The sequence below is a fragment of the Pleurodeles waltl genome, chromosome 9 (assembly GCF_031143425.1).
Source record: "Pleurodeles waltl isolate 20211129_DDA chromosome 9, aPleWal1.hap1.20221129, whole genome shotgun sequence".
Taxonomy (NCBI): domain Eukaryota; kingdom Metazoa; phylum Chordata; class Amphibia; order Caudata; family Salamandridae; genus Pleurodeles; species Pleurodeles waltl.
In genome coordinates, this window is record NC_090448.1 from 966,241,219 (window position 1) to 966,313,307 (window position 72,089).

The following is a 72,089-nucleotide window of genomic DNA, read 5'->3' on the forward strand; positions in this document are numbered from 1 at the left end:
TTGTGAGCATCGGTTACTTGGTACTGGTGACCAAGTAGGTATTGTTCAGGGTGGACCAGTTTTTCTATGACCATAGTTACACTGGCTCCAGTGTCCCTGTAGGCCTGAACCTCAACTCCATTTACTAGGGGTAGCTGCTTGTACTTATCCATATTAAGGGGACAAGCAACTAAGGTGGCTTAATCAATAGCCCCCTCAGAGACTAATATAGCCTCTGTGGTCTCCCTAACAAGACCAACCCCAACTAAGTTACCAATAGTGAGCCCAGCTACTCCCTTGGATTGGCTATTAGTAGGTTTGCTCCCACCACCACTGCTATTAGTAGGGACACTAGGTGTAGCAGTAGGGGTTGTAGTGGTAGGAGGCTTGGTGCTTTTTTTTGGACAACTGGGATCTGTTGTCCAATGGCCTTTTATTTTACATAAATAGCACCATGGTTTCTTTTCCTTGTTTTGATTAGAAGAGGATTTGGGCCCACCACCCCCACCAGAGTGTTTTTGTGGGCCTGATGAAGACTCATTTTTAGATTTGTCCCCACCCTTGTCAGAAGACTTACCATCCTTCTTCTTGTTGCCATCTTTGTCACCCCCTGTATGAACTTTTCTGTTCACCCTTGTTCTGACCCATTTGTCTGCCTTCTTTCCCAATTCTTGGGGAGAGGTCAGATCAGAGTCCACCAAGTACTGGTGCAACAAATCAGACACACAATTATTAAGAATATGCTCTCTCAGGATCAAGTTATACAGGCTGTCATAATCAGTAACTTTACTGCCATGTAACCACCCCTCCAAGGCCTTCACTGAATGGTCAATGAAATCAACCCAGTCTTGTGAAGACTCCTTTTTGGTCTCTCTGAACTTTATCCTGTATTGTTCAGTGGTTAAGCCATAACCATCCAGGAGGGCATTCTTAAGAACTTTGTAATCATTAGCTTCATTTTCTTTTACAGTAAGGAGCCTATCCCTACCTTTTCCACTAAATGATAGCCATAGGATAGCAGCCCACTGCCTTTGAGGGACATCCTGTACAGCACAGGCCCTCTCAAGTGCAGCAAACCACTTGTTAATGTCATCCCCCTCCTTATAAGGGGGAACTATCTTATGCAGATTCCTGGAATCATGCTCTTTTGCAGGATGACTATGGGGAATACTGCTGCTGCCACCATGGGTTTCTAAACCCAGTTTCTGTCTCTCCTTCTCTACTTCTAAAGTCTGTCTATCCAAATCCAGCTGTTGCTTCTTGAGCTTCAGTCTGGTTTGTTCCACTCTCAATCTATTGAGTTCCCTTTCTAACAATCTGTCATCAGGGTGGGTGGGAGGGACATGCCTTGAAACAGAAGTATGGTGAGAATGGACAGAAGGAGACCTGTCCCTTACAGAGGGCACCCTAACAGCTTGGCTAACAGAAACATCAGTACCACTGTGGTGAGAATAAATGCTTTTGCTATGATGTGAGACAACACTATTTGTATGGTGTGGCTCTTCATCATTACCAACTATGCTAGACTGTCTAGTAATGGGCAGGCTAGGAAGTTTCTTTCCTGAATCTTTTCCTGGGGGAGTCCCTGGATCAGATTGGGAACCATTAGCTACTTTTTCTACAGATGGGGCACTTCTAGCCTTATCCTGTTCTCTAAGCATGTTAAGTAACAGTTCCAAGGAAGGATTCTTCCCTACACTCAAACCTCTCTCTATGCAGAGACTCCTTGCTCCTTTCCAGCTAAGGTGATCATATGCAAGTTTGGACAGATCAACATTTTGGCCTGTGCCAGACATTGTTAGAGAGAGTTAAAGTGATAGAAAAAGAGAAAAAAGTTTGTCAGAGCTTTTAGAAAGACAGAGAAAAAAAACTTTTTAAACTTTTTAGAAAGTTAGAAGTACTTTTCAGCACTTAGAAAAGAGTGAAAAGAGGAAATGCAAAACTTTTTGGTTATGTGTATATACACTGAACTTGTTTTGTATATTTTTCTCTTATGAAAAGTACAATGACAAGAGTGGTAAGTAGTCTCAAAGCACTTATCCCACCGCTGCACAACCAATGTAGGAGGCTGGACTGGCTTGTAGTGAGTACCTAGGGGTACTTGCACCTTGCACCAGGCCCAGTTATCCCTTATTAGTGTATAGGGTGTCTAGCAGCTTAGGCTGATAGATAATGGTAGCTTAGCAGAGCAGCTTAGGCTGAACTAGGAGACGTGTGAAGCTACTACAGTACCACTTAGTGTCATATGCACAATATCATAAGAAAACACAATACACAGTTATACTAAAAATAAAGGTACTTTATTTTTATGACAATATGCCAAAGTATCTCAGAGTGTACCCTCAGTGAGAGGATAGGAAATATACACAAGATATATATACACAATACCAGAAATATGCAGTATAGTCTTAGAAAACAGTGCAAACAATGTATAGTTACAATAGGATGCAATGGGGACACATAGAGATAGGGGCAACACAAACCATATACTCCAAAAGTGGAATGCGAACCACGAATGGACCCCAAACCTATGTGACCTTGTAGAGGGTCGCTGGGACTATTAGAAAATAGTGAGGGTTAGAAAAATAGCCCACCCCAAGACCCTGAAAAGTGAGTGCAAAGTGCACTAAAGTTCCCCAAAGGACAAAGAAGTCGTGATAGGGGAATAAGGCAGGAAAGACACAAACCAACAATGCAACAACGCTGGATTTCCAATCTGGGGTACCTGTGGAACAAGGGGACCAAGTCCAAAAAGTCACAAGCAAGTCGGAGATGAGCAGATGCCCAGGAAATGCCAGCTGCGGGTGCAAAGAAGCTTCTACTGGACAGAAGAAGCTGCGGTTTCTGCAGGAACGCAAAGGGCTAGAGACTTCCCCTTTGGAGGACGGATCCCTCTTGCCTCGTAGAGTCGTGCAGAAGTGTTTTCCCGCCGAAAGAATGCCAACAAGCCTTGCTAGCTGCAAATCTTGCGGTTAGCGTTTTTGGATGCTACTGTGGCCCAGGAGGGACCAGGAGGTCGCAAATTGGACCAGGAGGTAGAGGGGACATCGAGCAAGACAAGGAGCCCTCTTAGCAGCAGGTAGCACCCGGAGAAGTGCCAGAAACAGGCACTACAAGGATGTGTGAAATGGTGCTCACCCGAAGTTACACAAAGGAGTCCCACGTCGCCGGAGACCAACTTGGAAAGTCGTGCAATGCAGGTTAGAGTGCCGTGGACCCAGGCTTGGCTGTGCACAAAGGATTTCTGCCGGAAGTGCACAGGGGCCGGAGTAGCTGGAAAAGTCGTGGTTCCCAGCAATGCAGTCTAGCGAGGTGAGGCAAGGACTTACCTCCACCAAACTTGGACTGAAGAGTCACTGGACTGATGGAGTCACTTGGACAGAGTTGCTGGATTCGAGGGACCTCGCTCGTCGTGCTGAGAGGAGACCCAAGGGACTGGTAATGCAGCTTTTTGGTGCCTGCGGTTGCAGGGGGACGATTCCGTCGACCCACGGGAGATTTCTTCGGAGCTTCTAGTGCAGAGAGGAGGCAGACTACCCCCACAGCATGCACCACCAGGAAAACAGTTGAGAAGGCGAAAGGATCAGCGTTACAGAGTTGCAGTAGTCATCTTTGCTACTATGTTGCAGTTTTGCAGGCTTCCAGCGCGGTCAGCAGTCGATTCCTTGGCAGAAGGTGAAGAGAGAGATGCAGAGGAACTCGGATGAGCTCTTGCATTCATTATCTAAGGAATCCCAAGAGACAGAGACCCTAAATAGCCAGAAAAGAGGGTTTGGCTACCTAGGAGAGAGGATAGGCTAGCAACACCTGAAGGAGCCTATCACAAGGAGTCTCTGACGTCACCTGGTGGCACTGGCCACTCAGAGCAGTCCAGTGTGCCAGCAGCACCTCTGTTTCCAAGATGGCAGAGGTCTGGAGCACACTGGAGGAGCTCTGGGCACCTCCCAGGGGAGGTACAGGTCAGGGGAGTGGTCACTCCCCTTTCCTTTGTCCAGTTTCGCGCCAGAGCAGGGCTAAGGGGTCCCCTGAACCGGTGTAGACTGGCTTATGCAGAATTGGGCACATCTGTGCCCAAGAAAGCATTTCCAGAGGCTGGGGGAGGCTACTCCTCCCCTGCCTTCACACCATTTTCCAAAGGGAGAGGGTGTAACACCCTCTCTCAGAGGAAGTCCTTTGTTCTGCCATCCTGGGCCAGGCCTGGCTGGACCCCAGGAGGGCAGATGCCTGTCTGAGGGGTTGGCAGCAGCTGCAGTGAAACCCCGGGAAAGGCAGTTTGGCAGTACCAGGGTCTGTGCTACAGACCACTGGGATCATGGGATTGTGCCAACTATGCCAGGATGGTATAGAGGGGGCAATTCCATGATCATAGACATATTACATGGCCATATTCGGAGTTACCATTGTGAAGTTACATATAGGTAGTGACCTATATGTAGTGCACCCGTGTAATGGTGTCCCCGCACTCACAAAGTCCGGGGAATTGGCCCTGAACAAGGTGGGGGCACCTTGGCTAGTGCCAGGGTGCCCACACACTAAGTAACTTAGCACCCAACCTTTACTAGGTAAAGGTTAGACATATAGGTGACTTATAAGTTACTTAAGTGCAGTGAAAAATGGCTGTGAAATAACGTGGACGTTATTTCACTCAGGCTGCAGTGGCAGGCCTGTGTAAGATTTGTCATAGCTCCCTATGGGTGGCAAAATAAATGCTGCAGCCCATAGGGATCTCCTGGAACCCCAATACCCTGGGTACCTCAGTACCATATACTAGGGAATTATAAGGGTGTTCCAGTAAGCCAATGTAAATTGGTAAAATTGGTCACTAGCCTGTCAGTGACAATTTGAAAGAAATGAGAGAGCCTAACCACTGAGGTTCTGATTAGCAGAGCCTCAGTGAGACAGTTAGTCACTACACAGGTAACACATTCAGGCACACTTATGAGCACTGGGGCCCTGGAGAACAGGGTCCCAGTGACACATACAACTAAAACAACATATATACAGTGAAAAATGGGGGTAACATGCCAGGCAAGATGGTACTTTCCTACACTTTGTCATAAACATTCAGGCTTTTGCGTGCCTAGAGAACAGATACCACTCACACTGGTGCCCAGTTAACCATCTTAAACCTGTTGATGCAAGTGCTTTTGGGGAAAGAGAATAGCTTCTCTCAAAATTCTTCCTGCATTTGTTTTACCAGCCTTCTGCTGAACTGAGGGTCTCCAGTCACGTTCTTTCTCCTGGTAGTCAATACTCTCTGTCTCCTTGGGGGGTGGCTTGCAGGAGTTGGAGAGCCACAGCAAATCCCTGCGACACTCTCCAGATCTTCTTTTGTATCTCAAATAGTGCACACATCCAAGGCTGACACAGCAGTGGCTCCTGTGCGCAGTGCATAGCAAGTGAGCGGTGGAGCCCAGGTGTGTTGTAAAAGACTACCTTAACTGAGGTGCGGTGAGCCCCTCATGCCCACTGTCAATTCCCGTGCTGCCCCGATGACGGCTCCGTCCGTGGCTCTTGATGAAAGGTTAATAGATGGATTCCTGCAGAGGCTCAGGTAGTGTCATTCTCTCATTGACAGATGGATCGTAATTTAATAACTAATTAGGTCAACTCAAATAATAAGAAACACAGTTAACTTGAATCAGTTCTGAGACCATTAAAATTGAAAAACAGTTACCTTGAATTTCCAGTGGCGTAGCGTGGGGGGGGTGCAGGGGGGGCCGGCCGCACCGGGCGCAACATCTTGGAAGAGACTAAATCCAAGGGTTAGGGGGCGCAAATTACTTGCCTTGCCCCGGGTTAGGGGGCGCAAATTACTTGCCTTGCCCCGGGTGCTGACAACCCACGCTACGCCACTGCCTAGAATTGACAATACCGTTGAAAAAAGCCATACCAATCAACACCTTTAATATGAATAACAGGTCACCTACACGACTCAAAATTATTTTGCGGTCACCCATCCACTAACTCTCATCGTATCTGATAATGCAAGTGTATGCAACAGAAGGCCGCAATATGTAAGCCCCTAATTCAGATGCGGGTATATCGAAGAGCTGGATATCGCTGGCTGACACATCTTAGCACTGGCTGATGCAAGTTATTTCTTGAAATGAATATCTTGCAAGTCCACGAATACTGGGTACAACTTTGAACGTTTATTCCCCTTTTGTGGGAAAAAAAGAAGCTCAAAATATCACACTTGTACCACCTGCTTGAAACAGATGGTAACTGTGAGCCAGATTTATTACTGGATTGCGTTATCCTTGTTTCATGCATGGTGTTGTAAGGCAACATAATCCTTAAGTCAAATTTACCAAGCAACACAAGGCCACCTTGTGTGGCCCTGTGTTGCTTTGTAAATTTGGAGTAAAGCAAGGCAGTGAAAGTCAGTAACTTGCCTTGAGCAATTCTGCCCTGGGAAGACGTTCCATGGTTGGAGCGTGGGTGTTCCCACGCATCCACCCATAGATATTGGGGCATTCCCAAATTTACCAAGACTGGTAAACCTGGGAATGCATCAGAATTGTGCGTCTTCGTAATGGAAGAGCAATGAGAAGGATTATCTTTATTTCTCCTTGATATTTCCTCTTTCTTTCAGTGCTGCAGCACACTTGGAAAGAGGAAAATGCCTCTAAGGATTGTTTTTGTGGAGGAAGATGTCAATTCCGGCACCATAACAGTCCTGCCTACAGTGCAGACACCCTTGCACCATGATACAAGGGTGCTTGCGTGGGTGCTAGGTGGAACTGAGTGCACCAGCGCAGTGAGATAGCAGGAATGCAGCATTTCATGATAGATGCGGGGCATTCCTGCCCTCTCCATTTGACACAGCTCAGCCAGTTTTATTGCTGCATTGCACTGCGTCAAATGATGATAAATCTTCCCCACAGGGTTGAGGCTGTTTTCCATCACATGCCGTGGGTGGCAGGGCAAAAGAAGTGAGACGTGAGGGGGCAGCCGAGATAGGCTGGAGAACCAAAGGTACCCATAGCAAAAATGCTCAAACCAACCTTGCTCCCTTTGTCCTCTTACAAAATCACTCTTTCCATCCATCCATTCTCTCTCCTTCTCTTCTCCCTCTCTGATTGCTCTCTCCACCTTTCCCCTGTCTCCCTCTCCTGAAGCCTCCCTGTGCATGCGTGGAGCTTAAGCAGCTTGGGCTTTCAAAACTGGCCTTGAAGGGCTCCTTCACCCAAGGGAAACGTCCAGTGGAATAAAATAGATCTCTAGCCCTGGAAGAGAGCATTTACTGCTTCTCTTATGCTCCATTTCAACAGCTGGTTTGGGCAGGCGTCGCAGCTGCCCGCAGCCTAGCTGCTTCACATTAATACTGGCCCATGCCCGAAATATTGGGTTCGAAGTCTGTGAACCGGGTAATTCCAGTGCCAGAGACACCGAGAAAGATAGACTAGCCCAGAGTGGTGTGGCTCCAGAAATAGCGCTCTGGGCAACTCGTAATGAGGATAAAAACGTTGGCCCTGTCTTGAAAGCTTGACTTCTAGCAGAAGATGATCAAAACACAGGTGTGCTGTGTTATGAGACACTGTAACACCCCACTGATCACATTTCAAAGGGATCTTCACCTGCAGAACATAACCCAGGTGCTGATGGCTGTAGGCCTGCCCTAGGAGCAAAGATTACAGACATAAGATAGCGCTCATCACAACCAGTACGCCCCAGGAAAGCGGCGGCTTCTTAAGAAACAAATTGAGCGCTGAGAACATGAAGCCTGCTCCAGCAGGAGAAGGGAAAAAGTTGACTGGGAACATCACCTGATTTGAATGCAGGGCACGAGGGAAGGTTCTGCCTTCGAGGCAATGGGAAACAACCAGGACAAGAACTTGCCTGTCAGCATGACCTGTTAGGGCGAGAAATAAAAACGACCTTTTTGTATTTTAATGTCATTTATATAGCGCTTCCTACCCCTGTCAATGCGTCAAAGCACATTAGCCCTCAGGCTGTAATGTATCATAATGGTGACAGAGAACAGCGCCTTGATTCCGAGATGAATGGACCACCGCTTGCTGGAAGGAGCTGGACTCTTACTTGGGAAGCAGGCTTGTTCCTCACAGCTTTTTATTTACAGAAAGTGCTGCAAAAAAATACTGAATTCCGATATTGTTTCCTATCACGAACACTTTGAATGTGCCCTTGTTAAACAATCCACATTTTAATTGTTCTCAAAATTAATGCAGCCAGTGGAATAAAAAAAAGTCTGTTTGAGATATTTAACTTAAATATGAAATGCTGGATGCTGGCGTCAATTTCATTTCTAGAACAAATATTAATAAAGAAAATGGGTTTGCCTTTTCTATGGTGAAAAGTATGTGTTATATTTCTTATATACACGGAACATACACCACATGGGCAAAATTGCAAGATACCCCACACAGAGAACAGCTAGCATGGGGCGCAGTCGTGAAACACAGGGAACTCACAGGGAATGGGCCTGGCATAGCCAGCAGCAGTGCAAACTCGCACGCAGTGAGGTGGAAAATCAAACATTCAAAGTGCAAATTTACACACAGCAGCATGTAAACTCGGTTTCCCCTACCTCCTTACCTCTCTCTTCCCAGAGAATGTATACAGCAGTGACCATAACAAGTATAACATTCATAGAAACAGTGCTTGCTTTCCACAAAGCGAATATGGACAGCAAAGCAGCATTGATGCAAGCACCCCTCAGCACAGAAGGAGATTAGCAGCAACAAATCTGTACTTGCACATCGGGAAGGTATATACCCTGACTTTTGACATCAGAATATCGATAAGACACAACATAGTGGACCGAATGTCGAAAGTAAAATATTGACAGATTTTCCATACTTACCACCATTTATATGTACCTATGTGGTCATCTATCCTCAAGCATGTAGCGGTGGAGTTAGGAATAGTTGATCTATTCACTTATCTGATGATATTTTGTCCCTCGGTATACTGTCCGTGATATGAGTCTGCCCACTAATTAATTTCTAAAATCATAGGTGTGGGAGCCCAGTTTATGCTCAGTTGCCAGTGAGTTGCACTACTGAAGGTCAGTATTGCCAAATACAAGGCTGCGTGGACTTGTTTCCTCCTCACGCCCGTTTATCTCGTTGTGGCAGGTTCTTTTTCAACCCTGCATCACAGTTTTTCCATCTTTGTCTTTCCTCCTTTTGTGTTTCCCTCTTTTTTTGATCTGGGTAAAGGTCTGATGAGGCAAAATAAGTCACAGTCCCCCAAAATGAGTGCTGGTGAGTGTTGGACTGGCCTATAGGGCAATTAGGTAGTGCCTGATGGGCTGATCTGACAAGTCAGTGTGTGGGTATTTTGGACGGGTATTTTTAGGCCTACTTTTTGTCTGATGGGCTGGTTTTTACTGTTGATTTCTCATATATTAAAACAAACATTATCTGCATCAATCTCAAATCCATGCACTCTTCCATACCTTGCAAAACACTTGTATAGAGTGTCTTTACAATTTCACAACTGCCCCAATTTGCAAACAAGGGCCACCAATTCACTAATGGAGGGGGCACTTTTATTTTGGTGCCAGAGTGTCTTTTCTGTTCCAGTCCAGCCCTAAAACAAGTGGACCGGAGCCTGCAACTAAAGGCTCACATTAAGCACTAAGGGCCATATTTATACTCCGTTTGCGCCGAAATTGCGTCGTTTTTTTTGACGCAATTTCGACGCAAAACTAACGCCAACTAACGCCATATTTATACTATGGCGTTAGAGGCGAATAGCGCCAAAGTTCCCGGAATGTGCGTCATTTTTTAGCGTGAACCCCTTCCTTGCGTTAATGATATGCAAGGGAGGCGTTCCCGTCTAAAAAATGACTCCCAGGCCTTTACGTGGTATTTATACTCCCGGGCAAAAGAGACGCCCGGGAGTTGGCGTGGCTAAAAACGGCGCATTTGCGCCACTTTTTAACGCCTGCTCAGGGCAGGCGTTAAGGGGCCTGTGGGCTCAAAATGAGCCCACAGGTGCCCTCCCATGCCCCCAGGGACCCCCCCTGCCACCCTTGCCCACCCCAGGAGGACCCCCAAGGATGGAGGGACCCACCCCAGGGACATTCAGGTAAGTTCAGGTAAGTATAATTTTTTATTTTTTATATTTTTTTTTGGTGGCATAGGGGGGCCTTATTTGTGCCCCCCTACATGCCACTATGCCCAATGACCATGCCCAGGGGACAGAAGTCCCCTGGGCATGGCCATTGGGCAAGGGGGCATGACTCCTATCTTTACAATGATAGGAGTCATGTTGATGGGGGATGGGCGTCGTTAAAAAATGGCGCAAGTCGGGTTAAGACGATTTTTTCGACGTAACCTGACTTGCCCCATTTTAAGACGCCCATGCGCCATTTTCCCCCTACGCCGGCGCTGTCTGGTCTACGTGGTTTTTTCCCACGCAAACCAGGCAGCGCCGGTCTGATTGCGCCGTCTAACGCCATTCCATAAATACGGCGCCCGCTTGGCGCTTCAGAATGGCGTTAGACGGCGCAAAACTTTTTGACGCTAAACTGCGTTAGCGCAGTTTAGCGTCGAAAAGTATAAATATGGGCCTAAGTGTGCCACAATGTTCTGGGGTCGATACTCAAAAGTACAATCCACCGAGAACATGTGCAAGACAGGAAGCAGCAATGAATACTTTACTCTCACACAGAACGGATAGATAACTAGTAACAGCAGTGCAAGCTTTTCTTTCACACAAAGGCCCATATTTATACTTTATGACGCTAAACTGCGCTAACGCAGTTTAGCGTCAAAAGATTTTGCGCCGTCTAACGCCATTCTGAAGCGCCATGCGGGCGCCGTATTTATGGAATGGCGTTAGCCGGCGCAAGCGGACCGGCGCTGCCTGGTGTGCGTGGAAAAAAAGCACGTACACCAGACAGCGCCGGCGTAGGGGGAAAATGGCGTATGGGCGTCTTAAAATGGGGCAAGTCAGGTTACGTCGAAAAAATCGTCGTAACCCGACTTGCGCCATGTTTTTTCGACGTCCATCCCCCATCAACATGACTCCTATCATTGTAAAGATAGGAGTCATGCCCCCTTGCCCAATGGCCATGCCCAGGGGACTTCTGTCCCCTGGGCATGGTCATTGGGCATAGTGGCATGTAGGGGGGCACAAATCAGGCCCCCCTATGCCACAAAAAAAAAAAAAAAAAATACTTACCTGAACTTACCTTAATGTCCATGGGATGGGTCCCTCCGTCCTTGGGTGTCCTCCTGGGGTGGGCAAGGGTGGCAGGGGGGGTCCCTGGGGGCAGAGGAGGGCACTCTGGGCTCATTTTGAGCCCACTTGTCCCTTAACGCCATGCCTGACCCAGGCGTTAAAAAGCGGCGCAAAAGCGCCGTTTTTGGCCACGCCCACTCCCGGGCGTCATTTTTGCCCGGGAGTATAAATACCACGTAAAGGCCTGGGAGTCATTTTTTAAGACGGGAACGCCTCCCTTGCATATCATTAACGCAAGGAAGGGGTTCACGCTGAAAAATGACGCACTCTCCGGGCACTTTGGCGCCCGAAGCGTCTAACGCCATAGTTGGCGTTAGTTTAGCGTCGAATTTGCGTCGAAAAAAACGACGCAAATTCGGCGCAAACGGAGTATAAATACGGGCCAAAATATGTTTTTTAGAGACTGCATCAGTGCATACTTTGTTCAGAGAGAACCAGTGCAGTACTTGCAATTTAACTCACACACGCACAAACCGACCTCACGCACAAAGTCCCCTCACACATGGGGCACCAGCAGCAGATGCGTTATCTACACTCACACAGAGAAGGCTTAAACAGATAGCTTGTGTGCAAGCTTCATGCACACATCTAGGAGGCAGGACAGCAGATTAACTTTCCTCACAACCCCAATATGTTAAATCAGTGCACACTTCTCTCATACACATAGCAGGACACCATGAAGTGATCCTTTCACTGGTGTGGTGGGCTCACTCCACATTCCCTAGCATTTTGACAACCTACCAAACAATCAACCAAATGATCTTGTCCACAGTATTCTTCAATGCATCCAGCCCATATTACTGTGTTGTTCTTGTCCTTCCTTGTCCTATTCTTTCTATGCTTCTTGTTCATGGTGTCCTCACCCACAACAGCACTACCCAAGTAGATAGGGAGCAGAATATCCACTTCAGCGTTTAGTATCTGGAACATATGTGTTTCTGCAGGGCACAGCTGTATTCTTGTTTTATGTATTTGTACAGGATGCATTTAACTCGGAATTCCTCTGACTTAATGCATGAACTGCTCGGAAACCAAGAGAGACAACCAGTGTGGCATGCACAACTAAATATGGTGGGGTGTGAAGGCACCAAACTCCCCTTATTTGCATCTCGCACTGGGGCAGCACTTCTCCCCTGACATATACGAACATGGATGGAAGGACTTCTTTCCTGCTCAGTGGAAAGCAAATCCAACTAATCCTGGAGCTGCTCTCATGCTGTTTTCAATTCCTCCAGGATCGGTGGGAGCAGGTTAACCCAGTGCTCATTTTGAGGCTGGGAGGATGTGCCAGCAATCCCCCGGCTGTTTGACAGACTTGGTATTGCAGGGTCTCCAGTGCGCGTGTTGGGCTGGCCATAGCAAGATAGCTGGCCAACCCTACATGTGCACTGAAAGGGGCAGCCGTCATTTTGCAATTCTAGGATCCAGCCCCACCCTCTGCTCTCATGCTAGCGCTGTACAAAGCGTGTGCTGGTGGTAAAATAAAATGGCATTATTCTGCTGTTTTATTTACTTGTGTTTGCCTTGCAGCTGGCGGGGCAATGCTCCTCCTCTCTTTAGGAGGAACCACACCTGGAGACAACTTCTGCCTGCTGTTTCCAAACTGTGATTTCTGCAGCCCTTGCACCGCCTCAGAGAACTTCTGAGTTAAATATATGAGCTTCAGATATTGCAGTCACATAAAAATAGCTGTGCCCTGCACGTGTACACAGGTTCATGATATGGCCTCTGGCATTTTACATTTTAATTATTAGTTTGAAGATGCTTCTCTTTTTTCAATTGTATTTTTGTATTGTGTTGTTCATTTTATTCCCTAGAGAGTGTCTAATTGAGTCCTTGAACGCTGTCATGGACTTATTGAACTAGCAGAAAACAATAAATGAAATCTCCTAAAGTTTGAAATTAAGTTAAATTAAGCCATGTTTGGATTACTGAATGACTTTTGAAATTGATCATATTATTTAGTTACACAATTTGGAAGACGTTTTGAGTTGTGTGCAGTTGGACTGCAGCAAAGACCTTCATCCAGTTTAACTGGGTTGAACCACTCACCAGCGGTGCAAAAGTGCATGGCAAAAACAAACAAATCAGGATAACGTAATTAACTTGAAAAAACAATATAGTTGCATCAATTTGAAAAATTATTAGGAAGGGGATTCAATTTAACAATCCCCGAACACAAAACCAAAAAACTGTTTATCACACATCAGTGACAAGGGTTGAAAAACAAAAATAAATAGTGTCCTGGTGGCATAATGAAAAACATAAAATGCTGAGCGCTGAGTTGAGGTGTCCACAGGTTTTAAAGCAACATCAAAGAGAAAGGAAAACATAAATCCCACCTGAGTACTATTTCACAGGTTCGTGGCCTTAAGCTGCAAATTCCCAATCGGCAAGAACCAATAATTTTTCACACTGAGTCCATGGGGATCTTTGTTGATGTTTCGACGTATTAACAGTATCCATGGGTCATCATCAGGACTGGGAAGCGGGATATGCATTGCTCCCTATCATGGCTAAAAATAAATAAAGTGAGCTGTGAACAAATGGAATCCCAACAAAAAATGTACTGGGATGAAAGCGAGTAAAGAATGCTGCATTCATTTCACATCAGTAGAAAGTAAGTAGAAATTATTTGGAGATCCAGAGGCAAAACATATCTGTAGTTGAAAAAAGCTGTCTAGTCATGAATTTAGTTTACTGAACCATGTACTGCATTAAGAAGTAGATTCTAACCATGTATGCAGAATGAACCATCAGCTGCAACTGTGCATTGATCAGTTAAAAAAGTAGGCAAGCCAGTCAATTTCTCCACCAAGCAATACGTAAAACAAGCCATGTGTGGTACATTTGCTACAAATTTGATGCATGGGAAAAAAGTTGTGGGTGGTGGCTCATTCATAAAGTTGTGCATGGGCGCCTGCGTCACGCAAAACATTGTATCATGTATTTACCATTATAAATGCCTCCAAATTGTCAAATTGTGGAGTAGTCCATGATCACCAGTGCAACCTTTTGTAAATAACTTCCTAAGTGATTTACTTCCACTCAAGAACGTCAGCCCCTGGTTTCTAACTCAGCGAACACTCAGGGCAAATGTCCCTTTCCATGCATCGTATGCCTCTGCAGTCGGACTCATGTCTCGCTGTTCGCAAATAAACCATGTAAAGAATGCATTCTGTACACGTCCCAAAATGTACAAACACTTAATCAATCCATCAAAACGTGAATCACAGTTTCCTGAATGCTTTAACTACTGTGACCGAAATGCAATTCAAACATATTTTCCTGTTTTACTCCTATAGTCCTGGTACCCTGCTTCTAGACTGCTATAAGGATACATTTAGAACATTTTTAGTGATGGGATTTTGAGCTAAGAACAGCCGTATTTTATACTTCGAAATGTGCACGGGCCTCTCTTTTCTATAAAATAATAAGGTTCTTGAGTGCGGCACTTTAAATCTGAGACACGCATGTTGTGTTGTATTTTCCACAGGATCCCGTTGCAGTAAAGCGTTCCTGCGTCACAGATGCTAACGCACACAACTCGCGCGAGATGATGCTGCATCTGCTACCGGTGATGAGTCTTCAGCTGACTGGTTTCTTGTCTTTGGTGGTGGGTCGATTCCTTTAAAATCAAACTAAAGGGAAAATCACGATACTTATGTAAATCTTGCTTACAGGTTTTTCGTTTTCTGTTATGTTAAATAAATCTTGAAATACATAAAGCAACTAATCTTACAGAAGTTTAGCAACATAAGTAGATGGATCCTTGTTGGATTGTTGGATGGCTTATAATGACTATGTGAAAAAAAATCGAAATACATCTATGCGTACTTTGAATTTGCTTATTGATAAGCTGGCGGCTTCTCGGAATTTCCCTTGAATTCTGGGGCACTGATTCTTCAGCAGTATCCATAGTATTCACTCTAGAACAATTTGAAGGGTTCCATAAGGTCACCAGGGGATCCCAAGCAGGTCACACAAGTTCTAAATGGTGCCCTTTTCATCGAATTAACTGCTAGTAGTAGCAAAACCGCACCCCGCCATGCTCAGAAGAGGTCCTGGGCACTACCCCCAGGGTCGGACTTCAAACAAAAATCAGTCCTGGCAAAAATGTTCAAACCAACACCTTGTTAAAGGAGGTCGCAGCTGCAATGAAGGCCTGGGGACACCTTTGTGTGGTAGCAGCCCATCCAGTTCTGTCAGAGTGGTGAAATAGTCGGTACAGCCCTGATTACCACTGACCTACCTTCTAAATTATGAGTTACATCAACAAGAAGCACTTTTCTAACAACCCAACCCACCTCGGCAAATGTGTATAAGCTGTACACAGCATCAATGTTCCGGGAATTGGTACAAGGAGTACACTACAACAATCGTGAAAACGCATGCTTTGTAATATAAAACTCCTCCAGAAATAAACATAACTGGAATGTAAATGTGTGAGAACTGCACTTCTGTCACTGGAAAAATGGGCAGAAGAGAAGGAAATCTACACCACTGCACTCTTCGCCACCACACTCTACACCACTCTACTGTACCCTACACAAGTCCACTCTACGCCAATCCACTGTACGCCACTCTGCAGCACTGCGCTCTACGCCACTGCACTTTATGCAAATGCACTGCATGCAATGCACTCTACTCTGTAGCACTCCACTCTCCATCCTGGCACTTTATGCCAATCCACTGTATGCCACTCTGGTCCACTCTGCACCACTGCACTCTACACCATTTTGCTCTACGCCATTACACTCTGTGCCATTTTATGTCACTGCACTATACCCTGCACCACTCCACTCTACGTTACTTCAATCTACTCCAAAACAATCTACTCTATGCCACTGCACTCCACACCACTCTACTCCTCTCTGCATCAGTCTTTTCTATGCCACTGCACTCTATATCACTCTATCCTAAAGCACTGCACTCTACGCAACTGCACCCTATGCCAATTCACTGTATGCAACTGCACTCTTTGCCACTGCATTCTACTCAACAGCACTGTAGTCTACACCACTGCTGTCTACGCCACACTTCTCTATGCCACTGCACTCTACACCACTTTACACCACTGCACTCTACGACACTCTTACCTGCAACACTGCACTCTCTGCCATTGAAACTCTACGCTGCTATACTTTGCACTCTTGAACTCTATGCCAATGCCCTCTGTGCCACTCTATTTTGCATCACTGAACTCTGCCACTTCAGTCTGCAGCACAGCACATTAGCCCACTGCACTCTACACCACTCCACTCTATGCCACTATACTCCACTCTGCACCATTCTATGCCACTACAGTCCATGCCACTCTATGTCACTGCCCTCTGTGCCACTCTACACAATTCCACTGTACTCTGCACCACTGCACTCTACGCAAGTGTAGTCTACATCAGCACACTTTACTATGCACCACTCTAATCTATTCCCCTGCATTCTACAATGCTATATTGTACGCTACTGAATTCTATGCCACTGCACTCTATGCCACTCCTCTCTACATCTCTGCATTCTACTCTACTCTACTCTATGCCACTTCACTCAATGCCACTCTGTGCCACTGCACTATACACCACTGTACTCAATGCCACAGAAGTCTATGTCACTATACTTTATAACAAAATACTCTACGCCCCTTGCACTGCCTCTCTACACCATTGCACTGTATGATACTCTACTCTGCAACACTGCATTCTACGTCACTGAACTCTATGCCAGTCTATTCTGCACTACTGCATTCTGTATTAATGCACTCCAAGGCACTGGACTCTACACTACTCTACTCTGCATCACTTTACTCTGTGCTACTGCACTGTATGCCACTGCACTCTATAGCACTATACTCTGATTTGCACCACTCTATGCAATAGTACTTTGTACCATTCCACGCCACTCTACTCTTCACTACTATATACCACTGCACTCTATGCCACTCTATTCTGCACCACTGCACTCTGTGCCCCTATATGCTATGCCACTCTTCTCTACTCTGCACCACTCCACTCTGCACTCTACTATGCAGCCCTGTAATCTACACCACTGCAGTCTACTACTCTGCATTGTATGCCTCTGAATTCTATGCTGCTGCACCCCATGCCACTATATTCTGCAGCATTCTACGCCAGTGCACCCTACACCAGCCCACTCTACTCTATGCCACTCTACTGTACACCACTCTAGGAGACTCCACTCTATACTACTTCATTCTTCATCATTCCACTCTATGGCAATCCACACCGATCTCTTCTATGCCACTAACATCTGACCATGCTGAACAGCAGCCACAGTGGTGTACAACATCGCAAAACACATTGGCACTTTGCCAAAGCTTGTTGCTTCTAATGCATGCTCTATTTTTGTTGGCACATACCAAAAGATCTCCATTCTTCTAAACGTGTTTCTGTTCGCTGTACTTGTGCTGCTTCCAAGAATCATCCCTAGGATACCAACTTAACTTTTAGCTTCCAATATCGAATTACTTCACATTTACAGGGCGTTTTCAATTTTTCAATTTTGCCTGCTTATGTATATATATTTTATAAATCTGCTAACTTTATTTCATTTTCTAAACAGCTGTGGATACCCTAAGTAGGTGTCATGGACCCCCATGAATCTTGTGACCCCAAGTTAAAAACTGCATGTAAAATTATAACTCGTTGTTTTCCACTGATTCGCGGTTCTATTTACTGGTCCGAGAGAGCTGCTCCTGCAATGAGGTACATGTGGCATGCTCGTGTGCACAACCACGCTCACCATTAAAATAACCACGGTAGTAAACTCCAATGAAATAAAGTGACAAAATAGGACGAGTCATTATTTGTCACCTGCTTGTTTTATGGTAGTTCCCTCGATGCGAAGGAGCACTTGTTATCTACACTGTTCTTTAGAGTTGTAGGAATTCAGGTTTCTGCTTGGAGAAAGCATCACTTCTGTAGCTCCCTTGATACACATCAAGAGGTGCCGTCTTTCCTGTGTAGACTCAAGGTTATGCAGTGGTTGTTGTGTTACCAAATTCCAAGGAGCGGTCTGCACATCTGCTTGCAGCCAAGGCAAACAATTCCTCATCTTTCGTGGCTTGCCCTGGTTGTGTACAGAGGTGGGCAAGGATGCATATTTAATTTTCTTGCGCAGCACATGTGATTCTTATAAGAATTACAGGTTTTATGTGTTCTTCGAAAATCACAGATTTAGAATATTTTTAATCACAAGGACTCCATTCTTCCATTGGTTCATGAGATTAAATGATCTCACATACCATTTCCCCTTGACTGTGTACTAAGCCAGGACATTTCTGTTCCAATTGACTGTCCTACAAAGGGGAGCTATGCTGTCAGAATAAACTTAAACTTTAAATTACGTTCGCTTATGGTATTTGATAAATTGGAATCTACAATCCATTACAAACGTGTAATAGAAATTACTAATGGCACTAGTTATGTGGTGGGGTTAAAATTGAGCATGAGACAGGCTGGTAAAGGCAGAGTGTGGCATATCAATCACAACTGGAAATACATTTTGCAAAGACCAAACATAGGGAAAACCTTAATGGTCAAATGGCTCATAAACAAATTTTAATGACATTCAAGATAGCAAAGATATTTAAGGGAAAAAGTCCTCAAAGTCGGATGGCTCAAAATAAATTCACGTGGGTGTGGTTATCCTTCTTGGTCATGCTCCACGCAGAGTTAATTTGTCATGATTATTGCAGGAAGTATCTTAAGTTCTCGGAGCAATGACTAAGTCTGAGTTCAAGATATTACTGGTACCAAGCGATGGATTCAGGCTAGCCAAAATGCTTCGTGCATCAGGTGTGGTCAACAGGTTTGCACTTCTGGGGTTTGAGTACATTTGGTTGAAGTTTCTGGAAGGAAGTTGATTTCTGGTAACTTCCCAAACTGGGAAGGCCTGTCTTCAAAGAACTGCACAGCCCAAACAAGTGGCAAGACAAGTTTCCCCACCCTTCAGTTGTTAAAAAACTAGTGACCACATTTGTGGCAAACGTGATGTGTTAAAAATAAAACACAACATGTTAGGAAGCCCACATTCTAACATGTGTTTAATGCAAAATTAGCAAGCACCATAGCAAATTAAAGACAATTGTCATTTTCACTGACCAGAGGTGTTACTAGAAAAGGGTTAGTAGGAGCCTAATGTGATAATATATGACATTTAGGAGAGCTTGTATGCTTTCTCTCAACACAAGTCTATAGATTTTTAAGTACATAATACATAATTAAGTTTTCACAACAGCCAATTTTCTGCCTGGAATACAATGACCTATGATTCCTTACAGAGTCAGACTGTCCTATAGGACAGTCAGGCAGTGCGTGATGGGCTGATCTGAGATGTCAGTGTGTGGGCCATTTTTATGGCTGTTTGTAAGCATTTTCTATGGTCTGCTGGGCCAGTTTTTACTATTCATTACCCTGATGTTAAAAAGAACATTGCCTGCAACAAGTTCAAATCTATGCAGTATTCTATACCTTGCAAAACATAAAATGCAGCATGTCTTTATAAGTTCAAAACTGCACCAATTTGCAGACATGGGACACTTCTTTAGGTATCTAACTCACTAATGGGGGCCACTTTTATTTTGGTGCCTGGGCCTATTTTCGGTCCCAGTCCGACCCTGACTCCCGACTGGGTTTGAAGGGGCTCCTGGGTCTCAGCAGTGGTGCAACATTAACCCCCTGTCCCCCCTATGGTGCTGAGGGGCCCATGAGCTCCAGGGTTCCCCTCAACACAGCTGGCCTGAGAGCTCCTGAATGGGTCGGGGACCCCCTCTATGTACTTTCAAGGAAGGGGGTGCTCAAATTTCGTTACGCCACTGAGTCTCGGACATCCTTAGAACTCTAAATGAGACAGTGGTTCACCCCTTCGTGCTGGCGGAGTCTGGGTAGTTTTCAAAGGTTGACATAAAACTCATCCTCAGCTCCAGGTGTAGTTTTCACTTCACTGTGGCTAAGACACTGCAGGGACAGGGGGAATAAAGCAACGTCCTTCTGTTGACTCTGCCAGAGGCCTAATGCAAGACCTCCATTTAGCCCCCAGTTCTGCTCTGTCATGTCTCCATCAAGACTGTGCTGTTTTTTTATTAAATGCTATTATTCACAATAAAGAAAGACACAAGGCATCATTGACATCACCATTCCAGTTCCATTTACTTGTCAGGCAGTCCAAGCACACCAGTTAGACGCTTACTTGGTGAACTCTCAGGTACTGAAAGAGATCAACCTCTCAATGTATTCCCAACTCGGCTTACATTTCCTTTGACATCCTGAGCATCGTCCTCGGTGGAAACAACCTGCCCTTATGATGATTAAGCTGAAGACCTGATACCCTCCCAAATTGCTCCAATTTCAAAAACAGCAAAGGTACAGATACCTCTGTTTCTCTCAAATAAATCAGTGCACTGTCTGCAAAAAGCAACACTAGGGGCCTGATTGCAAGTGACTTGGAATATTCCAACCCATGCGTAAACTCCTGTTTACGCATGGGTCGAATTACAACTTTAAAGGTATTAAACACCTCAACCTTCGTCAAATTTCAGCAGGTCAAATGTGATGACGTTTAACAGGAGAAAACATATGGTACGTACCATAACATGTGGACCTTGGTGCGTTTGAAAGCTAAATCCACATTTTATTCCCCATGAACTCTGAATAGGTGGTATTTTTCGCAAACAAAGTATCATGTGGTATCGTATTTAACAGGGGCGATTAATAACGCCTTCACTCGTAACCAGGCCCTAAGTGGTTGAAGTTGTTTATGGTTCTCACTTGTATACCAATAAGCTCAATCAATAATGCAAACAAAAAAAGGCAAGACCATACATCCCTGCCTTGTGCTGCTCTCGATCACACAGTTGTTGAACATCACCATCCCATCCTCACTGGTGCAGCTGGTCCAGAGTGTAGCAGTTACCCTCAGCCTAATGAAACTAGGTCCAAACCTCGAACGTTTCAACACCTGTGTCGTATATGCCTATCCCATCCTGTTGAATGACTTTTCTAAATTGAACACTGCAGCCACATAATTTTGGTGGGTGTCCTATGGTGAGTGTGAGCCATCTGAGCCGCCGCAGATTACGGATGGTACTACATCACAGAATAAACTGATCATGATGTACTAGAGAACCCATAATGGGCATTAGTCTCTTCAACAAATGTTGCTAAGTATTATTGCACAAGCATTAATCATTAACACAGAGTCCGAGCTATCTGCCATGGGAACTGACGAGAGTGAGGACCTCTGTTGCCTACAATGTTCTTCGTCCCAAACCCCACAACACTTTCAGGTGCTAATTATCATGCAGCTCAATAAAGGGAAAATGTGCCTACATGTGACTCAACGGGGTCGTTGGGGAGGAAAAAGAGCAAATACTCCTATTCATGTTGGAAGAACTATATTTGGAGGGGAATCCATCAGTGGAACTTCTTTCAAGTTTCAACAATTTACTCCACAAAGTAAGATTTGGATATGACACTCAACTCTACAACCCTTACTATGAGTAAGGTGGCTGGGGTTAAGGCATTTATAAATGTGACGGTGTGGGTGGTTTATTTACCCCGTGCAGTTAATGTCTCCTTTTCCAGATTGTCACTTGGAAATTGGGAATAATCAGGCCTAAATCTGTACCATAATGGAAATGTACCCCCAGGTTAGCTTCTAACATTTTGTGCATCCCTAGCATTGCTGCGTCAACACAACTTTTGGGATTCTCCAGTGGCTGACAGGTCATCTATCAGGGAAACGTGAACAAGCTTCTCTCGAAGGATACTTAATGAGACAACCATGCACTGTGAATCAGGCGTACTCATCAGTTCCTTGTCTCTACAGAGTCCTTCCCAGGAACCAAGTAAACATCATAGCCTGGTGCGGACCTATCCTTAATTCAGCAGGTTCGGTAGCACCGAGGCCCAGGCGTTTCAGTGGCACCCTGCACCTCAATAATGACTGTCTTTTACTGTCTTGACATGGCGTATTTCCCATTCTGCGACCTGTCCTCCTCGCACCTTTGCAGTAACGCTCTGCCGTCTCTACCGCTGATTTCCGCCCCCGCTCTCGAAAGAGCTGCTTCCCGCAGAGTTTTCTCAGAACAGCAGACATATTTGTACCAGAAACGAAGCCTGCTGGCCTGTGCGTGACCGGACTGGAAAAGCACTGTCTATAAGGCAAGTCCTTAATGCAACCGCTGATGACGGAACTAGAAAAAAAAATGCGCCACTGCCCTCTTTAATGTTGCCCTGCGTCAGAGGAGCACAGGCAGATTGGTAAATGATTTCTTCTCAGAAGTACCGCGCTGGCAGAGCTGCTCTTTGCCTCGCACACTCACACTGTAGGCAGCAATCACGAAGTAAACTTTGTTGGCTCGTTTCATTCTCTGAGGCTGACATCACTGGTGACCTGGTGTAAGAGTTGGCACGTGCACGGAAAGCCCGGGCCACGCGTTTTCCACCTGCTCAGAAATAAACTTTAAGGGTACTCGGCGCCTCATAAGGGACAGTAAGCGCTATATTAATGTAATTACAATACAAGCAACAACAGATTGCCTCTAAATCATTCTTATGAAATGATTTACTTTCGGAAATGATTTCCATTCAGACTACATAACAGCAGTACAATATGCAGCCATAAAAAATAGAACAATTCCATTTTATCATGTTGCAAAGCCAGTGTGGTGCATGGGTTTCCAGACAAAAGAGAGTAAGAGGACACAAAACAAAGTACATTGTAATCGTCTACTCCCCGAATGTACTACAGTACTCCCTGTAATATTTTGATTACAGTATGATTTTGTAAATGGAAAATATTGCACTTGTTTGTATTTATCAGTAATGCATTTATGGGTAGGAGAAGCTGTACTCTTGTAGTACTGTTTTACGTACTCTTACACATCTTTGTGAACTGGACTCGAAATATCCATCTCCCTTATAGTAACATTTCAAAGGAGGCACAGTCCTTTCTACTTGCACCAATTATATACGACAAGTCCTTTAATACTTCAATTTGATTCTCAAAGGCATATAAGACTATGTAATGACCACAGCAGGGGTACTAATTTACGCATATCAAAATGCCTTTCTGAATAGGCCCTAATGTGTCCTTAGGACAGAAGGACTCAAAAAGGTTCAGTAGATGAACGAGGCTGCTTTCTGTCAACGCAGAGATTGCAGTACTTTCTGCTTATAATAAGGCTGATGTTGCTTGACTCCCTAATGCTGTTTTAACTGTGTCCATTAACGACTGATTTGCTCAAGTACCACCTGATAAGTAATATCTTGTTTTTAAGTGACCAGCTGTGGAGGATTGTTTGATAAGAAGCACCTGTCCTGTTCAGCAAGATAAGTTGAACCTGGACAATAGGTTGGTTGTTTGGGAGCACCGGTTATTCAAAAGACATATATTTATGATTTTATCGGTATATCGGTATCAGCAAACATTCAGTAGTTGATCTTGGTAAATGATTTGTACATAGCCTTATTTTTCCTGTTATGCAACACTCATCCTCATGGGTGGCACGGCTTCCCAAGTTTGGAGCTGTCCCTTACGTTCATATATTCTTTGTTCACTGTGCAAAGCGTATACAAACAAATATACCAGTCTGTTTCTATCGCGTCCTCTATCTATATTTATGTAGTGCTGGGCATCACTGTGTTGTCATGATTCAGGCAGAGTTTCCTTGTAAAGACACCGCGAGGATTCTGTCTATTATATGAAGTGGTTTTGTGACTTACCTGTATAATAAGCTCACAAATCCTTCTTGGGTCCAGTCAGTCTCATTTGAAAAACCTGAACTCAATCTTGGGAAGCTGTGGCTTTCAAAAGTCAGATTTTGTCAATGAAACACGTGCAAAGCAATTTAGACAATAAACTGAACAACATCCACCTGAGCATTCTGGAGATATACATTATTAACCAAATTGTAAAGCATTTCTTTTCATTCAAATTGCAAACAAGAATTTGTAACTACCACAGTTAGCGGGAAATTGGAAAACTTTTGAAATTTTTTATAAATTTGTGTTTGGGTATACTGGACCGTTTTGTGTGATCAACTCTGGAAGGGAACAAGCCACAAGGGCCAAAAAGATTTCTCAAGACAGTTACCTTGCAGTCGAAGCAGTCTCAAGTCCAATTCCAGGCTCTATGGGCGAACCATCATAGACATCAATGGAGTGGTCCTGATGCAAGGGATACAGGATGCTGAAGATGTTGAAGGATGCTGATCCAGTGATGAGGGTCTTCCTGGATCAATCCTCAGTCCATGAACAAGATGGGGTAACTCTGGCTGAAGAGGTCGATGTCTCTTGAAGTTCGGTCAAAGTCCAGCCAAAAACAGTTGCCACTGACCTGTTGGTCTCCGGTTACAACAAAACCAGCGATTCCCTATAGCTGAGGCTAGTGTCCCTCTTGAGCAATCAAACTGCACTCTGACAATTCTCCCTGGTCCAGCAGACTCGGGTGCAGCTTTTGAGCATCTAGACTTGTGGCCCCATTATGAGTCTGGCGGTCTCACCACAGGACCATCAAACGCACGGGGAGGATGCCACCAGATGGCAGTGACGTTCCTTTCCGAGCAATATGTGTTCCCTCTGGGCTTCCCTGCGGGAACAGTGTTGGGATATTGGCCTTGGCTCCCATGGGCATGGGCAGTGCAGGCGCCTCCCTGTGGCCCCCGGCACTGGCTTTCCGCCAGCCTTTTCATGGTGGGCTCCCCACCATGACAAGGCTGGAGGAAAGAGGGGTTGTAATCAGCCAAGGTTGCTGAGTTCTGCTCTGCCATGGGGGTTACAAGCCCAAACACCGTCACGCTTTCAGGATTTTTGATCTTGCCAGGGTCTTTAGGCAGGTCTGCCCACCAAGCTTGTAATGTGCTGGTTGGACCGCCACAGCAGTCCCACCGCCACCGCGGGGCTGGCGGTCCTAGGACTGCCAGCCTCGTAATGAGGCCCTCAGACTCTCAAGCTGCGATTTAGAAGTTAGTGGTGTGAGAAAGTAGCCTGTTTCTAGCATGGTTACCCCCATTTTTGGCCTGTTTGACATTGTTTGTCAGTGTGTTTTTACTGTCTCACTGGGATCCTGCTAGCCAGGGCCCCAGTGTTCGTATTTTGTGGACTATGTGGGTTGTCAGTATGCTTGACTGTGTCACTGGAGTTCTGCTAACCAGAACTCCAGTGCTTATGCTCTATCTGTGTACCAAATTTGTCAATATAGTTTAATGACTCCATATTCCAATTCTGATCGGCACACTGCCCCCCTCCCCTTATAAGTCCCTAGTATATGGTACCTAGGTACCCAGGGCATTGGGGTTCCAGGAGATCCTTATGGGCTGCAGCATTTCTTTTGCCACACATTAGGGGCTCATACAAACACTCCTTCATGACCGCTATTGCAGCCTGAGTAAAATAGTGCACACACTATTTCACAGCCATTTTTCACTGCGCCAGGTAACTTATAAGTCACCTATATGTTTAACCTTCATTTACTGAAGGCTAGGTGCAAAGTTACTGTGTGTGAGAGCACCCTTGCATTAGCAAAGGTGCCCCCATGTTGTCTGGGGCCAATTCCCCAGACTTTGTGAGTGCAGGGACACCATTATAAGTGTACACTACATATATGTCAATACATATATGTAGCTTCATAATGGTAACTCCGAATATGGCCATGTGAGGTGTCTAAGATCATGGAATTGAACCCCAATCCAGATCCAGTATTAGGAGGCCAATTCCATGCACCCTGGGGGCTCCACCATGGACCCCCAGTACTGCCAAACCAGCACTCTGAGGTTTCCACTGCAGACCCAGCTGTTGCCACCTCACAGAGAGGTTTCTGCCCTCCTGGGGATTGAGAAGCTCAATCCCAGGAAGGCAGAACAGTGAATTTCCTTTAGGAGAGGGTTGTTACACCCTCTCCTATTGGAAATAGGTGTAACAGGCATGGGAGAGGTATCCTCCCAGAGCCTCTGGAAATGCTTTGAAGGGCACAAACGGTGCCCTCCTTGCATAATCCAGTCTACACCGGTTCAGGGACACCCAGTCCCTGCTCTGGCACAAAACTTGACAAAGGAAAGGGGAGTGACCACTCCCCTATCCATCACTACCCCAGGGGTGGTGCCCAGAGCTCCTCCAGAGTGTCCCTGGCATTAGCCATCTTGGATTCCAAGGTGTGGGGACCCTCTGGAGACCTCTGAGTGGCCAGTGCCAGCAGGTGACATCAGAGACCCCTGCTGATAGGTGCATACCTGGGTAGGGAGCCAATACCCCTCTAAGGGCTATTTAGGGTCTCTCCTCTGGGTGTTTCCTCAGATTCAGTTTGTAAGATTCCTCCAGGTCTCCTCTGCATCCTCTGCTTCAGCTTCTGACCGTTGGATCAACTGCAGACTGGTCCAGGTACCACTGTAACCCCAACAAAGTATACAGGAAGACTCCTGTGACCTGCAACTTCAGCTACAGCCAGCAATTGCAAAAGTTTCCAAGGTATGTATGCTCTGAGGACTGCCTGTCTTCACCCTGCACGAGATGAACCAAAGGAATCTCAAGTGGAGTGATGGAGTCACTTCCCTGCTTCAGCAGGCACCTCTCTGTGATGACAACCGGTACTCTGGGACTCCTCTTCTGTCGACGAACTGCATCCCTGGAACACAAGTGGTGGACCGAAGTGACCCAGACTGTCCAAGGGTCCAGCTTTCCAAATTTGGTGGAGGTAAGAGCTTGCCTTCCCGTGCTGCGACAGTACCCCTGTGCACCACGTCTTCTGCAGCTCCTTGGGCTTCTGTGCACTTGTTCCAAAAGCTCTTCGTGCACAGCATAGCCCAGGTCCCCAGCACTCCATCCTGCAATGCACAGCTCTCTGAGTTGTTCTCCGGCAGTGTGGGATCCTCCAGTGTAGTGCTGCGATGACTGCACTTTGCATCTCTTTTGTCCCCGTGTTCTGGGACTCCAGTGGGTGCTACCTGATTTTCTGAGGGCTCTCTGAAGTGCTGAGAGCCCCCTCTGTCTTCTCAGTCACAGCTGAGACCCCCAGGTCCCTCCTGAGTCCGGCCAGCTGTTCTTTGATGCAAACCGCGTACTTGGAAGAACCAAAGCTTGTTGGTGGAATCCAGTGACACAAACAGCCTGCATACAACAACTTGACGTTGGACATCTCTTGCATCAAGCAGGAATCTGCAGCTATCTTGTTTGGTGCATTTCTGTACTTTCTTTGAGCCTTCTTCCAAGTGGGCAGGGGCTCCTGTTCTTCCTGGACTCTTCCTCGACTTCTGGACTTGGTCTCCTCTCTCCACAGGTCTTCAGGTCGGGGAATCCACTGTGGGTTGCTTGCAGTCTTGCTTGGTTCTTGCATAATTCTTCATCACGACTTACAGTGTGTCCTGTGGAAACTTGCTGTACTTTACTCCTGCTTTCCTGGGCTCTGCGCTGGGGTACTTTAATTAACTTTGATGTTTTCTTACACTCCAGTGCCCCTCTACACACTACACTTCCCTCGGGGAGAATTCAACATTTGTATTCCACTATTTTAGTGTATGGTTTGTGTTGCCCCTAGGCCCATTGCAATCTATTGTATTTTCTACTGTTTGTACTATTCTCTAACTGTTTTCTTACCTGATTTTGGTTACTAGTGTATATAATGTGTATAATACTTACCTTCAGAAGGAGTATTGCCTCTAAGATAGGTTTGGCCTTGTGTCACTAAAATAAAGTACCTTTATTTTTGGTAACACCGAATATTGTCTTTTATTGTGTATAAGTACTGTGTAACTATAGTGGTATTGCAGGAGCTCTGCATGTCTCCTAGTTCAGCCTTGGCTGTTCTGCTACAGCTACTCCTAGACAGCCTAAGCTGCTAGAACACTGCCTACATTTCACTAATAGGCGATAACTGGACCTGGTATAAGGTGTAAGTAACTTAGGCACCCACTACAAACCAGGCCTCCTACAAGTGGCGATCAGCCGATTGTTGCTACCAACTTGCCATGGCAGGCTTCTTCAGCTTTTGGGGCCCTGGAGCTGTAGCAGGAAGTCATCCAACTGACACTTGGAATCACTTCTTCCGTCTGGGGCTCCAGGATGATGTTTCATCGGGCAGGGCACTACAGCCATAGTCCTGTCTTTGCTAGCTCAAGGCTTAGCTGGTGAAGTCCAGTCTTTGGTGTAGCCTCTAATTGCCTTGTTTAGGGAACAGTGGACAGTCCTTTTTCAATTCTTTCTCCAATGAAGACATGATCCGAAGTCTGAGTACCAGGGTTTCCATTTTTATGTCACAGCTTTCCGTTGAGGGATGCAGTTGTAACTAGCTAATTGGCTACCAGGTTCACTCCCAGCTGATGATGACTTCCTGCAAAATGCAGCACATAGTGATGAAGTGGCAATATTTGAACCTCAATCTCTTGGTAAAATCATCAAACAGAATCACCCACTGGTCGTATGGACCTTTGGTTGTCGACTTAATGCGTTGACGGCGAGCTAACATTAAAAATACATTTCAGTTACAGTGAAAACAATTTGCCATCACAATAAAGACTGAGAGGTTTATTTTCAAATTATTAGTCAACTCATCAATCAACAAAATTGGGAATGATCAATGAAATAAATTAATGCAGCTAGGATATTTAGGTGCTCAATTATTCTAAATTATTCTAAATTTAAGTACTATGAAATACAAAATGGTAACTATCAATATATAAAGAATGCAAAATATCCAAATTCTATGTTCCATTAACAAATTCCAGCTTTCTAAAATAAGAAATTGAGATGGAGATTGCTAAAGAGGAATAGAAGAAGGTATCAGTATTCTGTGAAAGTTCAGAGGAAAGGAAAGAGTGTCTAGTAGGAAGCCTTTCACCCAACAGAGAGGTCTGCTCTCTTCTATGTCAGGATAGGGTGTCATCCCTCAATCACTATGGAGCACTTATTAAAAGCACATTAAATGGTTCCAGAACATCCAAATCCCATTCCCACAGTACAAGACCAATCTTGTGGCGGCATTTGCTGGGATCCAGCAAACTCCGTAAGTTCCCATCCTTTTTGAGTAGGTACACATCTGCCTGTCCTTGAAATTTGCATCTTTCTAGTATGCTGGGTAAGGGAGTCACTTTCACCATCATCCCTTCCCTTCTGCTGCCAGCTTTCTCTTCCCACTAGCAGTCTAATACATAACAATAAAGCTTTCCTAACTAACGAGGATCTCAGTAACCTACCTACAGAGAAAAGAAAAACAGCATACTGGCAAACCTTAAAGTGTGCAATGCTCAACGAAGACCCAGCATCAAACTAAATTAACTTGAGAATCAATATGGAAACATCTTACAGTATTATCGATCCATAGCAATCAAATGATTATTATTAAAAGTGTAAAAACATTCAGTAAATGTGGCTACATTGATTCTCATTCAAGTTAGTATAGTTACATGTGAATTCTGAACATTCTAAGAAGTGATGGTCTATTACAGTTCTTATTAGTGTGAAACACAGGTTAATGCAGTTAAACACGCGTTGAATATATAGATTACATGCAAATGTACACAAAATATCATATGGCAGGTGGAGCCTAATTCTGCGCTGCTCCTTTCGCTATCCCAGATTGCAATATTTTGCCCACTCCCAAGATGGCAGATTCCTTCTCTCGGTGTGTGGAGCTTGGTAGTCCACCTTAGAGTTGTTGCTACCTGAGGGGTACACGCCCATGAGAAAACTGATTTGGCAACAGTTTCCCCCTCTCTGTCCTCAACGCCAACTTGTCTACCATAGCAAAAGAGCAGCCCCTTGTCTGTGTGTCCACCATTTGCCCTTCAAAGGTGAGCATTTTGGGCTCACACACTGTTTGACCTTCCTGCCAGGGAGAGGTAACACCCCTTCCAAAGGTAGGTTCATACCTCCCCCAAGAGGAAACAAGGCTGTCTTATGGCCAGCACCTGTAAACGGTCACTGGGAAACTTGAGCAACACAGAGTTTTAAAAGTTACTTTAAATTCATCAGTTTAAAAGGCAAAGTTGCATTACCAGTTTGACTACTGCTCTGCCAGCCAGCAATGGCAGGGTGGGGGTTTTGCTTTGCTCTGTCACACTTGTGGTTGCACAATAAGTGTTGCAGTCCATGAGGGACACTTTAACTTACAGGCTCTGGGCACCCCTGCTAACATATACAAGGGACTTAAAAATAAGCTAATTTATGCCAATTGTGCGTGAACCAATCATATATATACCTTTTAATGGTCAGAACACTGGCCCTGAGGTCTGGCTAACAGGCCTCAGTGTACTCTCAGAGTCGAAAAACTAGCAGCATAATCCACAACGTTTGGGGTGATAATGACAAAAAGAAGAATTTCCTTATCCAAATTTTTTGATTTGTGTATAGCTTTTATTCAGATGGAAGGATTTGCATAACTCATTCAGCTACAATTCTGATCACCAGGTTTTATGACAATTTCTCTCACTGGAGGAACACTTAAAATGCACGGAGGGTGGGGGGGATGTGTTTTCCAATCTTAGTTCCCATAGAAAAGTTAAGCAGAAACCACTGAATGGATTCACACCAAACTTCTCATGAAGGTAGAATCTTACTCAAAAAACACTGTTTGTGTGTGGTGTATTTCAGTTCTGTAGTTTTTGAGATATGTGTCTAAAAAAAGATACAGAGTGGGTTTTACAGGGTTAATTTGTAAATCCTTCACAAATCCAGAAGTTAAAAAAAAATGGACAAGGGAGACTTTTCTCCCATCATCCCTTTCAGATCTGTGGTTTCAAAGCTGGTACTGCAGATCCAAGTGCTCTGATTGGCTTGCATAAGAGAGGTATTTATCTTGCAGCGAAGATTTAAGCATGCAGAGAGCAGACCCTGTGACCTCAAAATGATTTTGAAAGCTCATAAAAGGGAGCAGGGAACGCAGAATCTGGCCACAGGTCATTGTGGAGGGGGCAGCTCTAGGGCCTACTCCCCATGGAGAAAATAGATAAATAAATAAACTAGCATGCATTGTGGGATATAAGGATTTTTAGGGGTAGAGGAACCTTGGCACTTAAAATGTCAGCCAGGGTCCATGGTAAGAAAACAGTTAATGAAAACCCTGCTCATCATTTGCAGTGTGCGAGATCCATGGATCCCAAAAAAGGTACAGCAAATCCAGATAAGTCTCATGCCCAGGTACCATGATCCCAGGGAAACTCCTTTGACCTATGCATCGCCTTTCTCTGATTCTCAGATCAGGATTCAGAACACCAAACCTCTGAACGGGTGGCATGGTTCAGAGATTGTTGCCATTGGTTCGCTGTACCTGGGAATGATGCTTTCCCTGGATTCATAGTTCCAAACTAAAATTAATAAATCCAAAAATGAACAATAAAAGCAAATAATTACTATTGTCAGGCCAAAGACCAAGGTCTATCGGCCAACCCTTTTGTGCAGCAGTGTGGACACAAGTCTTCGGCAGCTTCACAAAAACAAATACTGTGCGCTGTGGGTGTTGTTCACCTGTGCCAGATGTGGACTAGGGCCAGCATAAAGGCCATGCCTGGCGGCCCTCTCCTGCTATGCACGGACAAAAGCTGTGGGCAGCAGGAGATCTACACAAACATTTGGCATGGTGGAACTTAGCTGACTATGCCAAGCGATTGCCAATTTTGGTAGGTAAAATTCTGTCCATGGGCAGGGGCTGAGAAAAAAATGGGGAGGGGGTCACAATACACTTTTTCCCCATGCAATTTCCATATCAAAAATGAGAAAATAATGCAAAAAAAAAACGGCTGAACAGCTTTACACCATATTTGGCAAAAAGCTACATCTTATCAGAAAGCATGCTTTTTTGTGATTTGGTGTATTCTGTTCAGCCACTTTCGAGAAATTAAGCTTTAAAAGAGATATCTGGACAATATGTACTTTAGGACTCCCACAGTACTGCAAATTTAAAAATACACTTGATTAGTAGGCAAAGAAGGCAAGGCTTTTTTTCCATGAGCTGGTAAACCCCATGGGACTCAGTGATTTCATTGGTTGGTTGCAACATGAAAGAAAAAGTTGTGACAGCCATTACTGTTAACTTAAAAAGAAAGAGGGTTCTAGGAGGCAATGTGGTGGTACCCTGACCCCTTGGCCCTTATGAGGGGATATGAGAGGGATTCCCGTGGGTGCTAAATAAAACAAAAGAATCTGCCTGTCTGTCCAGCAGTAGTCATGCAGGAGATTTTGTCAGTTCACACTGGAGCACAGTCAGTCTGCACTGGCTCCCTCCAGAGTCCTGCAACACCATATGGGTGGCTATACTGGGTGCCGCAGGACTCTTGCAGGAGCCAGTGCAGACCGACTATGTTCCAGCTGGACTCCTACAGGACCAGAAAAAAAATCAAAATGAAAGAATCTAGGGTGGGGGTCTGTGGGTACATGCCCTCTAAAAGAGGGTTGATCCCCTGTGGGAGTTGGACACAGGGTCTTGCTGCTGGCCAAATCTTGTGGTCAAAACCGTGCTTCGCACAGCCAAAGTCCATATGTAGCAGGGGGTTAGCAGCAGACGTACTGTAATAAAATATTACTTTACCTTAAGAAAACCATAGAAATTCACTGAGAAAAAACAAAGGTTGAAGTGGAGTTATATATAAGTAGGTTGTGGGATTTTAACTCATAAAAAAAAAACTTAGAAAGGACGTACATGGTGAGGTTAGCGGTCCACATGGGGATGGATGCAGGGCCTGCACTAAATGAGACCCATCATCCAAAGAGAACGCAAGGTCATCTACCCACACCAGGCATCAGGGCCCTGCTTCAGTCTAACGAGAAAAACTTGCAGTCACCCTCATTGTCGACTCACAGCATATTGACCGTTGCCAACACAAACACATGAAGGCCACACAGCAAAGAGCAGAGGGCAAATAATGAAAACTTGACTTTGATCCCTCTTATCCCCAACAATGAGACCACTGCCCTACAAGGTGAACACTGAAGGGCATGTTATTCAGTTGCAGATTGGTGGCCAAACATGCCACAGCCATAGCCGAAACTATCTTTCATCATGACTTGGACATGCTATTCTTGAAGAAAACTTGGCTAAATCAGTCTTCTGCCCCCCACATCGATACCCTAGTGTCTCCTAATTTTACCATCATACATTTTGATCATCCATAGTGTCAGGGCAAGGGGACTGCAGTCATTCACAAAAGCTCCCTGCACATCAGTCCGTCACCAGTGAACAGAGTCACTTCATGTGATAAGAAGAATCCATACCACTGTGTATAATGCACCTCATATACCAGGAGATAACTAAGTAATGGAAACAATTACAATACATACCATGCTACACGCGAACACCATCTTTCTTGAAGAGTTCAGCCTAAACTGGAATGATGAGGACGATATGCAGGCCTCTACTCTAAAACACTTCCTCACTGGTGAAAACTTGTTGCCTGGGGAACCTCACCCCCACACTCCCATGTGAATTGCAGAGCATATTCAACTGGGAACTGCAACCAATCATTGGCAAACATGTTGGTGTAGTAGTCCCACTGAGGCTCAAGACACAGAAAAGTGACTTTTCCCACCCCTGGTACCTAAATGCAGGAAAGAGGAGTCTAATACATGCTGAGAGACAATGTTGATACCAACTCTCAGCATTCCGTTAAAAAGAATTACAGGAGCTAACAAACATATAAAAAAAGCACATCTTGAATACTAAAGCATCATTCTTTAGATTACAACTTGATAACACAAAAAAACAGTAAGTAAACTTTTCAAAACTGTCAAACAACAAACTTGGACAAACAATACAACCATGACCATCAATAACTCAATGGAGAACTGTGAAGCAAGGCTCAATCCCAGACTATCTGAAGATTGGGCAAGTGACACCACTCCTAAAAAATGCAGTTCCAGACCCGAGAGACCTGAGTAATTTTTCTCTGATGTGAAACATCATGTTCCTCTCAAAACTGGTGGAAAATATTGTCCACAGCCAACTCTGTCAACACATTGAACAGTTTAACTTACTCAACAAGTTCCAATCAGGATTCACATCAGGTCCTAGCACAGAAACAGCAATTTTACACATCATGAATGACGACCTAAAAATGCTGGAATGTAACTATTCCTACCTCCTCATCCTCCTAGACCTCTCCTCGGTGTTTAACATTATCAATCACAGTAGTCTCTTAGACCTACTAGAAAGCAGGATAGGGATGACAGTAAATGTCCTCATTTGTTTTACAACTTTTCTTCAAAACTGACACAATGGATTAAATTAGGTAACTCACTATCAAATGCACCCTCTGGAAGACTTGGAGTCCCGCAGGTGTTCACCTTCTCCCCTATACTCTTGAATCTTTACTGGGAACTGCTGACAAACATCCTCAAACAAGAGAACCTTCTGTGCCACATGTATGCAGACGATGCACAGCTGTACTTAAAGATATACTCCCTGGATGATATCATCCAATTCAATGACAAGCTAGTAAAAACCCGAACCGGGCTATCTAAAACTACCCAAAAGTGAACTGTCTGAAAAAAAAATTCCAACTCCTCTCCCTCCCTACACAACAGCTCCACACCCATCCCATGAATGGATTACCCACCTAAATGCCCTCAATTGCAAACCCATCATCATAGACCAAACAAATCCCTCAGGATAATCATGGATAAAACCTTAACATTCAAGGGCACGTCAGCATAGTCACATATAGTGTGTCTTTCCAACTCAATCTCCTGAAGAAGGTGAAACCGTTCATCCAAGCACTGGACTTCAAGATAGCCATACAATCCATAGTTGAATAGGGATGTGTGACCTTAACGGAACTTCCTATCTCACAAATGGTACCACTCAAGGTGACCCTGAATGCAGCACCAAGACTGATAACAGGCCCAAGATGTTTTGAGCATTTCACCCCTTCTCTAAAGTCACTCAACTGGCTCATTTTCAAAGCTAGGGTCCTGTTGAAAATAGCTTGCGTAACGCAAAAAAGCCCTGTACAACAGTAAACATATGTATCAAGCAGAAAAGATCCAAATCTCAGAGAGGCAACCGCTCCTTTACCAGTTAAAACTCTTTCCAGCTAGAGCCTCTCATATTTAGAAAACAGAAGACCTACACATGCTCATTCTCAGGATCCATCAAGAGAATATGGAACTTTCTCCTGCCATAAATTTAGTCAAAACAATTGACCTTCATTTTTAAGAAGGAGGTAAAAATGATTTTACCATAATTATAGGAACCAGAGATGACAACCTGGACAGCCTGACTTCCGGGTTGACCCAGTTGTCTAGACACAGATTACAGGATTAGCGAAGGCGCCCACCAGTATAACGACCATGGACCATGATCATTTAGTTGCCTTATCACCGGATTGCTACTGGCCTCCAGGAGATCAACTATTGATGGACCGTGATAGTCTGTGCCTGAGATACTGTTGCTTGTAATGTAACGTGTTGAATTATGCTTTTGCTCATGTACTGCGCTCTTATATCTTAGAGTCATGCATGCACATTATAAAATATCTTTAACAAGCAAAATAAATAAATAAATATAACACAATCTTCTCTTGGTCTGAAACCCCATTACCATTGCATAATAGCCCAAAAAGGTACTTCACATCTGGGCAACCCTAAATGCCAAGAACCTTCTCATTAAAACTGCCAATCCCTTAGAACCTAGGGAAGAACCAGAATGCAATAGAAAAAAACACAATGGCTGCTAATCAAATGGTGTGCAGCAATGCTACATCTGGCTTGTGGTTATATAACAACTGAACCACTATTAATTTTATCACCCAAGTAGTTAATACTGTACATGATGATTTTCACTGTGCTTTGAAACTGAACCATATGACCTACGCAGCTCCTCCCACAGTATGATGCAACATATTTCAACCATGATATAAACAACAGTGCTTGGACTAAACACTGCTGATCTGTAATCAAACCATAACCCACACAACTTACTCTCAACTCCACTCCAATCTACATGCTCACATGATGGGTACTCAACCAAAGCCCCCGTGTAAGAGATGCGTGGTCCAAAGATAAACAATCAACTCACAACAGTGCCATAAAAAGCATCATAAACATGAGAATCCCAAAAAGAGTTACTGTACTGAATTTGTGTTAATCCTGAATAGACTCCTCAGCTCCCCTATCCAGACACATAATAGATAATCCAGACATATAATGTAACAGAAATCCTCCTCAACCTAGTCACCAAATGTATACATACAGTAGCTGTAATGCACCAAGTTGCAACAGCATGTCATTCTGCACTAAAGTCATTGAACAACTGTGATTGGGGTCTCTACTTGGCAGTGTTTTGCACCCTGTACAAGTAGGAACCGTCACTCTGGTCAGGGTAAAGGAGTCACACAGCTAAGATAACCCCTGCTCATACCCTTTATTCTGGCTTATTTTAGAGGCAATGAGTACACCCCCACAGTAACACAATGAAAATGCTACAAAAGGACTCCACACCAATTTAGAAAATAGCTAATATTTGTCTGAGTAAAACAAGACCAGGGCGACAAAAATTCAAAATACATAAGTTAAATAATGTCTTTTAAAAAGTTTAAGCAAGTCTTAATCCATAAGAATCAATGTATGTATCTCCTTAGCACAAAGTACCTGGGATGAGTCAAAAACATAGACGATGCCGGCCACAGGATAGGTGAGATGTCGAAAAAGCAAACTAATGCGTTGGTTCCTTACTGGGCAGGGAGGGTGATGCGTCAGATCTTTTCTCACAGGAGAGGTGACATGTCAGTTCCTTACTGGTAGGGGAGGTGATGCGTCGATTCTTTCCTTGCGGAACATCGATGTGTCAATTTCCGGACATGCGGCCTGGGTTCCTTACTGTGATGCGGTGTCAATGAAAAATTTACGCCCAGGAATGAAGCATGGAAAATCCAGCCCGATGTGTTTATGGAGCCACAGTGAAACAGGCACTGCATAGATTCTGCAGCCGTGAGACTGGTCCTGCATCGATTCTCCAGCTGCGGGCCAGGCGCTCCGCTGATTTTTCAGCTATGGCACATCAGTGCGTGTATTTTCTTCTTCAGGTCACCAGCTTGCACTTCAAGGTCCCAGGGACTGGAGTTGGCACCACTTGGCAAGTTAGGGCCCCAGGCACTGGTAAATGAAGTCTTTGATCTCTCTGAGACTTCTCAACAGGATGCAAGCTCAGACCAAGCCCTTGAAGAACCTTTAGAAGCAGGATGTAGAAAGCCAAGTCCAGTCCTTTCATTCCCAGGACAGAAGCAGCAAGCAGCAGGCCAGCACAACAAAGCAGCAGGCAGAGTGGCAGCCCCTCATACTGCATCCAATTCTTCTTCCTGGCAGAATTTCCTCATACCTGAAGGATTCTAACCATGTGGTGTCAGAGTACCAATGCCCATTTCTGTCTTTGAAGTAGGCAAACTTCAAAGAGAAGTATTGTGGTGCACAAGACCCTGCCTTTCCTTGTCCTGACCCCAAGCACACTCTAGGGGATTGGAGACTTCTTTGTGTGAGGACAGACACAGTCCTAATCGGGTGCTAGTTTCAGCTCCTCCCATCACTCTAGCTCAGTAACACCGAGCAGCCTGGTGATGGGCCATCGGGATATGCAGGGCCCACCTCAGCTCCCTTTGTGTGACTGTCTAGAGTGAATGCACAAACAGCCCAACTGTCATCCCGACCCAGACGTGTAGTCAGCAGACAAGGAGAGGCACAGAACGGTTAAGCAAGTAATTGCCCACTTTCTCAAACTGGTATTTTTAAACTTACAATTCAAAAACCAACGTCATCAAAAGATGTACTTTTAAATTATGAGTTCAGAGACCCAAACTCCAGACCTCTAACTGCTCCCAATGGGAAATTACACTTGAAAGATATTTAAAGGCAAACCCCATGTTACCACATCAGGGCATGTAAAATACACCAGTACCGTCCTACCTTTTAAATACACTGCACCCTGCCAATAGGGCTGCCTTTGGCCTCCCTTAGGAGTGCCTTACAGGTAATAAAAGGAAAGGTTTGCGCCTGGCGAGTGGGTGCACTTGCCTGTTCGACATGGCAGTTTGAAATGACACACACAGACTCTGCAGTGGGAGGCCTGAGACATGTTTGCAGGGCTACTCATGTGGGTGACACAGTCAGTGCTGCTGGCCCACTAGTAGCATTTGATTTACAGACCCTGGGCACACCTGGTGCACTATACTAGTGACTCACAAGTAAATCAAATATTCCAATCATGGATAAACCAATCAACCATGCATTTTATACAGAGGGCATATGCACTTCAGCACTGGTCTGTAGTAGTAAAGTGCCAAGACTCCTAAAGCCAACAAAAGCAGGTCAGAAAAAATAGGAGGGAGAAGGCAAAAAGTTTGGGGATAACCCTGCAAAAAGGGGCAGGCTCAACACATACACTGAACCTGCTCCTCACATCAGCCTGAATCAGGCCCTCTCAGGATCTTGCCTCTTGCAGATCATCTTCTCCTTTGACTCCATGGTGTTGACTCCACCTCTTCCTGATTCTTGTGATTGAGAGATATCCATATATGTGTCGGATTCCATGCATTTTATGGGCAAAGCCATCACCTTGAAAGCAGACTCCAGTCCATCCAGTGCCATCTTGGATTTAGTGCATCCTTCAAAAACCCTTGCCCTTTGCAGGTTTTCAACTCTCCAGTCACTTCCATACAGCATATAGATTAAGAAAGTGCCAGGATTTCCCCATAACAAGGAAATGAAGTCTGGTTTGAAACAGCATAATGTTTCTCGCCTCCTGAGGTCACATGTGACTGCATCTTAGGCGAGGCACTGTTGCGGGACTACCTGTGTAAAGTCTGGAAACAATATGATGCTTGCATTGTCCAAAAGCAGCAGTCTATGAACCTTGCCCAGCTGCTGAATAGCATCTATATCCCTGTCAATAAATATTTTTAAAGATAGCTATCAGGGGACCCCAAGATCGGATCAACAAGGTGGGATTCCTGTATTTTCTACCCTGAGAAGAAGGATGGCAGAATCCTTTGGACATAGAATCTTTGTGATTAAGCCTTCCACGAAGATTTTCACACTTGGAACATCTGCTCATTCAGAAAGCCCTCCCCACAAAAAAGTATGCACTAGTCCTTCTGACACAAACTCCTCTCAGCATCTTTAGCCTTCACTGGCAATTGAAGGAAGATCTCTCGCAGCTTTGGCAATGTATCCTTCCAGCTTCACCTTTGTTGCCTTCAACTTCTTTTCTGCCTTGCCTACTCTCTTGAAAATATCAATAAAGTAAGCCCTCAGAAGATTCATAACAACAGTCACTGTATCAGTCTTATGTTCCAAAATGCACTAGTAATACTTCTCTCATCGTGTGCTCCTCAGTAGTTTAAATTACGCCAGCATAATTTGTGTAATTTTTCATTATGTTTGTTATGTGAATTTTGCCAAATTACGCCATTATGCCACTTTGCATGATTATGTGCTGAGCATGCCATTCGTAGTAAATAATTACCACAAATACACCGGTTCAGCAGTTTGCGAGTGGGTGATGTTCACAGTTCTTTTGTATTTTGCAATTTTTTTTTACAAGAGGGTGTATTTTTGGACAAGAGGATGTATTTTGCCCTAAAATATAGCAAGAAATTACAGATTTGCATTTCACATAATTATGCACAATTAAACAAAAATTTGATAAAATTTAACGTAATTCAGCGAAAGCAAACTTTGCCAATTTTGCACACCCCTACTCCTCTGGTCCACCCTCCATGGGCTGACTGTGTGCAGGCTCCACAGGCCCTTTTTTAGACTATCAGACATGCAAAAACCATATTGCTGTGCTTATTCTGCTGTTGTGATCACATAGCTCAATTGCAGTCCACTGTCTTTGCACTCCGCATAGGACTACCAAGCCTTTCATATGAGTCTTCAACTCTTGCCTACATAACAGGTGATCTCGTCTGCCATTCTAAATCACCTAGGTCCCTTTTGAGCAGTATGCAGTATAGTCCAGAACAAGTATATGCATATTCTTTGCAGTATACAGTTTACCACACAATTTAAGAAATGGGTAAGTCCCCCACCACTTACACTAGCTTCAATTTTAAGTCTGGTTTCCAAAACCGACGTCTGTATGCAGTTGACCTCACTTGTTAAGGTCCCTGTCCTGTCTCTGATTATTTGAGTCCATTGCTGCCCTCACCACCTAGCACCACTCATGCAGCCCATCCTTTCCTGTGTGCTGATGCTTGATTCTACACCATTACTAAGGGGTTCTACTGGACCTTCTATTGGATCCTGACAACCAACTCCACCTCTCGAATAATCTTCCACCGCAGAGAGCTCTGGGCCTTGACCTGCTTTGCTTCTCATCTGCAGCCACGCCATCATACTGCCTCAACCCTACAGCACCTCTGTGTTATGTAGCACTATGGCAATCATCTCTCTGCCCACCATTCAACCTCATTTTGAAGCCTGCAAATAAAGCATCTGGGGGGGGGGGCAATGTATAAAATCGTCCAGAAGAAGGTAGGAATGGATACTGTTGTACCTCAAAACACCAATCAGGCCCACTGAACCTCAGCCATAATTATACTTAGGTGCAGCTTGGAGACAGGTACAGGAAGTTGACAAATTAAAGGGGATATTGTGGGTAAATTAGTAGCTTCTCTAGAACACCACAATTTCAGCTACCATCAAGATTACACCCCTTTTATAATATCATTAGGTACAAACTGACTCTGAGTTTCCAGAGTAGAGGGAGAGGGTCATGTTACCCCATGTCTTAAAGGAGTTAAATCCCAACTAACCAAGCTGCACAAGACCTTCAGGCAAGCACTGTGGGCTCTGGGTTCATAACCTGGCCTTCAGTCATGCCCTGCACCCAGGCCTTACTTGTCCAAGCAAGCTGCACATTGCCACTGTAATCCTTGGATACAAGGCCTGGTCGTAGGTCCAGGCTAATACGGACAAACCACTTCTCCATACCCTTTAGCTAAGCATAGTAATTTCTGATTGCAGGAATGACTTAAGATTAGGACCTGTGACAACCCCCATTCTACATGACCCAGCTGCTGTCAGCCACGTACAGCTGGATTTGGGTACTGCGTCTGGCTATACCAATGCACTGCACAAATCCCTGCACTTCGAATTAAATTGTGGACTGCTGCAACAGTCTTTTGGCATAGGCCATGACATTTTACCGTGCCATATGTCTAGGCCTGTCCTATTGAACCATCTGTGCAATAATATTTTTTGGGTGCACAGCTTGAGCTTTACCCCAGCTATGTATCTTGCCTCATCCTACCCAATCAAGGTGCAAAGTGCCTTTGGCAATGCTCAACAAATTCTGAGCACATGGCCAGCCTTGTGTCCATGCCCTATTTTACCAAACCAGCCTCTCATGGAATTCAACAGTGCAAAGAAAGTTCTTGGCACAGGTGCTGGTGTGTGACTAGGTCCTGCAAATGTCATGCCTATACTAGCAGAACCATGCCTCCAGCCCACGTTTCCTCTGAGAATAGCCTTTTTTCACTTTTCACAACCACAAAATATTTGACCCATATCCTTCTACCCACATAAATAAATCAAATATGAAATATTCCACTTAAGCCGAAGAACTCTCACAACATGTTCTGCCTACAAGTCTTGTTCATGCTGAAAAAACTTCCAAGAGAGCTTTGGAATTTTTCTTAACTTTTTTGCACACTGCCTTAAATTTTATTTTGTGTCTCATCTTTGAAAGAACCCTCTCATTGACTTTCTCTGAAAAACTGGAACAGATGTTTTTTTTATTTTAACATTTTGATGGGTTATAAATAAAATGATTTCTATAAATGTCTCCAACTTGGCTTTTATATAACTGCTTCTGTCTGTAAACCCATTTTTTGGGCAAGCAGAAGATTAATTTGTGAAAACCTTTTAGGCATTCACATACACTCAAGTCAGCAGAAAATCAGTCTGACAGGTATCAATGGATTAACATGCAATGTAATTGGCTTATAAAAAGCTCGTAAATAGGGTTACATTGGGATTGAAAACAGGTTCTGGCCCAAAATAAAAGTGGTCCTTATTAGCGAATCAGACAGTCAAAAAGTGGTCCTCTTAGACCTGTCAGCTTTAGATGTATCTTCCCCCAAAGGTTTTGCCTTTTGCCTTCTCTCCGCCTGTTTTGCTGAGTTTCTGTTTGTTGGCCTAAGGACTCTGTAAAATTGTCTCTCACCCGATTGGCATATTTAACTTACTTATAAGTCCCTAGTAAAGTACCATATACCCAGGGCTGGTGCACTAAATGCTACTAGTGGCCCTGCAGCACCTATTGTGCCTCCTGTGTAAGCAGCCCCTTAAGACATGTCTCAGTCGTCCCATAGCAGCCTGTGTAAAGTTTTAAACTGCCCTATCGACCCGGCAAAATAAACCTCTTACAAGGCTTAATCTCTCTTTTTAATACTTTTAAGACACCCTTGGGTATACCTTAAACAGCCTGCATTGTATTCAGAATGTTTGAAATGTTCATTTAAGTTTTAACTGTCCTTGCAGTCAAATATTCACACATTTGTTTTTTACTACAGGTGAGGTCTACCTCTCCTATAAGATAACATTGGGTTACCTTTTTTCATGTTTGGTGTCTAAGGAATTGTAATTCGAAACTGTCTTTAAAGGTAAAGTCGAATTTTAAGTCACACCTCTTTAAATGCTACCTTTAGAACATTGGCAGTATTCTTGTCCTAACAATTTGATGCCTGCAGCCTCTTTCCTGGGTCATGACTAGATGTAGTTGACTGTTGGACTTGTGTATTCTTCTCAGACAGTCACACAAGATGGGGACTGGGTGTTGGAATGATGGGCCATCCAGATAGGATGAGAGGGGCATAGCTGTGCACAGCCCCACTTGCACTTCAAATAGCTGTTTTAGCCCATACTTCAATAACTTCACAGTAGCCTTTTGTGTCCCCAGACATCCTGGACCAGGGCAGGGAGGGGGGAAATTCCAACACCATCTGTTGGGCATGGGCTCTAGAGGTTTCTCCCACTTCAAAGCCAGCACCAGGTATAAAACTGGGGCCCTAAGTCCCACTTTTCATTTCACTTCTGGATCTTCAGAGGACTCTCAGGACTCCCCTGCTGCTTGTCACCTGCTGTGTACTTCAGAGGCCTTACCTGCTTTACCTAGAAGGACTGCTCCACTGCTTGAAGGCTGCTTTGAGCCCCCCAGAGATCTGTCATGCTGTTTAATTCCTGTTCTTCATGAAGCCAGAACTTCCAGAGTGGCTCCAAGGGTTCAGTGGCTAGCCTCTTGATTCCTGGTCAGAGCCTCAGGGACAGAAAAGGTTCTAACCATCTTTAACTCACACCTAGACTATGCCTGAGTGAGTCCTCACCCTCCAATTAGTGTCTCTCCTGTCCTGAAACCTTGGACTTGGTGCTAAAGGTGTCCAGAGAGCTGAAATACAAAACTTGGGGCTTTTCAGCCAAAATGGGCTCTAAGAACCTGTAGAAGAGCAAGACCTACCTGCTTGCCGATCTACCCAAGGTGCATTCCAGTCGATTGGACTTTGCGGTAACTCTCACTACCTTCTTCTCTGCAGCAGCAAATCCTGTTCAGCAGCCAGCATTGTCGAGCCCTCATCCTCTAAAGCCTAAAACTTTGTCCTGCTGGAGGTTTCGACTTCCAAAAATGAGAGTAAGTCTGACCACAGGAATACTCACCACGTTATTGTCGAGTGGCTCCCCCAACGATGACGCCTCCTCCTCGGACACCATCAGCTGCCTTACCCTGCTGAACGTTACCTCCTCAGACATTTTCTTCTAAAAATTCTTTAAGTCTGAAGGTAAGCAAAGACTGGACCCAAACCTCTGTGTGTATCCGAATCATGCTCTATCATGGTTGGTCATATCTTTTGACTTCGCCCTGGTCTCGCTTGACTAGTTGTATGCGCTTGGCGCTTTGATCATTTAGGTGCTATTTTCCAATGTAAACTTTATAAATTCATAACTCCAGTTCTGCTGGTTGTGTTATGTTGTTTTGGTGTCAAATAATTTACTAAATTTTACTCTATTTTTCTAAATTGGTGCGGAATTTTTCTTGTGTTGTGTTCTCATTTTATTGTTGTTTGAGTGCTGCATAAATACTTTACATATTGCCTTAATGTTAAGCCTGACTACTTTTGTGTTGAGCTGCTAGAGGGTTAAGCACAGAATAATTTAGTGACTTTTTTGTGTTTCTCCCTAACAACAATTGTAGCTGTTGCTTGTGAAGGGCTCACACACTCCTCAACCAACAACCCAATTTCTCACAGGACCACACATGCAAATCAGGCCATTTCTGAACTTTTAAAGACACTGTATGGGGGTTTTCTGAGGCACGGGAGACTGCATGTGTTTGTGCTTGCTATATTTGCTATTTGTGCTCGCTGTATTTGCTATATTTGCTTGCTATATGTGTGGGAGTACCAGAGAACCCAGCATTAATAATCAGCCCACCAGTTCATAAGACAGGCCCAAAAACAGACAAAAAAATGACTCACACATGGACCTTCAGTCTAGCCCTTCAGGTTCTGCCAGATCGCCCTCTAGATGGGTCTAACCCTGCTTGTAAAGTAATGTTTCACACACACCATCGGACACCTACTGGATCTCATCTGCACCAGTTTCAGCAACATCACAATAGACAAACCCACACTAATCACCTGGTCTAACCACAGCTTCATCAAATTCAGCATACCCATCCTACTGCAGAAACACCATGACCAAATCTTCATGATGAGAGTGGAACAAGGTCTCAAAAGTAATCTGGTCTTCTGAATTCCTACACCCTTGACACACCCCCACTGACCCATGAACCCATCTCCAGCTTCAATGTCGGGATCACCAGTTGAGCAGATACTCTGGCTTCTCTCAAAGCCAACAAAGCAACGAGAACCAGTCGGTAGGCAAATTGGTACACAGAAGAGCTCAGGCCCACCAGATGTCTCTGCAAGCAAACTGAATGCAGATGGAGACACGGTCAGAACTATACAGACAAGAGCATCTTCAAATCCACCATCTGATGGTACCTTCAGCAAATCAGAGCCACTGAACACTCCATACTCACTGACTGAATATAAAGCAGCACAAACAGTGGCAAGGAAATATTTGACATCTTCTCCTCTCCAGTAGCAAGCTCCATCAGCGTAGCTCCTCCCCTAGGACCTCTGCACTCAGCTGTCCTTATTCTTCATCAACAACATCACCAGCATCTATGAAAACTGTGAGCCCCAACCGGACCCTTCCACTCTCGCAGCCCTCCTGCCCACCTCTACCAACACCCAAAGGTCCACCCTGACCACCTGGCCCACCAAAACACTACGACCATGCAGTTCATACACTCCAGACCAACCTCAAACCCCCTGTCCTCACCACATTTTCATCAAAGGAGTGGACCCCATCAGCACAGCCCTCGCCCCGTTTCTAAATTAATCAATCATCATAGCCACCTACCTAGATGCCTAGAACACTCATCTTCCTAAAGAAACCCTCTGCAGACCTACATGAAGAATCTAGCCAACTACAGGCCTATCTCCCTGCTAGCCTACCCGGCTACAATCACGGAAAAGATGATTAAGAAACATCTGACCAACCCCCTCACTATCAACCACCTCCTTCACACCACTCAGTCTGGATTCAGGCCCAACCACAGTACAGAGACCATCCTCACTGCTGCCATTGCAGACAGAGGAGACGCTGCTGACCTCATTCAACTGAATGTTTCCTCAGTCTTCAACACCATCTCCCACCATCCCTTATACAATGACTGCAAGAAGTGGGCATCCAAGGTCTCACACTTTGTTGTATTTGCTTAATCCTCACAGGCCACACTCAGTCGGTCAGCCTGGCCCCCTTCACTTCAGACACCATTAACCTTGTCTACGAAGTTCCACAAGGATCTTCACTCATCTCCACTCTGTTCAATGCCTACATGACGCCAGCGCCCAACTTGATTTGTGCCCTGGGAATCAACATCATATCCTATACAGACAACAACCCGGTCATACTCTCCCTATCCAACAAGATGGAAAACCTCCGGGTCAGTTTCTCCGCCTGCATGACTGAAGTTGCCAGATGGATGAAAATCAACTGTGTGAAGTGCAACACAAAGAAGCAAGTAGTAACCTTCAGCACTCTGGGACTCCACCTAGTGGTCTGCTGAACTCAGATCCACACCCCTCCCTGTAACCCATGCAAAGAACCTCGGAACAGTGATCGATGAGCAACTCACCATGGCCTGCCAAGTGAATGCAGTCTCTGTCTCTTACTTCCACACACTCAAGATGCTCAATATCTTCAAATGGCTCCCCAGTAAAACTTGCAGACAGCGGCTACTTCCATTTTAAAATGGTGGGGTGACTTTTTTACCCATTCACAGGCACTGTGAGGAACCAACAAAGGTTCCAAAGGTGGCCAGCTATAAACAGTGTTTAAAATGGGGCATGATTGAGAGCTCTGGAGTTGAGCTAAAGCCAATGTAGTGCGAGTTGCTCAGATTGCCTTTAAGTGGGTATAAAAGCAGTTTTTATTAAAAAATAAAACATCTTACATACCCTCTACCCTGTGTTACTCTTCAGCCCTGCAGTCTGAGGCTCCAAGTAAGAGAGGAGTCTCAGAGACACTCCCCCTAACCAATGCTGATGCTGCTCTCCTCCTGCTGATAATATTACCCAGCATAAGAGAAGCACCAGGATTGGTTGGATCGGGCTGCCTCGATGCTCCTTCAGGCACTGGGGGCCTGTTCCTGCTCTCCACCCAGTTGTCTACTACATCTTAGGTTGGAGCGGTTTAAAATGTACATGTCCGGCTGGCCGCAGCAAGACAACTGGCCAAAGTGACATCCGCAGATAAAAGTGTAACAGCAACCACCACTACTCCTTGCCAACAATCAGCGGCAGTGGCCTGGCCCTGCCCTAACACTTGGCTTGGTCTGGCTGCACTGAAAAATATAATGGAAATAAAATATTTTTATTACAATCTTATTTTTCATGTTTACTGAACTGGTAGACTCCTCCACCCTAATGAAGTAACGGCTGCTGATTGAACAACCATCACCCAAGCCACCATCACCAACAAGCTGGATTATGACAACGCACTCTATGTTGGAATCAACACTCAACTGACCAGTAGACTTCAGAACATTCGAAGCTGCAGTCCAGCTCAGCCTCAAACTCCCACCCAGCACTCACATCACCTTGTGCCTAATACAGCTCCACTGGCTCCCAATCAACAAAGGAGCACTCTTCAAGCTCCTTACTCACACATATAAAGCCTTACACAAAATTGGCTCCACGTACCTCAACAACCGCATAATCTTCCACAAACCTACCAGACACCTCCGCTCACGACCTGGCCCTGCACATCGGAACCTCCCTCCCAGTCCTTGAAATATGCAAGAAACTAATGACCTGGCTCTTCACCTAGTCCGTACCCTGGCTCAGTCCATACAGCTCCTGCTTCAGCAGCAAGATACCCTCCTGGGGGTAGTTGTGTGATATTCACATACACATTACATGTTATCGGCTCTCTGAAGCTGCGGCCCAGTTGAGTACCTGTTTCAACGAAAAGATAGTTTGTGTTTGAATTATACTATTTCGGTATTTACTCTATCCATCAGGGTGGCAGAAGATATGACATCCACCACTCTGACGAACCTTACTTAAAAATCACTGCCAGCCTGGAGATGGACTCCCTGCGTTCATATGAGCCGCTGCCACGGTTTGGTGTACGTCCACCGTCTGTTAGGCAAACAAGTGGTTGGTGAACAGACATCGATGCACTGGTGAAAGACTCCTGGTTGATATATTTCTGCCCGTGCCCTAGCCCAGCTGGTACATTTGATGGTTTGTAACCTGTTCGAAAACCTTCGCAGTCCTCGTCCTGCCCGGTTGCTTGTGCGTTTTAGTCGGCTCTCCTGTTCCTTCTGCGCGCCAAGGAATGATCGGGACCGCCAGCGCTGGAGTGCGTCACGTCGAAGACAGAGCTTGCCTGTGGAGATTCCTCTCTGACGGGCGCCAGGAGTGGGACAGAGCCAAAGGCATCGTATGCTTCAGGAGTAGGACAGACAGGAGCGTTAAACTGAGATGCGTAGGAAGAACAATTTAAACACCTTTCCCGACACAAAGCTAAACAAAAGCTTAAGTAAGCCGTGACGGCGCTACGGGTTGGATCTCTTCCCAGACTGGGAGAAAAATCCTATCTAGTTGCAAATTCTGATGGATTACGGCATGTTACACTACACGGCGTACCAGTTTCAGCAAAACAATGTACTACGTTTGAGGGAACAGTTCAACCCTTCTTTCTCACCCTCATTGAGGGGTGCTAATCGCAGTGAGAAATTAGGAACCCGAACTCGTTAGCAACAAAGGCTAAATAGACGCTGAGCCCCAGAAAAGGGACCCGGAAATATGATCTCAGAGGCTGGGAAGCTCATGATAACATCGGCACAAAACATTTGTGGCTGGAAAAGGCATCCACAAGTATAACCTGGACCAATACTTTTCATGGAGCATCACACCCCATGAAGATGATTTACAATAAACAATTCCTCAAAAGGGACACAATCGTGCTTAAACATTATTGTGAAAGAAAATAGAGCTTCTATGAACGATCCATATACTAAGTATGTCCAAGCTTAGTCGCGGAGGGCTAGGTGCACTCATGGTTGTCTGCAGACGTTTTCTCAAGGAGGGAGGGGCATAATTTTAATATCTTCCATCCTTAGGAAGCGTAACACTATGGTGGCAGTAGTGTTATGCTGCACAGTGAACCTGTGCACTAGGCTGTACCTAAATCCCAGGGGGGAAAAGTGGGACACTTGCTGACACCCACAGGTGCATTAAAGATTTTCAGGATAACCAGAGAGTATATAAATATCTTCCACTTATAAACAAATTTGATGTAAAAGTATCTCTTGTTGAAATCCTGAAAATCTAACATTGATCTAAGCCCAGGGTATTCGCAAACATTTTCCCAGGGGCCATACAGTTTGGTCTGTATGTGACCAAGGGCTGCATTGATGCCAGCAGGGTGGCAGTCAGAGGGCTCAGGGTGGGCTGGTGGTAAGGTGGATAAAGGGGAAGTAAAGTGTATACATCTATGCACAACGTGAAACCAGAAACTTGGGTATAAACCTTGACTTCTCCACTTAGCCAAACTGTGTGACCCTAAGCAATTGTTTTGTTTCACTTTACTTCCCTTTTTCCTTTTTCTTCATTATTACATTTGAGGACATTGAAATACATGGTTTCAAAACGTATGCAGTGCAAAACCTTCTGTGTCTGATTTAATAAACTATAATGTTGTTCATGTACAATAGAAACCCAGGTCTCCCAAAGAGAACAACTGACTTGCCTTTTAGTTCACAAATCACATTGTTGTCAGGATAGAGGTAAGAATGAAAGTTTCTAAATTCATGTTTGAAAACTATCACTTTGAAAAAAAAATACTTCTCAATGAACTGATATAATCTTATTTGCTAAGGTGAAACGGTTCTGCATGTATTGAAATGTACTTTTTGAATTTCGAACAGACATTATCTTACTTTTATAGTTTTGCTGTAAGATGTCTTTAACAATGAAGGTGTTTTTACAGTTTAGAGGTCCAGCACACCCTAGTTGCCTCCTTTCTTCAACTTCAATTAGCCTTCAAATAAATATTTGCCTGTCTATTTAATTTTTTTTAGTTTTACTGCTGAGTCGAGTAGACAATGCTGCTGTTGACTGGGGGGGCGGGGTGCATGCAAATGTCAGGAGGGCCGCATGCGGCCCCAGGGGGATACTTTGAGTATCACTGATCTAAGCCTTCTGGTCCTTCACTGGATCTCATTGAAAAACATCATAGTCTATTGCTAGAAATTGGGTCTCTAGTTGGCAGAAGTATACACCCTTGTCCAAGTAGGGATCCCAGTCCTAGTCAGCATAAGACACTACACAACCTAAATTATTCTGTGCTCACCCTCTGGAAGCTTAGCACAGAGCAGGCAGGCTTAATTTAGAAGACAATGTGTAAAGTATTTGTGCAATAACTCATACAGTAGCACAGTGAAAACATCACAAAAAGTACTCCACGCCAGTTTAGGAAAATAGATAATATTTACCTGAATAAAATAAGACCAAAGCGACAAAAATCCAATATGCACAAGTCTAGATAATACCTTTTAAAGGTTTAAATGTGTCTCAATCCTTAAGAATCAGTGGTTGTATACTATTAACACACAGTACCTGGGATGCGTAACAAATAACGATGCACGGGGACCGCAGAGGAGGAGATGCGTTGAAAATAAGGCATTGCATCGGATTTTCCAGCACGACACAGGCAACACATCATTTCTTCCCACGCTGCAAGGCGCTGTGTCTATTTCCAGAAGCGAAACCTTGGTTCTTCACTATGATGTAGGGATATTTTGACACTCAGGGACGATGCACTGAAAATCCTTGACGCAGTAGTAAGAAGCAGCAGGTGCTGCGTCGATCCGGTAGGTGATGCAGAAAATTTTCTGCTGTGATGCAGGCGCTACGTCATTTTCATTTACACTGAAGGAAACGCAGGATGAAACGCCGGCCTGCAGGACGCGAGTCAGATTGCCTTCATTAAGAAAAAATTCATGAGGCGACATATGGTAAATCGTGACATTACAAGACAAGCTTGAATCTGAAATATGCATGATAATTAGGTCTTTATCTCTCCATGAGTCCTGAGGAGGCCCATACTTATAGGGGTTGAAACGCGTCGACCTTGACATAAGGAGGTTGCAATATAACAAGAAATTAATAGCATATGGACTTGGATTATAGTTCACAACCCTCCAGTAACAAGTGGTTAAGAAAAGCAGAACTATTGGATGTGATCACATTGGCAACCATCATTTATCTATGTGGATTACAGTTTCAATATATTTGTAACCACGCTTCTAAAGTATGATGGGGATCGATGAAGAGAAAAAAAGTGTGTATATGTGTATATAGGTTGTTGTAAATACTTGTATGTAACTTTGTGTAGATAATTTCAAGTTTGTTTATCACTTAGGATTTTTTTGTCCTGGATAGTTGTAAAATGTTTGTTGCAATTTAAATACATTACCAATGACCAATTGATAAGTTCATTGTGCGTAAGTCATTTTGTGTATGTGTCCCTACTATTTACCACTTGTGTTATTCTGAATATATTAATTCTACCCAGGTATAGTAGGGTTACTGGAGTAGACCCCTGTTTGTTCTGACATGTCAATTTCTACAGGCATTGCATCGATTTTCCGATCCACAGGGATTTTCTTCTATTGGGTGAAGTCTTTGTGACCCTGAGACTTCAGAACTGGAGGCAAGCTCAGGCCAAGCCCTTGGAGAGCACTTGTTGGGAAGGCAGAGTCCTTCCAGCAGAGTCGGGGGCCAGCAGGCAACAGGGCAACAAGCAGGGCAGCAGTCCTTTACAGCAAAGTAGTCCAGATGAGCCCTTTGGAAAGCCAGGCAGTCCCTCTGACAGAGTCCAGTTGTAGATCCGTAAGTGCATGATTTTGGAGGGCCACAGACCCAGTATATATATACCCAAAAAGTGCCTTTTAAGTGGAGGAAACTTCAAAGAGTGGGTTTGAAGTGCACAAGTTCCCCTTTCAACCCAGCCCTGTCTGCCAGGATCCCTGTGGGGGGTTATCAGTCCTATATGTGGGGTCAGGCCACTGGCCTTTGAAGTGTAAGTGAGAGCCACTCCATCCTTCCTGCCCAGGGAGACACATTCAGTATGCAAATGAATGCAGATGTGGCGGAGTGCCCTGTGTTTATGGCTGTCTGGGTGGAATGCACAAGGGGAGCTGTCAACCAGCACAGACCAAATTGGATTGGAGACAGGCTGTAAGGCACAGATGGAAGTAAGTGTAGAGAAATGCCCACTTTCTAAAAGTGGCATTTCTTAAAGAGTAATATTAAATTCAGCTTCACCAGTAAGCAGAATTTCCTATTACAATTCTGGCCATGACAGGACTACTCCTTTCAGATCAGAATCTATCACTTAAAAGTATACATTGGCAGTTCTAATGCTGGCCTATTAGAGGAGCAGGCCTCACAGTAGTGAGAAACACATTTGTGAGTTTTTCACTACTAGGACATGTAAAACATATAGCTACATGTCCTGCCATTTACTTACATAGCACCCTTGCCTGATGGGTTGCCTAGGGCTACCCTAGGTAATGACTTATTTGGAGACAAAGGGGAGTTTAAGGCATGACAAGTAGTTTTAAATGCCAAGCCGAAGTGGCAGTGAAACTGCCACACAGATCTTGCAATGGCAGACCTGAGATATGGGTTAGGGGTTACTTATGTGGGTGGCACCATAAGTGATGCAGGCCCACTAGTAGCATTTAAGTTACAGGCCCTGGGCACATTTAGTGCATTTTACTAGGTACTTGGGTATTAGCCAATATTACCATGTTTTTAATGAGTGGGCACATACACTTTAGCACTGGTTAGCAGTGGTAAAGTGTCCAGAGTCCTAAAGCCAACAAGAGAGAGGTCAGAACAAAAGGAAGAGGAAGGCAAAAAGTTTGGGGTGACCCTTCAGGGAGGGCCATTTTCCAACATGGCCCCCTCCAACCTAAAGCCAGGGTAGACTAATCAATACCTTGATGGACGTCCCCGCTTAGGGCGATAGAACATGGACAATGACCCACTACTGCAGGGGTACTTGCCAGTTCTATGCCCTTATGAACTCCAGAGCTGGCTTCAGGGTGGTGTAACTGGTGCAGCCGCACTGGGTGCTGACCTGTAGAGGGGGCACTGACTGCTTGGGAAGGGGCAGGGATGTGTTTACAATAGGTTACTATTTAACTTACAATTTGAAAGCACCTGCTAAAGAGTTCCTTCTGCACACAGCTTACAGGCAGCAATTAAGATGGCAATGTTAACTTTTGTAATTAATTTTCCTGCTTGAGAGAGAAATCAGAGTTTTGACTCTAGCAGTGGCAGTTTTGACTCTTCACAAAGTAGCACAGAGGGTTAATATGCCCGCTGCAAAGAACAGATCTGTATTTACATGGATATCTGAGTGCATTAGTAAAGCCAGCCTTTACCAGCACTTTAAAGCAAATGAAATGTGAGAGAGGAGCTATATGGAGATGATTGGCACTTTGCCAGGAGTTATTGAGGGACGTCCAGGAGGTGGTCATCGGTGGGGGGGCGCCAAAAGAGATTGTCGCTTTGGGCACCCCCGGTGATAAAGCCGGCCCTGCTGTACTCAGTTGGGTTCCTCTGACTATACTCTCTGGAGCCACTGAAATGACCCATGGGAACCCGTTCTCCCTATCTGTGGACTCCATCTGTGAAGCTCCTAACCTTCATTTGCTCACAGTTGCATTCCAGTAGGCAGCCAGTTCCACCATGGCCAACAAAGTGATGTGGCCCATTCCACTCCTTGGGTCTGACTTCTGTCCCCAACCAGGGAAAACTCTGTCCATAGGGACAGCAACCAACAGATGCCGTTGACAGCTCTCAATGTCAAGAGCCAGGCCCCAGGCCCTAAGCAGTGCCATTGGGTAAGCTTCTCCTCCAGCCTTGGGACTGGCAGGGAGTTCCCTATGGGATCCTGATGTTTCCCTGACCTCTGCAGCGTCACAGAGAGGGGGCAGTAGCCCCAGGGTTTTGCACCCTACCTCCTTCCACTCTACCTCCTGCCAGTTCAGGGGTGGTATCCTGACACTGGTCAATCAACCCAGGGTCTGTACCCTGAGCTGAACAGGCAAAAGAGGTGAGTCCTCCCTCACATTGCCCCCTATATCTGGATGCCCGTACCCTCCTTTGGGGAGTGGTACTTCCAGACAACTGAACTTTCATTGCACCCTTAGGGGCCACCCTTTCCAGTTCTCCTGCCACCAGGTGTAACTCATTCCAGAGAATGCAGTACATGGGCTTCTGGGGACTAACTATGACCCTCCTCTGGGTCACCTCCCCTCCCCACTCCAGGGATACCAAGGCCATAGGGTGGAAAATATACTCCCCATGGGCTGGAGTCACCCTCCACACCTGGCCGGTGTACTGCTCTTGAGAAACTAGTCTCTCCACCATCATGGTATGACTAGCCCCGGTGTCCCTCAGAGCAGTGACTGGGACCTCATTTGCCCCCACCTGGTGGAAGTGATGACTCCCACTCTCAGGGATCATCAGCTCACCCTCTGAGTATAGCTCCCAACTGAGGGAGATTATGGTATATGACCTGCCCCTGGGGACTACTTTCCCCTAAGGCCACATTGACCACCCCTGTAGAAGTCCCACAGGTGGGTGGTTTCATTGGACAGAGTTCCCCTGCTTGTGTCTTAGCTGGGAGCACTCAAAGCAGCGGGGTTGGAAATGGGGTGCCCTGGGCCACCGCCCACCAGAACCACCACCCTGTTTCTCAGATGGGACATGGGAACACTTTCCTCCCCCATTACTCTGGGACTTGTCTGGGTCATCTTTAACCTCCTCCTCACTCTGATGGGGAGAACCTGAACCACCCTTCTTGAGGTCACTCCCAGATACCTTCTTGGACACCCTGTTGATAGCCCAGAGGACCACCTCCTCAGCAAGCTTCCTGGGATCAGTCAGCTTACTGTCAACTAGGTGCTGGTGCAAACTCTGTAAAACAGATACTGTGCAAGTGCTCTCTCTTGATTAAATTTTATAACCAAACATAATCATTAATTTTGTTGTCCTGCACCCAGCCATTTAGTGCCATACTGCAGTAATCAATGACATTTACCCAGGATTGGTTTGGGGAGCTTTTGACTGTCCCTGAATCTTTGGTGATACTTCTCAGTGGTCAGTCCAAATATGTCAATCAAAATGGCTTTCTTGGGAGTGTACTTGGTCTGGCCACCGATCCCTCTCAAGTGTTGGCATGTGTTTCCACAGGCCTGCCCCCTTGTGCTCTTCACGAACCCCATGTGCCCTCAATACAACTTCATAAGCAGAAAATCACTTGTCAATGCCATCTCCCAAAACATCACGGGCACAAAATCCTAGGTTATAGGAACCTTCTTGCCTCCATCAGGTACTGTACATATGCCGCACCATCACTGCTGGATTCAGACTGCCTAGCCTTAGGCTCCAGCTCTTTCAGGATCAGTTCATGAGCCAATAGGCGTTTCTTCTCAGCTAGGCCCCTTTCAGGCTCAAATTTCCTCTCCTCTGCCTCCATTTTTAATTTTGCCAACTGCAGCCTAAATTCTCCCTCCTCTCTCTTTTCCTCTGCGGTCAGGCCATGACTTGAGACACAGTTTGCTGCCCTCACAGGAGTCACAGATCCAGGGGTGTCATCCTCAACTGCTATTGGCTGTTCTTCTGAAGAGTCATTCTCATGCTCCCCCAACTAACCATGCTCTTGGGAGAGGGTTTCTGTCCAGGCCCTCAGCGGCTTTTAGTACTTGTCCTTCTTGGTAACTCCCTGGGCAGGTACCCCAATCTCTTTGCAAAAGCCCTTCAGCTGGGTAACTGTGTATTCCTCCAGCTTAGCTAGGTCAAACTCCCCAGCTCCACTTGTGCACCCAGCCAAAGACATGATGATGCAAAGCAGGGAAAATTACATGAAAAATCGAAATGGTCTTTAAATGTGGGTAGATAGTGTACAAGTAGCTATTGTGTGACACAGCACAAACACAAATCCCACCCTCACCGCTGATCACCAATGTTAGAAATTGGATTTCTATTTCGCAGAGGTATATACCCTTGTCTAAGTAGCGACCACAATCCTAGTCAGGGGAAGTCACTGCACAACCTAAATTATCCTGTGCTCACCCTCTGGTAGCTTTGCGCAGAGCAGACAGGTTTAACTTAGAAGGCAATGTGTAAAGTATTTGTGCAATAACTCATACATTAACACAGTGAAAATACCACAAAAAGTACTCCACACCAGTTTAGGAAAATAGACAATATTTTTCTGAATAAAATAAGACCAAAACGACAAAAATCCAATATCCACAAATCAAGAAATCACTTTTTAAAGGTTTAAATGAGGCTCAATCCTTAACAATCAGTGGTTGTATCCTTTTGACACATGGTACCTGGAATGCAACAAAAATATCAATGCACGGGGGCCGCAGGGGAGTAGATGCATTAAAAAATAAAGTGCTGCGCCGGATTCTCTAGTGAGGCACTGATGCTGCATCATTTCTTTCCAAGCTGAAAGGCGATGTGTCGATTTTCAGGAGCACAACCTTGGTTCCTCATTGTGATGCAGGGATATTTTGACAGCCAGGGACGATGTGTTGAAAATGCGCTGGTAAGAAGAAGCAGGTGCTGCATTGATCCGGTGTGCAATGTGGCGATTTTTCAGTTGAGAGGCAGGCGCTCCATTGATTTCTGCAGGTGTTTCGTCGATTTTCCAACGCGCAGGGATTTTCTGCTCTTGGGTGAAGTCTTTGTGGCCCTGAGACTTCAGAACAGGAGGCAAACTCACTTCACGCCCTTGGAGAGCACTTGTGGGGACAGCAGATTGCTTCCAGCAGAGTCAGGGGCCAGCAGGCAGCAGAGCGACAAGCAGGACAGCAGTCCTTCTAGCAAAGCAGATCAGATGAGTCATTTGGGCAGCTAGGCAGTCCCTCTGACAGAAACCAGTTACAAGACCAGAAGTGCATGATTTTGGAGGTCATGGACCCAGTATGTATACCCAAAAATGCCTTTGAAGTGGGGGAAACTTGATAGGGTGGTTTTGAAGTGCACAAGTTCCCCTTTCAACCCAGCCCTGTCTGCCAGGATCCCTGTGGGGGGGTATCAGTCCCCTGTGTAGGATCAGGCCACTGGCCTTTGAAGTGTGAGAGACCCCCCACCCTTCCTGCTCACAGAGACCCATTCATTATGCAGATGAATGCAGATATGGCTGTCTGGGTGAAATGCACAAGGTGAACTATCAACCAGCACAGACCAAACGTGGACTAGAGACAGGCTGTAAGGCACAGTTGGCAGTAAGTATACAGAAAAGCCCTCTTTCAGAATCTACCATTTAAAAGTACACAAGGGCAGTTCTAATGCTGGCCTAATAGAGGAGCAGGCTTCACAGTAGTGGGAAACAAATGTGTGGGTTTTTCATTTTCAGGACATGTAAAACACATAAGTACATGTTCTGCCTTTACTTACATAGGACCCTGCTCTATGGGCTACCTAGGGATACATTAGAGTGACTTATATGTAGAAAAGGGGAGTTTAAGGCTTGGCAAGTAGTTTTAAATGCCAAGTCGAAGTGGCAGTGAAAATGCCACACAGGCCTTGCAATGGCAGACCTGAGACATGGTTAAGGGGTTACTTATGTGAGGGCACAACCAGTGCTGCAGGCCCATTAGTAGCATTTAAACTTCAGGCCCTAGGCACACATAGTGTACTTTACTAGGGACTTACAAGTAAATTAAATATGCCAATTGGGTATAAGCCAATATGACCATGTTTTTAGGGAGACAGCACATGTACTTTAGAACTGGTTAGCAGTGGTAAAGAGTCCAGAGTCCTAAAGCCAACAAAATCGAGGTCAGAAAATGAGGAGGAAGGGAATAAGTTTGGGGTGACCCTTCAGAGAGGGACATTTCCGACAACTATCTAAGCCACACAGAGTGATTGAGGTTGAGCCCCAATCTATGGAGGTACTTAAATACATTGCAGCCTGACTTGGAGCTTCTACTGTGCTACGGTCAAAGTAGTGTTTAAATCAGCAGGTACTCTCTGGTACTCAGTACCTGCACTCTTTAATTTGAAATTTAAAGTAATAACCCTAAAAGCTCTCTTTTGTGGTAGTGTGGATAACCAGTTATTCTTATTAAAGAGCAGTGCTAAGCATTTATGTCACACACAAAGCCAGCAACTGACTCACACACTCAATAAAGAAATCCAACACCAATTTATAAAAATAACACTTACTTTTATATGAATTTAGATATGAAGATCATCAGCTAAGTACTTTTCTAGTTGTGAATTTTGATATGTTTCAAAAGCTGACAGTACAATTTCTGGTGCAGTAATGTTATCCTATGGGGGAAAACATGTATTGCATTCAGGCACTTGTCAGTGACTTTCAGGACTATTCTTCAAGACTCAAGGTGAATATGGGACAAGGTCCAAGGCCACACAAACAGTTCACCTCGGGGGCTCTGAAGCGTCAGGGTGCTGAGGTGTTTTACGGCGACAGGTGTCCCATTCACTTCAATGGAGATTCGTCCAGTTGGAAAGAGTCTGCAAGCAGGTACTGGAGGGCCAGTCCGGGGAAACCCACAGAGGGGGACTCAACCCTTAAGATGCTTGGGCACGTAGAGACACTGTTGGTCCACTTCTCCTCGGGCTGAGAGCCTTGGATGCAGTGGAGTCTTTTGGCATCAGGTTTGTGTACTGGAGTCACTTGTGGTTGGTGGGGCCTGTAGAAAGAGGCTGCCGATGGTGACTGGAAGTCCAGTCTGGCCAGACCCAAGGATGAAAAAAGAACAGATGATGGACGTAATGAAGAGTAAATCAAACACTCACCCCCAGTCATAGATCTGGATTTCATCCATCAGATTTTTTGCTCACCATGCCATTCCTCTTTGGACGCAGCCATATGCAAATCAGCCTTGACCCTCCCCCTCATTAGAACAGTCCAGCCCGAATTTCCAGGCCCGGTCCTCCCTGTGCTAGACACAAGCATCCTGGGACCGGTTTTGGGGTACCACCCCTCATCAGCTAGTCTAGCTTGAATCTGGTGGCATAGCAAGCACGGGCTCCACATCTAGACATCCCCAGTCACAGATCTGGGTTTAATTATTCCGTTTTTTTCTTGCCATGCCATTCCAGTTTGGACCCAGCCATATGCAAATCAGTCTTGACCCTGCTCCCCATGGGAACAGTCCAGCCCAAACTGCCAGGCCAGGTTCTCCCTGGACCAGAAACAAGTATCCTGGGACCAGTTTTATCAGCCAGGCTAGCTTGAATCTGATGGCATAGCAAGCACAGGGCCACAAGTCTGGGCATACCCTTCCGACTTAGGTTGACAAATGCAAAAAGAACAGATGATGGACAGAATGCGGAACAAATCAAGCATTCACCCCAATCACAGATCTGGGATTAGTTCATCATTTTGTTTTTGCTGGTCATGTCATTCCAGTTTGGACCCAGTGGTATGGAAATCGGCATTCACCCTGCTCCCCATGGGAACAGGCCAACCCAAAATGCCATGCCATGTCTTCCCTGAAACTGAAACCAGCATTCTGGGACTGGTTTCAGGGTATCACCCCTCAACTGCCAGGCTAGCTTGAGTCTGGTGGCACAGTGAGCACAGGACCCACATCTGGGTATACTGTCTCACTTAGGGAGACAAACGCAAAAAGAAAAGATGATGAACGGAATGCGGAACAAATAAAAACATTCATCCCCTGTCACGGATCTGTGTTTACTCCATCTGGTTTTTTGCTGGCCATGCCATTCCAGTGTGCACCCAGCCATATGCAAATCAGTCTTGACCCTGCCTCCCATGGGAACAGTCCAGCCCGAAATGTCATGCCAGGCCCTCCTTGAACCACGAAGAAACACCCTGGGACCAGTTTCGGGGTATCACCCCTCATTTGCCAGGCTAGCTTGAATCTGGTGACATAGTGAGCATGGGACCCACATCTGGGCATACCCTTCCCATTGAAGGCGGGTGACAAATGCAAAAAGAACAGATGATGGACGGAAAGCGGAACAAATAAAACATTCACTCCCAGTCACAGATCTGGGTTTAATCCATCAGTTTATTTGCTCCCAATCCATTCCAGTGTTTGCTTTTGCAGACCCAAGAATAGGCTTGGCTCTTGTGGGTTTCAGGGCCCCATTGGCACTGTCACCTCCCTCAGACTTGGGCTGTGGGGCACGGGTGCAGAGGCACTTTGAGGTGTTGGGTGGTTGCGGTCTGGGGCTCACTCTTCGTGTTGGGTTTTGTAGAAGGGAGGCAAGCAGGTCAGCTGGGCCACTCTTGATGTGGGTCTCACTGCTCCTAAAGTCCCTCAATGTGCAGGTTGATTTTCCTTGGCATTTGGCGAACTGGACACAACAAGCCTTGGCTATTGCAAGGAGTCCGGTATCCCAGGTGTTGGTATTGTGCAGCTCCGGTCAGCGCTGGCTTTCTCACACCTCGAGGGAGGACAAATCTGACCTGTAGGAGCTCAATGTCCTCTTCCTAGGCAGCTGCTGCATCTATAGTCCTGGTAAGTAGCAGGACAGTGAACCGGACTTTGCTTCGTTGGGTCCTGTGGCTGCAGGGATGTAGCTCCTCCACTTCAAGAGAGATTCTCTGGCAATTGTTGAAGCACCGGCAGCCCTCCTGATTTCTTGGAGCCTGCACATCAGCAGGACGAGTCTGTTTCTTCCACGATTGTCAAGGGCAGCTGGCAGTGTTGGCACCAAGTCAGTCATTGCTTCTTTGTTCTCGGGTCAGTACTCTACTTTGTTGACTTCTTCTCTTTGTCCATCGAAATCTGAAGTCCTGATATCAAAGGGTCCTCTAAATATTCAGTTATGGGGCATTAAGGAGAGTGAGGGGTAAGAGCCAATGGGCTAATCACCCCTGGGGTCACTGCACTCGTTTTCTAGCCTGTCCTCTTGCTCAATGGGCCTCAGGGGAGCAGTTGCCTTAACCAGGTGTCTGGGAAGCTGGGGTCACAAACTAAAAGTGGCAAGGAGTTTGAGGTTCCTGGCCTTTGTATGCAGTGTTACTAGCCATCCTGTTGGTGGAGGTGATAAAACCTCCTGCCAGAGCAGGCATTGCTTCTGACCTCGGAGAGCAGAGACATGTCTGAGGTGGCAGGCATGTCAATACCAGTCAGCCAGCATACCATAAGACTAGTAGGTTTCAGGGGGCAACTCTAAGGTGCCCTCTGGGTGCATGTTATAATAAATCCACGGCTGGCATCAGAATTAAGTTTTTAAAAATGAGGTATTTGATACCAAACATCACTATTTTCCATGCAGACATTATTAAGCAGGGTCACTCATGCTGGCCAGTGTGAAGTACATGCTTTAAGATAGCTGCCCGGTCACTTGCAAAGTCCAGGAATAGAACTAGGCATCACAGGGACATATCTGCTCATGCACATATGGCCTCACATATATTATAATGCACCTTGCTTTTGCCCTCTTAAAGGCTGCTGTAGGGGTGGCTTACATATAAAGCATGCAGTGACTTTGACTTGGCACATAATTAGTCTGCCATGTTGTGTTTTTGCTCAGGGTTTGCACCCTGACACGCAGTCTGCAAAGCAGGCTGTGTGCAATTTGTGTGTGGGTGCCTTAGGGTGGCATAAGGTAGGCTGCAACCCTTAGGGACCCTCTTTAGTACCCACGCCCTAGGTACCAGGGGTACCATTTACTAGGGACATACGGGATGCCAAAGCCTATGCCAATTGTGAAACAATCAATCATACTTTGTTTTAAAGAAAGAGTACTGGCATTAAGGGCTGATTAGCAGGCCTCTGTGCACTGTCAGAGTTGAAAATCAGCATCTAATAGTTCTAAAAGGGGGGAAAAGGTAGGTGGGCCAACTGCAATGACGCCCAGTTTCCTACAGAGTACCTGAACTTATCAGGAACAAACATGTACTCTAAATAGTGAGTAGCAGCACTTCTATATTTCCTTTTAAAGCACTGGGTCAAAGGATGCACTGCAGTATATCTGAGGCTTAGAACTGGAGTAGATGGCAGAAGCGATGGTCTGGCACTTTATGCACAGTCCATAAGAGTTCATTAATGGTGGAATAGTCCCCAGAAAAGACAGATACACCACAGTGGGCTGGTACTAGAACTTCTAAAGGAGGAAACAATCTTTAAGGTCAAGATGTATTCTGTTATTGACAAATGGTAGCAACACTAGCAATGCAAGATGGATCTATTGGATGAAGCAGGAAATAGAATTAGCAACAAGGGGCCACTGCCTGGTGAAGAGAGATAGTTTCCCCAATATTTCCATTAGTTAATGTTGACACTACATATGAATGGTGCACGTGATGGTTGCCAAACTCACGTGATCAGCATAAATCAACAAGCTTCATAATGTTCCCTAACCAACTAGAGAGCATATTGCATCATTTAGCTCTACAAACTCTAAAAGGCGGGGGCAGGGCTTCAGCCGATCCCATGCTTCCTCTTTCTCTTTATTGATTTCCTGTTTACTATCAGGTAGTTAGGCATTGGAAGGGCCATAAATCATGGCCCATCCTTTTGTGCTCAGTTGGGGCTTGGCTTTAACTGCCTGTTTAAAAGGATGAAGTTAGCTGAGATATTAACCAACTCTCACATAATATCCACAAAGGTCCTTAACTTCACTGTCGGTACAGTGAATCTTCGGTCACATTTTCTTTCACTTTCACTGGTAGTAAGGGTACTATGTTGAGCCTCCATGGCCTTGTAGCCTCAGGTGGTGTTGGTGCACAGAGAGTACAGGTAAAGGAGGAGAGGTGACCGCCAGCACCAACAACACACTTACAACACTAGGTTTCAGGGAAGTTGCAAAACAGTCCACCCCCTGTCACGTCTTAAAATGCCAGTCCTCCTTTGCTGCAAAAAGGTGGACTCCTTCATCGCATGATTATATCACATCGATGGAATACAACAGTAAGAGTGTACCCTACAAGGCTGTTCCACATTACTGTTGATGGGATAACTCTTACTTGCAAAGTAATGTTACTCGGGGACACTCCTAATGAGGGACTCAGTTACCGAGTAGTACATCATACAGGTGTTTCTTTGTTGCAGGTCGTTTGTGTGAAGAAGTGGCTTGAATAAATTTGCCTACTGGCTAAAGATAGTTTCAATGGTATGCTTCCAGTTGTCATTGGAAAATATGTAGGTATAATAAAAAACTTACAATTCAAATATGGGGCCTGTCACAGCTAGACATACATCCACACATATCAGCGAGGAAATCCAAAACCAAAGGTACAAGTGCACAAAATACAGTAAAAAATTCACAGAAATAAAAAATTGCAAACAGGAAGTTTCAGATTCAGGGATGTATTTAGAGTTTGACAGATGTCCTGTCTGCCATTTTAAAGTGCATTCATGGGTATACAGTCTAAACTCTAAACAGAATGGAAGGGAAATCTGTAATTTTTTCCGCATGTCCTGAATCCCTCAAATTCTAAATAACACCAAACGTTCCTGAGTTCTTTCTATATAGAGCACACTGAAAACTGAATCACCTTTATGCGCTTACCTTTCAGTGAGATGTCAGTGCTGGTCAGTGCTTTAAATGGGCCGGTACTGTCCGGTACTGAGTACCGGCACTTTTTTATTTTGAGAGGGTGAGTACCGGCACATCTCAGGAAAAACGTAATACTTTTAATTGGAGAGTACCGGCACTTCTCGGAAACAAGCAGGTACTCTGGCACAGAGTACCTGCACTTTAATTTTTCCATTTCAAGCACTGATGCTGGTAAAAAATATGTACGTCTGAGAAGGCCTAAGTCTTCCCCGGCATTGTATATTCCTTAAACTACCTATACTTAGCTTCCAGTTGCTTTGCTTTTCCTGTAGGGAGAATTCTTTTGCCTAGTCGAGTCTGGGCCGTGCTGCAAAACTAATCATGCGCCTAATGGATTTGTGACATTTGTGAGTGCACAGCTCTCATCTTACACGATATAATCAAGGTGGTGTCAAGGTCTCATTTTCAACCTGAAACACAACATGCTTTGAGTTCCCTAACGCCACACATGCTGTGAAAAGTTCAACTACAAGTGATTGCTTTCTGAGATCAGAAGGGCTGTGTGGTGGGAATTATATGATTTGATTGTGAAGTGTCATACGTTGTGATGTCTGTGGTGCAGGCAGAAATATTTTAAGACATGGGCAAAGTGGGCATTTGCCCAGGCCCAACCTTGCAAGCCCCTCTCCCTCCCCGTCCCCCCACCCGGGAAAGTAAACGTTCTCTTTATCTAGCTCACTTCTATTCCATAGTTCACCCTCTCTCCACTCTGCCTACTTCTTCATCGGAGTCTCTCTCACTTATCTCAGTTGCATCTTAACGATTTTTGTTTTTTTTGTGGGGGGGGGGCTTCAATTTGCAGAAAATAGGCAGTACAATTATGAACAGGGGGCCACAAAATATGTGTTGCCCGGGGTCAGGGGTGCAGCTTCAGTGGTGGTATTTGGGGTGTTACACCCCCTAATGTATTATTTATTATATAGTTGCGTACATGAGCTTTCAGTTGAGTAAGGTGTCTGTCGCTCTCCTGGTTTAGAGATCTTTTAACAAGGTTATTTTCCAAAATACTGTGTTTTAATCCAGAGAGAACTTGCAGATCACTGCCTATGTAACAGGACCTCTTTCCTGACCTCTCCTGCCCTCCGCCTCACGGTCTCCCCTGCAGCAAACCTCCTCCTGCGCTGCCTGCAAGAAACAGATAAACTACTTATGGTGAGCACACCTTTCAAATCTCAATTGCTGAATGTCTTGGCCTTTGTCCCAAAAACGGGGCATGTAATTAAAAATAAAGGAAGTGTTGGGGCAGCAGGACAGTCCTACGGAAACCAGGACTGTCCAGTGTAATCCGGACGTCTGGACACCCCAGTCAGAGCAGGATGGTGTGTTGTGTTGGTGGGGTCAAGTGCCTGTGTTTCGTTTTGAAGCGGAGGGTCAGTACTAGGCTCGTGACCAGGGGCGTAGGAGACAATACATTTCTGGGGGGGACAGGGACAGCCTTGGGGACTTTCAATCAACCCTATACAAATCGCTCGTTGTTTACGAACTGCAGGCTCCGAGAAATATACACAATCATATATATTGGAAGTGAAATAGGGAGAAAGGAAGGCATGTTTTCACAGTCTGAAAGTATCTTTAATTGTTATTTACATTCACAAAGTAATTAGCTCAAATGTGAAAATAACATGTTGATTAACCTTGCTTCTTCATGCACCAAGCAAATAAAGGTAGGAGGGTAAAAAGGAAGAACATACCCTTTGCGCCCCACACCCACCATGCCCTTCACCTCATGCCAATTGGAACCGCACTGGAGATATGAAAAGCGAATAGGTACAAGAGTTGTAAACTGTGCTCGGAAACCATAGTTCTAATAACACTTCTACTCCTGTGTGTGATCTTGGGCAGCTCAGCTCCACATCAGTCATAACTAGAAGCATTTCAACTGAAGAAGCTCTTGGAGTTACAGGCTATAAAAACTTGGATTCTCTAATCTCTGTATAAACTGCAGTCATGCATTTCTTTAGAAACAGCTGTTTGTGATGCACCAAGTCACTGCGTATAAAGAAAAGACATTCACTGATTATAAAGAAAAGACATCGGAAAATGACTATGATAGGGTTATTACAGTAGAGTTCTGACATTACAGTGCCTTCTGCCAGAGCTAGCAGCCAAGGTAAAAGGTAGATCAGGTCACAGAGCATAATTAATGCAGCTGTTTAAAGCAAAACATGGAATGTTGCTTTTCTTTCTTCTGCTCTACTTTAATAGCTTGGAATGACAGAAGCTATGCACTAAGGTTTTAAGTGGTTTGTGGGAAAGTTGTAGGTGTGACCATTGTATTATATGAGGTAAAATACTCCTGGCGTACATAAGGATATTGCAAGTCACCTTGAAGTTCATACCTCATAAACAAGCATTGGCAAAGCCAATAGGTCTCGCCTATGCAAGGTCTATTGCCTTTGCCAATGTGTTTTAGCCATGCTGTACACTAGTGAGACTACTATTCAGCATGGCTCAAAGTTAATGGCATAAAGGAGAATGATGTGTCCTCGACTGGTGTGGCGTAGTGTCATGGAGTAAGTAGAGTGTCCTAAAATGGAGCAGTAAACTAACTTTAAAGGAACAGGGGTCCTTTGAATAAAATGCATCACCATTCCCATAAACAATGATATTAAAGTAGTATGCAAATGGAATGTTTCATACATTTATTCAATCAAAATATAAAAGATCAAATGTAGTGGGAAAACATCAACAGGGGAAATCGAGAAAGACTGGTATTCGGGCATTACACAAGTTATCTGGATGACCCAATGTCACCGATCACAATAAAAATGTAAAAAGTAACCTATATAGTACAGTGGTTTAGAGGAGGCTGGCCTGGATTGTATTGGGTACCTATGGTACTTACGCCTTATACCAGGTCCAGTTATCCCTTATTAGTGAAATGTAGGCAGTGTCTAGAAGCCAGGCTCTCTAGGGGTAGCTGTAGCCAAGGCTTATCTAGGAGACATGCAAGAAAATACTCAGTGTTACAAAAATAAAGGTACTTTATTTTAGTGACAAAAATGCCAAAAATACCATAGAGACTGTATTCCCTCAGGAGGTAAGTAATACACCAATGATATACACTAGTATGCGGCAATAGCAATAAAAACAGTTAGAAAAGTGCAATTAGTGAAAATCACAATGGTTAGAAATGGGCCTAGGGGAAACCCAAACCATATACTAAGAAAGTAGAATGCGAATGTCGGTTTCCCACCTAGGCAAGTGTGGTGTGTAGAGGGGCGCTGGGAGTATTCGAAAACACCAAAGGTAAGTAATAGAACCCACCTCAGAGCCAAGGAAAGCAGGAGTAAATCACAGTAACTTTCCTAGAACACACAAGAACATGAGAAAGAAGATAATGCAAGAACCAGAAGATACTTCAAGACACAAAGGGTGGATTCCTGGACCTAAAGACCTGTGGAAGAATGGGACTAAGTCCAAGAAGCACAGAAGAGTCCAGGGAGGACAGGAGCCCCTGCTAACCCGAATCAAGGTGCAAAAGAAGAACCACTGGTGAACAACAGCAGTCAGTACTGCACCCAAGAAGATGGATGCGGGTTCCTGGTTGGTGCAGATGATATCCCACACCGGATGGATGATGGCAGTCTGGTTTGCGTCACTGGATTCCGCCAACAAACCTTGGCACACGCAAAACTCACGGTTAGCGGAAAATGGCACTGCCTGGGACCAGGAGGGACCTGGTGGACTCTACCCAGGAGGAGGAGTCAGAGGAGGCTCTCAGCAACTCAGAGAGCCCACAGAAGACCAGCCAGTGCACACAGGAGTCCTTCAGTACCTAAGTACCATATACTAGGGACTTATAAGGGGGCACCAGTATGCCAATTTTGGGTGAAATACTGTGTTACCAGTATGCAACAATCATAATTTAAGGGAGAGAGCATAACTACTGGCGTCCTGATTAGCAGGATCCCAGCAGACACACTCAAACACACTGGCAAACAGGCCAAATGTGGGGGTAACCAAGGTAGAAAGAGGCTACTTTCCTACAAGTTTAGCATCCACAATAATGATTTACAAGCTTTTATACACCGACTTTTACATGAATGACTCAAATAGTGAATCAAGAACACATTATTTCATAGTACCTATGCTTATGCCAACTTATGTACAATATCACAAATTCAAGTCAAGGTACTTTGGCCGACGATATTTAGATCCCGTAGACAAGTATCAGGATCATCCTAAGCCTTCGTTAAGCTTGAGTTAAAAGGGTTACAGAGTGCTTGTAACCAAAACGGCGAAGATAAATCGGACTCACGTCTCATGAGTGAGAAGGCGATCTGAATCTCTAATCAAGCGCCAATGCCACAAAGTAGTAGTAGAGTGGAGTAGTGTCACAGTGTAATAGAGTGTCGTAGAGTGGAAAGGCATAAGGAAGAGTGAACTGGAGTAGAGTGAAGGTAAGTAATGTGAAGTGGCATAGAGAAAGTTGGGTAGAATGTTACAGTGAACATAGTACATTGTTGTATAGTGGAGTGCCATAGAGGGTTGTGCAGTGGCATTGAGTAGAGTATCGTATATTGAAGTGGCATAGAGTGGTGTAGAGTGGCATACAGTGGAGTAAAGTGGAATGGAGTGGCGTATAGTGAGTTGTGTAGAGAGTTACAGAGTGGAGAAAGTGTTAGAGTTTAATGGAATAGAGTGTCAGGGTCTAGTATCATGGAGTGTAATGTCAGAGTGAAGTCTCAGAGTGGAGTTGGGTGGTCTAGAGTGAAGTGGCATAGAGTGCAGTGGTGCAAAGTAGATTGGTGTAGAGTGTAGTGATATAGAGTGCATTGGTTTTGAGTAAAGTGGTGTAGAGTGCATTGGTGAATCCTGCACTGGTTTAGCGTACAGTGCAGTAGCGTAGAGTGGTGAAGAGTAGAGGGGAGCAGAGTGGAGTGGCACAGCATAGATTGCAGTGGTTCAGAGTGCTGTGTCATAGAGTAATGCGTTGCATGGTAGAGTGGAGTGGTGCAAGGTAGAGTAGACTGGTGTAGAGTGCAGTGGTGGAGTGCAGTGATGCAGAGTAGAGTGGCATAGAGTGTAGTGGCATATAGTACACTGGTGTAGAGTGCAGTAGAGTGGCATATAGTTGAGCGGTGCAGAGTAGAGTGCTGTGGTGCAGAGTAGAGAGGAATATAGTTCAGTGGCAGAGTGCAGTGTTGCAGAGTAGAGTGTCACAAAGGGCAGTGCTGTTGAGTAGAGTGGCATAGAATGCATTGGTGTAGAGTGCAGTGATGTAGAGTGATGCAGAGAAGAGTGGCGTAGAGTACAGTGGTGCAGAGTAGAATAGAGTGGCATAGAGTGCAGTGGCATGGAGTAGATTGCTGCAGAGTACAGTATAGTGGTGAAGGGTAGATTGTTGCAGAGTGGAGCATAGTGATGTAGAGTGCAGTAGCATAGAGTGGTGCAGGGTACATTGGCGTGGTGCAGGATTGATTAGACTGGCATAGCATAGAGAAGAGTTGCGTAGATTGCAGTGGCATAGAGGAGATGATTTCAAAGTAGAGTGAAGTGCCCTACAGTGGAGTGGTGTAGACTAGATTAGAGTGCAGTGGTGCAGAAAAGAGTGCAGTGGGACAGAGCACAGTGGCATTGAGTGCGGTGGTGCAGAGTAGAGTGGCGTGGAGTTCAGTGGCAGAAAGTGCAATATTGCAGATTAGAGGGTCGCAGAGTACAGTGGTGTATTGCAAAGTGACAGATTGCAGTGGCATAGAGTGCTGTGGCGCAGAGTACAGTGGCATTTAAAGCAGTGGAATAGAGTGCTGTGGTGCAGAGTAGATTGGCATAGAGTGCAGTGGGATAGAGTGCATTGGTTTTGAGTAAAGTGGTAAACAGTGCACTGGCAGAGTGCAGGGGTGTAGTGTACGATGGTTAGAGTAGAATAGCATAGATTGCAGTGGCGTGGTATAGAGTGGAGTGGCACATCATAGATTGCAGTGGCGTAGAGTAGCACAGAGTGGAGAAAGGTGGTGTAGGGTGCAGTGGGATAGGCATAGAGTAGATTGTTTCAGAGAACAGTGAAGAAAAGATAGAGAAAAGATAATATACTTCAATATGCTGAAGTATGTAACGATAACAACAACATAAATAATAACGCTAGGCATAACGGCCCAAAATTAAATATGGCTTCTCCCTGTTAGCCACACTGTAATCAAGGGCTTCATTACCTAGATAACAAAACATTAAACATAAATGTTAGAAAAATATACCCTTCTAATAGCTAAATTGTGTGAAAAGGTAAAATCTGGGCTCAATCTCGACTTCACTGTTTCACCAACTGGTGTGATCTTAGGCAAATACAAATATTGTGTTTCACAGAGTCTCCTTTCTAGCCTGCAGGTGTCAGGCTGAGAGGGACTCCGTTCTCTCTTTAGATCTTCCTCATGGTCTTGCAGCTCCTCTAGAAGGCATCCTGCAGTGCTCCTCTTCAAGGCAGCAGGTGATGCAGATTTAATCATCCAAAACTCTTTTCTCCGCCTTGTGCCCTTTGTTCTTATGAGCACCCTTAATGCCCACAGCTGTGAACAGGACAAACAAAAGGGCAGAGGGCGCAGGGAGCCTCCCGACTCACCTTCCTTCTGTTACCATCAGATTGGAGGATGGTCGTTACAGGGCTATCATAAGTAGCGCTTTTATGCACTAATGGCCCTCTGAATTATAGATGTGAGAGGGGAAATTATTGTGTCCCCTTGTTCCCCCCACCTTCGTCCCCCGTGTCCCCCACCCTCCAAAATCTGGGGGGGATACATCCCCCGTGTCCCCCACACTTCCTACGCCCATGCTCGTGACAATAGATTACCTTTATTTTTTTGTAAAGACGTTATTACACCGGAGTGGAGGTGAGGAGGAGCTGGCAATAGCCAGGGTTTAATGATATGCGAGAATTATGCGAACAGTTCTTTCAGGAGGGGTTTGATTTCTCTTAATTTACCTCTAAATTACACTTCCTTGGCTTGGCATATGGCCTTGTGAAAGCTTTACATGGCTTCGTTTCTGTTGAGCAGGTGAATTCTTTCCAATTACTGTCCTGATGCCTTCGGTGGTTAAATCAGCGTAGGTTTTGAAAGTGTCTTTATAGTTGCTTAGAGGCTGAAGTGAAGTGTCTGTTCATGTGCACGATACGTTCGGTTCTAGCTGATGCTGTTTGTGAGAGGGTCATTGAACATAGGCAGTGCTTAATTTGAGCCGGTGGTTGCAAGCGGTGGCGACCTACTCTATGTTTTGGGGCCAGGATTTATTTCTTATCTTCAGACTTTCACCCAGTGCAAAAGAGAGGCAGAAAAAGGAGGAAGGAAGAAGAGAAAAAGAAAAAGAACGACAAAGGAAAGAAGTGGGGATTGAATGAAAGCAAACCTGGCCAGCGTGAGAGAAATGGATGGGAATGCCTGGGGTGGATGAAAGAGGGATGAGGTAAAATCAAGATGAGTCTTTCTTGGTATTCACTAACGCCCTCTTTCCACGGTGCCGGCAGCATGCTTTTCTGAAAAACGTTGAGCCCTGAAACTTATTATTTTACAGATTGCACACAGGGATACAGAGTCTCTGACATAAGCAACATAGGGACATTGTTTGGTAGGAAAGTTGTTTGCGCTGCACATATCGAACCCTTTCTGGGCTGCTCTCTAATTTACCACAGTGAACTGGAAATCTGAGTCCACTGCAAGTACTATTTGTTTTTTCCATAGCGTTCTGGAGCAAAAGCACACGCCTCTTCTGTCTAACAAGTGCATCTAAGATGTGCCCACAACATGTGACCGTACACGTAGAGGAGATTGGCTACTGCTCCCACATGTGTGAATGAAGAGACTAGACACTGTGTGGCACCTGTTTCGAGTTCAAGGGAACCTCTGCCTGTCGCCCTGGAGTTGAGATGGTCACTAGCACTTCTTATCTGAGATTCATCTGATTCACATGACTTGAGTCCTTCCTTCCATTGCCCTGCAAAGTGTTGTATTCTCTGTGGATTGTGTGTGGCATGTTGCATTTTTGTCGTGTCTTTTGGAGACATTACACTGAATGGTGTCGTATAGAGGCTCTAAAGAACAAACAGCCCTTGTGGAGGATGGTCCAAAGTAACGAGCCACGCAGGACCCACAGTGACCTTACAGTCCACCTACTCAGAGCAGATCCAATAATGGCTGCTTGTGTGTGTGTGTCCACACACCATGGCTGACATTGTGGACGTCCCCACTGCCCCTATGCAGCTTATTTATCACCCTAATAGTAGGGTTCTTTTGGCTGTGACCAATAGCCCTGATTCCAGAGAATCATTTTAGCCATTTGAATTCTGGTGACATTGCTTCTTGAAGTATCAGATTGATGCTAAACATATATCCTACATTCACAGTCCTGCTTGGAGACTACATGGGCCCAGTGGGTACCATGGACATATGACAGTCTTTAAGTTTGTCAGTCAATCAATCAATCGAATAATTTCTTAAGCGCACTACTCACCCGGTAGGGTCTCAAGGCGCTTGGAGGGGGAGGGATGGGGGGGTGGTTACTGCTCGAAAAGTCATGTTTTTAGGAGCTTTCTGAAGGTTAGGCGGTCCTGGGTCTTGCGTAGGTTGGTGGGTAGGGAGTTCCAGGTCTTGGTGGCGAGGTGGGAGAAGGATCTGCCACCGAAGGTGGTGCGTTGGATGCTGGGGACTGTAGCGAGGGCGAGCTGTCGAGTTGGTCTGTGGAAGTTGGCTCGTTCGTTGAGGTAGGCAGGTCCAGTGTCATGGATGGCTTT